Genomic DNA, 72,089 nt, shown 5'->3' with positions numbered 1-72,089 from the left:
CGTTTCATAAAGGAATGTAATTTACATAACAATCTAAAAGATTTTGCCTTTCATATCTTCTTCATCTCTAGGAATGTTCTTTAAATTTAGTCATCTATATCTATAGTATTAACAGACTCCATTAACTATAATATTTATTCTCTCTTTTTCATATAATTTGGTCCTCTATTCTTTACCGTGTATAGTTTGTCTACCGTATATAATATTAAAATTTGTAAATATATTGTATTTCCAAGCCAAAATATGTGTCGAGTCCTCAAAATCCCCAAATTCCTCTCTGCATCCTCTTCCTCGGCGATTCACTATATGCGACGTCACGGAGTTGCAGGTCTTCATCGACACTCATGTACTAGCTGGTAGCATCGAGTCCGACTGTGGAGGGGACGAGGCAGCAACGACCAAGTTTCTATGTGCAGCTACGGCGTTGGTGCTCGTCCCCGACACGCGCGCTCTTGCTCCTCGCCGTCTGCCGCGCTCTGTCCTCTCCGGCGAGCTACCGTGCCCGTGTAGTTACACTGGTAGCGACGGAACCTGGGCAGCCTCCCCGGGCAACCTCCGGGTGGTCGGACGTCGACAGCCTCCCCTGCGACAGGGAGGGAAAAGTCTTCGAGCGGACGCGCGAAGAAGCCGACACAACGCAGTGAACGCTCGTACAGCCTCTACAAATAGCAAACCAACTCCGCCCTCTACATTTTACAGGACCATTTACAGTCCATTGTTAGACAGATAAAGGAGCTCCTAACCTGTAAATATAGAGTATCAGACCTTATACTGGTCCTTGTTAGAGATAGTCTTATACAGATATCTTATTTATAAATAACTCATAAACTCAATGAAGATTTTCAAAACATATTTTAAGTGTAATTGGTCATGTGTAGGCAAAGTAAAAAAAACAAAAGGGATTTCAAAGTTCGGAGAAAAAAGAAAAAGGAAATCTCTTCCCCCTCCCCGGTCCGCGGCCGATTTCGGCCCATTCGGCCCAAACCCATTCCCCCTCGTCCTAGCTAACAAGCGGACCCTGCGTCCTGTTTTGCTGACATATGGAGCCTGGCTGTAAGTCTCTTCTCTCCCTTTCTCTAATCTTCTTCTCCCCTTTCCTTCCTCGCTCCGACGTCGCCGCCGTGCCTCGCTACCATGTGCGCGTGAACGATCGGTCGCGAGATCGCCTTCCCCGCTCGAGCGAAGCTCACATTCCTTTTCACCACGCTCACTTTCCTTCTTGCTCTCCTTCCTTCCGCGTGAGCGTCACCGCATCGCCAAGGCCAAGAAGATTCAATCGGATTAATCCTGGCCAATCCCCTCCCTTCCCTTCCCCTCTTCTGGTCTATAAGTACCACCCGAGCCCCGCCACTAATTCCCTGCCTCGGTGCCCACTCCCATGCTCTCATGTGCCTTGCCCACGTGTCGTTGTCGTCGCCATGCATGGTCGTGCTCCTCAAGAGCCTCCCCGTTCGCCCTGAGGTTGTTGACGTGATCCTCGAAGCTCGCCACCGCTTCCCCGACCTTCCCAAGCTCGCTCCGTTCGCCGTTCGACCTTGCCACGTCACCCTGACCTCGCCGGAGCTCTGTCGGCCACCATTCGTCGTCGCTAGTCATTCTCGACCCTTCTACCCTCTCGGTGAGGCCTCTAACGTGCACGCCTTTCTCTCAGCTTTACCTCGAGCCTTTCCCCAATCGCACGCCACCCGTCACCCCTCCTGGCTCTCAGAGTCGCACGCTCAAAGCTGAGCCGAGCCCCCCTGTTCGTCGGATCTCGACCGCACGGATAGTTTTGTTTTAAACAATGTTGGCTCGCCTGAATTAATCAGGGCCCTCGGATGTTGATCGGACAGTCACCGATAGTCGATACCCCTTCACCCGAGCCGCACAGTGGGTTTTTAAAGAGTCTCGACCTTTTTAGATAATCACGGATATGTCCTTCCATATAGTAAAATCCTTACATTTAAGTCTCTGGTCTTTATGGTTAAATCCCTAGGAGTCTATTTTTCCTTATTATTTGACCCTACCATAGTATTTTGGCCATAAAATGCATATTTCAAATCCAAATAAATTGATCCTTGTTTTGTTAATTTCCTAAATTTATGCTAACCATTTTAGGAAGATCTTTATAGCAGTTTTATAATCCCTAAAATTTAAGTGATTCTAGATTATTAGTAGGTTTCTCGGATAAAGTTTAAAAGGGAAAATACAACCTTTATTTTCAAAACTAAACATAGGGAGGAATAATAGGCTAGTTATCGTTCTCCCATGAGCTTAATTATACATGTGTCCTTTTGTTTAATAATTGGTGCATGAATGGTGTATGTTTTCTTTATTTGGCATCTGTGCTTTTAGAAGACGCTTATGTGATAGAGGATCAGGAATAGTTTAAAGAAGACCCTCAAGACTTTTGTGAAGAAGTCAAGTGGGCATTTTCCCCTGCATTTCTATTTGATCCCAAATCATCATGACAACTAAGTTTACGCTTTACGATGTGCATAATTTTGATGGGAATACCTACTTAGCAATTACTAGTCTTTATCAACACGTACCTTGATTAAACATGGGTTTTATGCTTTGCTCATTAGTTGTTAATGCTTTAACTCGGCTTAATGATGTCACTCCTTTTATGCTAGAGTTAATCCTTTATTTGCCCTTGTTTTTGGACGCCATCCCTTATTTACCCTTGACTAAACATGTTTTCCCTACATGTCCAGAGTTTCAAATCCTTTCCCTTTTGTACCCTTTTTCTGTTACTGTGGCTGCTTTTTACCATTTGGACATGCATGCCCTTAGCAGCATAACCCTTATTTGTCCCTGTGTACACTTTAAATATGAGTTTTTTTTTATTTTTTATGACCGAACATAACAATTTTATCAATATTTTTTTTGACAACATAATATTATGCAAACAAATTATTGGAGTATGGATCAAGCAAATTTGACATCTAGCAAGTTCAAATTTCGATTACATTCTATCCAGCAAGTAGTGTTGGAACAAAATAGAGCTTAGCACATTCCTTCCATGAAGCAGTTTTGGAGCAAAATAAAATTCAGTACACCCAACAAGACTTTTAATTCTGCCACATCCCTTCCGTTGACCAATTTTGGAGCAAAATAAAATGCAGACACTCAACACATATTGGACTCTTGACGCATCAAGCACCCTCTAACGTATTGGAGGCATCTACATTCGATTCAACAACTTGTAACTGATTAGATTCAGCAACATTTGATGTCCCACCCTCCAATTGATTTGAGACAGCAACACTTGATGTCTTCTTGTTTCTCCTCCTATGTGCAACACAGTAAAAGGTAGTTGAGAAAAAGTATAAGCACACCTCATCATTGCAAATTCATAAGCTTAACCGAAAGAAAAGAATGTTTTTATACCTCTTCTTCTTTGGTTCATCGTCTACATCAGGTTGGCCTCTTTTGCATGTTCTCCAACGATGACCTGTACCTTGGCATATAGAGCATTTTGATGGTGCCCTCTTTTTACCCCCCTCATGACTTCCTTTGTATCTTTGTATTTTTTGCCTCCCTGCAGTTCTCCTTAGGATGGGTGGGTGTAGCCTAAATCCAAGATTCACTTTGGGCCAATGAGCTTGGTCAGTAAGTGGTGGAATGACTCCAGCATAGGACAACTTGAACTTTTCAACAGTGTAGTATGGGTGTACAAAATCAGCAATTTTGTTGTTTGGAAGTGAAGTGATGAAAGCAATAGCATGAAAACAAGGCAATCCAGTTACTTGCCATCTTCTACATGTGCAAGTCCATGCAGCTAGATCAACTATATGTCTAAAATGTCCCGAAATATCCTTACCACTTACTTCAGCAATTGTGTTGCTACTAGACTCAACATCATAATGCAAATTCCTGCTTTTCTCATTGAGATGACTCATGATACTTGGAAGAATAATACCAGCCATTGAGTAGCCAACTCTTCTCCTTTTTCTAAATTTTATCATGAGCATCCTCCTTATCTTGTCAAGCAGATCAACAATCAACAAACACTTATATTTCTTAATCCAATTGTTGAAGCACTCAACTAGGTTGTTAGTAACGTAGTCAACTTTGGAACCTTCTCCAAACTTACTTCTACTCCACAACCTTTTGTGCCATACAGAAAAAAATTTCTTAATATCAGGTCTAGCTGCTTCCATTGGCGCCATGTGGGTCTCAAAGTCCTCTCGAGTCCATGAATAAGAGGCTGGCCATAAGTGGTCATCAAACACTTTACCCACAAATTTCTTTCTAAAATTGATCACCAAGTGTCTCATAAACTCTCTATGCTCAACTTGAGGAAAAATGTTACTTACTGCCTCACATATCCCTTTGCCGGCATCAGTGCATATGGCGAGATTGGGTGGAATTCTAATAGCCTCCTTTAGCCTCTCCATGAACCACTCCCACCCCTCGGTTGACTCTGATTCAATAACTCCATATACAACTGGAAACATCCAGTTTAAGCCATCAATAGCGCAAGCAGTAGCTAGCTGCCCTCGAAATTTTCCTGCAGTCATGCATGAAAGAAAAAATCAGTGCTATGATAGCATTGTATATGGAATGGGTGACAACCATTTAAGTGTACTTGTTAGTACAGTGCTATCGATACTCAAGAATGGGCGACAACCATTTAAAAATCCATCAACACAAGGCTTTAGAGCAACAAATATCCTCCTAAAGCATTGCTTGCCCTTCACCACTTCCCTGTCTATGGCAACGGTAGTCCAGTGCAATGCTCCTCCCAGCATGAACTCTCTTGTAAGGAATGTGAATATGGTACTTTTCATGCAGTCTCCTCTCTAATTCACTTGCTCCAATTGTAGCATCTTTCCTTAGCCAATCCATAACTCTTTCGCATATCCATGCCTTTGTAGCATTTTTTGCCTTCTCATTTCTTTGTGTGCTTGCACAATTATGCTTGACCATATGCTTTCGAACCTATAATAAAAAAGGAAATGACATGTCGATCCTATGCTTGCACATAAAATGGAATATAAAAATATGTAGTACCTGAAATGTAGTTTTGTCCATCATTGGTCTTGCATAAATATACCATCTGCATCCCTCTGCTGCACAATGAGCTCTAAACCTCCTCGGTTCACTCTTGTCAATGTTAAATTCAAATTCGTTTTTAATTGCATATTGACATATGGCTAGCCGAAATTCATGAATATTGGAGAATGTGGTGCCTACTTTCATAACAGGATTTTCATTATCATGTACAACAACAGGAATGATAACATTGTCATCTTCGGTACCTTCCCAATTAGCATCATCAATATCCTCCTCTCTATCGTCCTCATCATTGCCCACCACCACATTTGGTACTATAGCAACATCAATATGGGGTTCAATACTAGACTGGTTTGCAACACCCTTAGCAACATTAGCATCTGTAACGCCCCGAATTTTGCAGTTGAATTTTTTCTTTTCTTTACTCGCCAAAATTCGGGCGTTACCTTTTCTTTTTCTTTTTCCCTTCGCTAAACCTTGACCTCTTTCCAAAGTTCTAGCGGGAATCGGTTGGATTTCCCGTGTAAGAAAAACCCTAAATACTTTATGTTGTTTGATGCACCATGCCGAACCTTGCATTTCTTTTGATTGCTTTGAAAGTGCCAATGCGTTCATATAGAAAGATCGGATTTCGAAAATAAGAAGAAGATCTTTTATTTCTTTTTTCTCTCTCTTTCTCTCTCCTCTATCTCTCTCTCTCCCACGCCGTGGGCCGACCCCGGCTGGCCCAGCCGCCCCTGGCGCCCCCCTTTTGGGCCCAATTGGCCCATGCCGCCCCCCTCCCTTTATTTTTCCCAAAAACCCCCCCAATCCCTCTCCCTCTCTCTCATTTTCCCTCTCTCTCCCCTAGCGCCGCCCCTACCCGCCCCTGCCCTAAGCCGCCGCCGCCCCCTGCTCGGCCGCCGCCCCCTGCTCGGCCGCCGCCCCCTGCCGGCCGCCCCCCCCGCCGTCGGCCGCCCCTCGCCGGTGAGCCCCCCTCCTCCCTCTCTCCTCCCTCCCCCATCCCCCCTCCCCTTCCCCTCGCCGCTCGGCGCCATGGCCGCCGCCATGGCCGGCTCGTCCCGCCCCCCCCCCGGCCGCGCCCTGGCCTTGGCCGCGCCCTGGCCGCCCGGCCGCCCGCCTGGCTCGTCCCGCCCGCCCGGCCGCCCGCCTGGCCGCCCGCCTGGCCGCGCCCCCCCCCCCCCCCTGGCCGCTCGGCCGGCTCAGCCGCCCCGGCTCGGCCGCCCCTGCGCGCCCTGCCCCCGGCCGGTTCAACCGCCCCTAGGGCCGGTTCAACCGCCCCCCTGTTTTTTTTATTATTTTTTTTATTTTTTATTTATTTTATTTTATTTACTTTCTGTGATCATAGCTATTTTATTTTAGGTAGGCTAATCATTGTTAATGTTATCGAAATATGAAGTTTAATTTAAAATTCCGTTATGCTAATTGATTCATGTAGTTAATTGTTTATCTCGTGCGATGTTGATCAACTTAAAATGATTAGGTTTCCATTAGTGTATATGTAACAGAATTCTTTTGTTAAGAAACAATTGTAATTGATCGTTAGTGCATAAGATTTAACCCCCTGCGAGACCCTTTCCCGTTTCTTTCTAACCATGACAAATGCGATATCGAATGTCATACTTAATGCATATTCGCTTTATTTGTTTCCTTGTATGGTGTACTGTTCTTTTGTATTAAATATGTGGATGTATGTATGTTTGCAATCACATAGAGAACGATTCGGTCGAAGAGCCCGAGGAATTCGCAGGAGAAGCCCCTGAGCAGCAGTCGGTTGGTGGAGGCAAGTGTCCTTTGACCTATTTCTGTCCTATTCATTATTTAATTCACCTCCCGCATTACACCTTTATACCTAAGGATTGACTAGCTTTTGTTATCCATGTCCTTGTTTACCTATCTGGGTTGGATTATCACTACACGACGGTTCACTTTAGAAAGGTCAAACAGCGGTAAACATAAATTCTGTCCAGATTTGGACAGAATTCGACTACTTACTTCAAAAATCCATAACTGGAGTTTCCGAAATCCAAATCAGGTGATTCTAGACTTTTTAGAAAGCTAATAGAATTGTCTACAATTCATTTATAATCATCTCAAGGTGATTCAATGTGTATCGAAGTCAGTAAATACAAACAAACATTGCTGTCCAGATTTGGACAGATTCAGACTCTATAGTTCAAACAGCTGTAACTTGGTCTCTAGACCACCAAAAAAGGTGCTCCAAAATTTTTTGGAAAGCTTAAGCAAAGTACTACAATTCTCCTATAATTACTAAGAGCTGATTCTCAGTTTAACTTAGGCAAACAAGGCCATTTTCGAAATCTGTACAGAATCTGGACAGATTCTAAAATTGGACTTGGAAAAATCATAACTTCTAAACTACAAGACCTATGGTCATGAAATTTTAGCACAAGCACGATAAAGAAGTTATCTACAACTTTTATATATAACACTTTCACAGAAAACATGATTTACGTCACTAAACTACCTGCATACTAAAACTGAACACAGTCCAAACAGCAAAAATTCAATTTAGTTCCTATTTTGGTTAACCACAGCTTACCAACGCATCAATCAAAGCATTCCTTGCCTAAACAGAACCATCCTCTGTGTTTATAACATTCATTTAATTATACTTGACATATGTACTCTCTAAAGCACTCCTCATAAAATCTGCACCTAATACCTAAACTTCCCCTCAAACAACTCTTCTACTGTCCAATCATGACGTCAAAAAAATCATGGCACACAACCAAATTATTTCATCATACATCAAATACCATTACAGCAATAATTATATAACCAAATCATTCATTAACTAAGTAGTCGGAGAAACGACTTGGCTCACCACATCATGCTCGACTCGATTTCCGCAAGAACGAAGACGGCCACCAGTTCGAGCATATCATCGAACACCTAAGGAGCGTTGAACTTAACCTTCTTCACCACCTAATTCTCCAAGGATTTTACTCCATATCACACACATCAACACACATAAAACCTCACATCAGCAGGGTATTAACAAGAACTAGTAAAACAACAAAGGGATTTAGAGATCACCATGTGAGCAGCAGAGGTGGCCGGCCACCAGAAACCAGAGAGGGGCAGCGTCCATAGAAAAGGGAGGTTGGCGTGGGGAGGGGCTAGTGCTTGCCGCAGGAATGGAAAATGGCACAGGGGCAGGGCGAGCAGAAGAGCAGGGGGAGCTCGCCATTGAAACAACGGAAGGAGAGCAGAGGTTGCGTGGTTCGGCGAGGCCGCAGCCATGGAGAAAACTGGAGTAGGGAGGGAACGGCGTCCATGGGAGGAGTTGGGGTCGGCCATGGGAGATGGCTGAAAACGGCCATGGGAGGGAGCTGGGGACTGCCGGCGTCCAAGGTCAGGGGCGGAAGCCGAGGGAGTAGGGAGCGTTGGAGCGCAGCTAGGTCTGAGCATCGGCGAGGGAACGGCGGCCACGGAGGAAGAGAAAGGAAACACGCGAACAAAGGATAGGGAATTAGGCGGTGGCTGGATAAGAATAGAAGGAAAAGATAAGAAAAATAAGAACTTTTCTCTTTTTTTACAATAACCTATGGATAAATAACCTATGGATAAATACGGGTGCTCAAATTAATATTTAACAGATGCACAAATTGGTTGGGCCAAATTGAGATCGACGATAATATTTGAACGATGTTTAATTTGGTAGACATTCTTTTTTTTCTTTACTACAATTTAGCGATCAATATTTACTTGTTTTAATTAATTTTAGTCACTAACATTACGTTCAGGCTATAAGATTTAATAATGATCCTTGCTCTATAGCGACCCACCGCTAGTCCCCAACGACATCTATAGCGACCAATCATAAGTTGTTAAATTTCTAGACTTTTAGCGACCAACCGATCGTTGCTACAAAAGGATTTAGCGACTGACCGTCGATCCCTAACCTTTAGCAACCAACAGTTGGTACCTAATAAGGGTCGCTAAAGATCAACCGTCGTGTAGTGTATTACTGTTTAGCTTTATGCTATTGCTCAACTCTAATCAATGAACATGATGTGGTTATCTATGATACGCTGTTTTCCCTTCTCTTATTATGATGTTGTACTTGTGGTACTCAAGGGGGCTCGAGCGGTTTCTCGAGTGCCTCTCCGTAAGGACCTGTTCTATGGATGACCGCCCGGGAAAACAGTGCAACCATGAGGGTGGAATGGGGTGCCCTTAGCCGAATAATTAGAGGATCCGGGATGTAGTTCACTTAGCCGTCGTGCCGTCAATGGGGCTCGGTGTATGCGGCTCGCTCTGCCAAGTTTGGGTTCGCCCCTTGGGGAGGAGTGCGGTGCATTTAGGAAACCTAACGGGTGGCTACAGCCCCGGGGAATCTTTGTAAAGGCTACGTAGTGAAACCCTGCCTATTCACCTTGGTAGTGTTTAAGGGTTTGATCGGCCCAAGGCAAGAGGGAATCACGGCTTGTGGGTAAAGTGCACAACCTCTGCAGAGTGTTATGAAACTGATATATCAGCCGTGCTCACGGTTATGAGCGGCCAAGGGAGCTCCAGTGATTAGTGGTACTTGATCAGAGATACTTTGGTACAGGTGGCAATGAGATTGATGGTTTTGATTATGACTATGGTGCTGGTAAGTGGTATTCTTTCCGTTTGGAAAGGGTACATCGGGTTAATAACTTGGGTTAATGCTAAAACTTGGCTTTCTACTAGTAAGTAATAATCTGACCAACTAAAAGCAACTGCTTGACTTATCCCCACATAAAGCTAGTCCACTACAGCCAAACAGGATGCTTGCTGAGTATGTTGATGTGTACTCACCCTTGCTCTACACACCAAACCCCCCCCATCCCCAGGTTGTCAGCATTGCAACCACTGCTCAGGCGAAGATGAAGCTGTGGAAGGAGACTTCCAGGAGTTCCAAGATTACGACGAGTTCTAGGTGTGGGTTAGCGGCAACCCCCAGTCGGCTGCCTGTGAAGGCCGCGTTATCTACGTTTCTTTTCCGCACTTTGATTTATTGTAAGAACTATATGGACGTCTCAGACGTATGATGTAATCGACTATTTCCCTTATTAATACTATTTTGAGCACTGTGTGATGATGTCCATATTATGTAACTGCTGTGTACGTGAATAACTGATCCTGGCACGTACATGGTTCGCATTCGGTTTGCCTTCTAAAACCGGGTGTGACAGCATCCAAATAAATGGCGTCATCGTCCACACCAACATATTCAGGCTCATAATTTGGACCCAATAATTGAAGCTCATCTACATGTTCCTCAACATCATCTTCTTCAACAATTGGGGTAGGGGTGACATTACATTGCTCTTGGTTAGATGATGTTCCTTCAGCTAAGGAGGTACACAGAATGATAGCATTTTTGATTTCATCTGGATCATAGACAATTGCTTCCAATGTAAGCCTCCTTATATCCCAATATTGAGAAAATGCATTAATCAAACCATTATCAGAAGCAATCTCAACATACTTTTGACTATTTTTATCCATAAAAGATACATGCAACACTTGCTCCTTGCCATGCTTAATCTTTAACTTTAGGTCTGCCAAAAAATCCATCCAATTTGTAGTATCTTTATCCACCATGAACTTCAGATTTTCAGTTACATGGTACTCCTGATATGGCAATTCTACATATGCAGGAACCTTAACAATAACTCTACAGGCTGAATTTGGATCCATCCTACATGCAAAAAATGTGAACAATTTTAAAAGGACCCATATACATGACAATGAAATTTAGAAATTCGACAATATTCTTACCCGGCTGGAATCCACTTCATTGGTCGAGGAACATCATAGCGGAAACAACTTTCGGTGTTTGGTTTGGGGCCTCGATGTGGTGCTGCTAGAGTAGGCACGACGGGCGCGGGGCATGGAGGCGTCATCTGGCCTGGCGACGCTGGCCTAGACACATCTGCTACGGGGCATGGAGGTAGCGTCCGACTAGACACTGCTGGGCTGCACACGTTTGTCCTAGCCAGGTCGCGCGAGCCTAGAGATGGAGGAGGCTGAGACGCGAGAAAAGGTTCACCAGTGTCCGGCGATGGCGAGGGCTTGATGTGCGATGGGGAGGGCTTCAAGTCCCCCAGCCGCACGGAGCCCTCCATGGAAGCTGCAGTCTATCAAGGAAAACTTTCTGGCTTCTGGTCGAAGGAAACGAGACGTTTTGGCTTCTCATCGAAGGAAAAGAACGTCCAGTTCTCTCACTAGGAAGCAAAGGGCAATTTAGCCATTTTGAATTTTTTAACGGAGAGACTAACTTGACGGATGGAGTAAGCTGACGTGACAGACTTAATAGGGTATAAAAGGGATGAACATTGAGAATCTGAATATAAACGGGAACTAGACTTTACTAGGGGGAAATAAGGGATGGCGTCCAAAAACAGGGGCAAATAAAGGATTAACTCTTTATGCTATTAATGTTCCAAGGATTAAGCTTGTGTTATCATTGTGGTTAATTGGAAAAATAAACAAGTCCATGTGTGTTAAAATTGGAACATGGAGTGACCACCCAGGAAAACAGTGCAACCACGAGTAACATCATGGTTCTAGCTTTAGCAACTAACCTAATATGCTTAGTGCCTAGTAACATTCCCTGAAATATGGGTAAATGGGGGAGCGGTCGATGGTGGTAGCTCACGTTAACATGGGACGTAGGCTTAGCTAAGCTACCTCGCCTAGAGGACCTCCACGCCGAATTGGAATCCTTGCGGGTTACTCCGTACTAAGTATGTTTTGTGAAAGCCTCATAGTGGACCTCGGAAGTGAATACATGACACATGAACCTAAGCTGGAGGGGATACACGGTTTTTTAGTAAAGTTGTACCACCTCTGTAGAGTGTATAAACTGATATATCAGTCGTGCTAATGGTTAAAAGCAGCCTCGACCCTCACATGATAATCAAACTTAAAGATTGAGATTAAATCGTGATTCCTTTTGGATTTAAGTGGTTCACTTAAGTGTTTTGCTTAAGTGGTTTTGAGATGATGATTAATGATACTCATTAGTTGGGTTTTGGAAAATACTTACACTTAGTAAGTAGGTGTTGCTAATAAAAGTTTGACCAACTAAAATGCTAACTGTATAAACTCTCAACCTATCCTTGCTAAGCTTTGCATCTTTCCTCCTCTTGCTGAGTACCCACCATAAATATACTCACACTTGCTTAATTTTGATCAGGATGATTTAAAGAAGAAGGCTTTGACGAGGACGTCAATGATTCCTAGATCTAGCTATGCGTCGGTCATCTTCCTGTGGGAGATTATTTATGGGAATTGTTGTATTGTGATGGAATAATGTTAAGACAATTATGTCATTTGAGTCGTAATAAAGTATTGTACTCTTATTTATGATTCGAGCATTGTCTTATGATAGTTACACTTGTGACATCAACGTATTTGTGAAAAATGGATCCTGACACACTTATGTGATGCATTCGGTTTTGCCGCTAAAACGAGTTGTGGCACTAGTTCCTGCGGCAGCTCTGAGAGTTCCTAACAACTGTACAGAGGTATGGTCAGAGTTCATAAACTTTACATCCTTTCCCTCCATTCAAAGGGTACAACATGTCAGCAGGTTACCTTGTGTTCTCAGTTTTGTAACTGACAATGCTAAGGAAGAAGAAAGCGAATCAGAAACTAGAACTTCACTCATCTGGTGAAGAAAGTTCGAGGATCTGTAAATTGAATCCTGGTAACCTGAACACCAAAGAGAGTTCCAAGATCTGTTAGATAGACAATATAAATACCCGCGCTCACTGCTCAGTCAGTTAGGTATCTACAGAGACATACGATGTGATAAGAAACCAACTAGTTCATGCAATGGCCAGTGAGAAGTCCGGCAGTAGCACACCTAAGGGCTTGTTCGGTTAGCTCTCAATCCATGTGGATTGAGTGGGATTGGATGAGTTTGAATCCCAAACAAGTCAAACTTCTTAAGAATTTTTTCCAATCCCATCCAATCCATGTGTATTAGGAATAACCGAACAAGGCCTAAGTAGGCCATTAGTCTCATCTCACATTGGATGTTAATGGACAATGGTCTAACGGTGACAGATCCTTCCAACCCTGACACGTTCACTATCAAGGCATCCACCACCACCAGTACCATGTCCATATCTCTTCAGTAAACATAAATATTACTGAAAAAAGGGTTTGGCGAGGGGAGCATTTCTTGAGTAAGGGGTGTTTATTTTTTATGAATTAATTTTTAGTCCCTTTATTTTATTCTATTTTAATCTCTAAATTTTCAAACACAGAAACTAAAATAGAGATTTAGTTTTCATATTTTGTAATTTAAAAACTAAAATAAAATAAATTAGTCACTAGAAACCAAACACCCCTAACTAGATATGATAGCAACGGGACGGTTGTTTCCTTCACAAGACATGAGCGTAACTAATAACTTAATCAAACAACTCATAAAACTAGTTCGACCACGACGAGAGCAGAGGAAATCTACAGCAGAAAACAGAAGGTCGGTCGACGGGCGGGCGACAGGGTAACCTTCAAAACTTCATATCTAGTTTGATTCACCAGTCAACACCCCCTTACCACTTGTTGGTGCTCATCATGATGAACCTTCTGATCTGAAAGTTGGCCATATATACACTCTTTGCAATCACATCGAGGTTGTGGAAGACCTCTCGTTCCTCCGTGGGAGGGGATCCAGGGGGCCTCCTAATCGCAAGCAGCGCAGAGAGCTCGTTTGGAACTATGGCGCCCCAGACTCCGTGGGCGAAAAAAGAGAACGTGCAGAAGCTTTCAGAGGTAGAGAGACTGTGCGTCGTGACTGGGGCCACGATGATGATGATGGGGACTTTCAGCGTGACAGACGCAGCGGCAACCGTAGACATCGCAGCCTTTCCGGTTGGGCGCGTTCGTCACGATGCAGGGGAGGGATGGATGACTGCTATAGCTCCAACGACAAGCATAGGCATTCAACTCCTTTTCGTCGTCATGGTCTGGGGATGACACCGTCATCTCGCTGGGTGCCCAAGGCGAAGGCCAAAACTGTTTCATTTGCAGACCCCATTGTTTCTGCTGTTTGGCCGCAGGTGGACAGCCTGGGGCTATCTGATGGTGTTGGAAGCAAGTCAGGTTCTATTGGCGTTGTCAACCAGGAAACCTCGCACGACCCTGCTGCCTCCAAGTGCAAGGTAACCAATTCTGTTGATCTCACTAATGTTTTCGCCACAATTCTCAACAGTTTAGACAGTGTGCTGGCGTGTTCCCCTAGCGTGAACCTAAACACTTCTATTCCGGCCAAGGCCCTAGCTGTCCAACCGATTGAGTTTTTAGGCTCTCAACTTGGGAATGATAATCAAGCTATAGATCACAACAAGCCTGCTGCTGATCGGGTCGGCCTAATGGGTGCCTCAATTATCCATGACCTGCCCGACCCAGTTTTCAGCCAGTCGATAGTGATAATCAACCAGATTTTCAACCAGATTTCCAACCAGTTGATAGTGATAATCATGAAACCTTAAGAGCTTCTCCTGCTCTGAGGACAGAGAACAGCTCGGCCGACAATACTCAATTGCTCGACTTCATCGCGGCAATAACAAATCCACCAGAGCCACCACTGATTCCATCCCCGCCGAAAAGTAGCACGACCACATCATCACATCCATTAAAATTTCAGAACCAACCCACCACTAGAAGATCAAGTGTTAGGCTAGCTGCGAAGAAATGCATTAAGACTGGGAGTAACCGGGATGCAATATCCAAAGCCCAGGAAATCATTCTCGCCAAACTTAACAATTATGCAGTAAAAATCAGATTCTGTAGTAAAAAATCATACTGCTCTAGTTCTTCAGGCTTTACTAACTTTGATGATTCATTTGAGCAGATCGCAAGTCTATTCACAAGGCCTCTCTCCAAGAAGCAAATGGAGGCAATCATGGAGCTGATAAATCAAGACAATGTGAAGGCAGTGAAGACTAAAAAGAAGGGTTGTAAGGTGGTGCCGGCCATCAAAGCCGTGAAGGCAAAGGGGATCTGAGCTGCTCTGACTGGGCCTGCTGGTGGTTCTTTTGGTGATCAATGTTTTCTTAGATGGTTAGGCGCTATCAGCGCGGTTCCGAGCCCACTCTTCCCTTTGTTCTCTGTTTAATCTCTGCTGGTTTTAGTGCGTCTGGGCAGTGCTATAGGGTCCCTGGCATGCCTTTGTATCTCTGTGCTCTCCGTTTGTCGTTTGGGTCTAGGCATTGTATTAGTTTGGCGAATCCTTGTTTGAAAGTATTATTTCCTGTTAGTTCGCTGCAGCAGGGTTCATGGCTGAGATTTGATTGGTGGCTTCGTACTGTCTCAGCTAGAGTGGTTTTTATTACATTATGAATCCGAAATGCACTATCTTCTCCTGGAATGTACGGGGGTTGAACGATCACGCTAAGAGAGAAAGCGTAAGGCATACAATTCTGTCCACTGGTGCATCAATTGTTTGCCTTCAAGAGACAAAGATCTCGAGCTGGTCAAATATATTATTAAAGGAAACTGTAGGTGCCAAGCTTGCAAATCAAACTTTTCACTTACCTTCTCAGGGCGCCTCGGGCGGAATCCTAATCGCTGCTGATTCGGATAATTTTGACTTGGTTCTCTTACCATGTTCATCAGCCTATTCTCTGTCAGTCAGGATCAATTCTAGATTGGTGGATGAGGTTTGGGATCTCACGGGTGTCTACGGCCCCCAACCGGACAATGAAAAAACGATATTCCTCTCTGAGCTCCGTAACATCCAAACCATGGTGAGACCAGAATGGGTGTTATTAGGTGACTTCAACATGATCAGGAGAGCAAGGGAAAAAATCAAAGGGTCAATCAACAGAAGGGTGATGAGGCAGTTCAATAACACAATTGATGAACTGCATATCTTAGAGCTAGATCTCACCGATAGAGCATTCACCTGGTCAAATGAGCAAGTTGACCCTACCATGACTAGGATTGACAGATTCTTCGCGACAACAGAGTGGCATGACCTGTACCCCTCGGCTGACCTGCACTCCATGTGCACCATGACGTCGGACCACTGCCCGCTATTAATGCAAGGCCACTCTTCGGTTACCTTCTACCGGGGGTTCAGATTCGAATCTTTCTGGCCACAGATTGAGGGGGTTCAACGAGGTAGTCCATCAAGCATGGAATTCTATAGTAAACACTGACGATGCCATCCTTCGACTTCACGTAAAGATGACTCGCTCGGCCAAGGCTCTTTTGGCCTGGAGACGCAATACAGTTGGCAACTTCAAAGTGCAGATGGCTATCATTCAGATCATCCTCACTGTTCTGGAGAAAGCACAAGAGATTAGACAACTCTCCTTCGAAGAATTGGAATTCAGAAGGACTCTTAAAATCAAGATTCTGGATATTGCCTCCGCTCAGAGGTCACGTGCAAGACAACCTTCCAGACTTACTTGGATGCGGTTGGGCGATGCTAACACTAAGTTCTTTCACTTAGCGGCCAATAACATAAGACGGAAAAATTTAATCAGATCGCTAATTCGAGATGGCACACTGTTGATGAGTCACGAAGACAAAATGAACGAGGTACATCATCACTTCGGCCAGATACTAGGCACGACAGGAAGGAGGAGCAGTGCTGTTTGTTGGGACCATCCGGGGTATGCTCCTTTTGAGTTATCTGAGCTAGACAACTTGATTGATGACAGTGAAATCAAGGAAGTGGTGATGGGGCTTCAATCTGAAAAGGCCCCCGAGCCGGATGGGTTCATTGGGTTGTTCTACAAATGCTGCTTCGAGTTGATCAAAAACGACCTTTCCATGGCAATAAATGATTTTTTCCAACATAGATCCAAAAGCCTGCATCTGGTCAATGAAGCAAACATCATCCTCATACCAAAGGGGGAAAATGCTGACAGAATTGATAGGTTTAGGCCGATCAGCCTGATCAATAGCTTCATGAAAATTATAACAAAAATCATGGCAAATAGGCTTGCTCCAAGAATGAACAAAATTATCTCCAACGCTCAGAACGCCTTCATCCAGAACCGGTCAATCCATGACAACTTTCTATATGTGCAAAGGGTGATCATGAATCTGCATAAAAAAGGTAATCCAACTCTATTTGTCAAGCTCGACATCTCTAAAGCTTTCGACACCCTAAATTGGGCATATCTCCTGGATGTGTTAAAGGCCTGCGGGTTCTCCCAGAAATGGCGCAATTGGGTAGCTGAAATCCTGGGATCATCCTCCTCAAGAATAATTATAAATGGGAAACGTTCATATGCAATCAAACACAGGCGTGGGGTGCGACAAGGGGACCCTCTATCTCCCTTCTTTTTCATTTTAGTGATGGACCCGCTGCATCGGATGATTGAGAAGGCCGCTGAAGATGGACTGCTTGGACAGGTGCTGCCTAGAGGGGCTAAGCTTCGGTGCTCTCTCTACGCGGATGATGCGGGTGTGTTTGTTAGAGCTGACAAATCAGACTTGGAGGTGCTGAAAGGGATTCTCAACGCGTTCGAGGGGTGTTCAGGCCTAAAGATCAACTATGACAAAACAGAAATTTTCCCAATTCGATATCCAGCATCATTATGGCCAACGCTAATGGATGTGTTTCCTGGAAAATACACTAGCCTACCCAGGAAGTACCTTGGGTTACCCCTTCATTACAGGAACGTAAAAAGGATTGATCTCCAACCACTAATTGAAAAAATTAATAACAGGTTGGCTGGTTGGAAAGACAAACTGTTGTCCAAGGCTGGTAGGGAAACTCTAGTAAAATCGGTGCTATCCGCACAGCCAATCTACCACCTAACGATTTTCCACCTCAAAAATGGCTGCTGCAAACAATTGACAAAATGAGAAGAAACTTCCTGTGGAAAGGGAGCAATCCAGAGGCTTGCACCGGGGGTCACTGCCTTATCAACTGGCCCACAACTTGCCTCCCAAAGAGCAAGGGGGGTCTTGGAATTCTGGATCTTGATCGTTTTGCGAGGGGGTTAAGACTAAGATGGCTATGGCTGCGATGGAAGAGCAAAGACAGAGCGTGGACTGCCATGAAGGTTCCTTGTGACAAAACTGATGAAGATCTCTTTAATGCTTCCACATCTGTGACGGTTGGCAATGGAAATCTAGCTGGATCCGAGGTCAAGCCCCTAAGAACATTACACCATCACTATTCAAGAAGACAAAGAGGAAGAACATCACGGTTGACAAAGTGCTCACTAACAACAATTGGATACGATTATGCTCCCCATACACGGGTGAGGATGAGCTTAGAGAGTTCGTCTCTCTATGGCAGGCCATAGGTAACATGCAGGAGCTTAATGGTTTGGAGGACACCATTACTTGGAGATGGTCAGCAGATGGGCAGTACAGTGCAAGCAGTGCATACAAAATCCAATTCTCATCCAATTACAGTAAAATGAATCTCTGTCCGATTTGGAAGGCTAAGGTGGAACCGAAGTGCCGCTTTTTTGCTTGGACATTACTACATAAGAGAATCCTAACGGCCGATAACCTTCATAAAAGGGGTTGGCCTTGCAACCCAATATGTTGTCTCTGCAACTCGGCCCCAGAACGAAGACAAAATGAACGAGGTACATCATCACTTCGGCCAGATACTAGGCACGACAGGAAGGAGGAGCAGTGCTGTTTGTTGGGACCATCCGGGGTATGCTCCTTTTGAGTTATCTGAGCTAGACAACTTGATTGATGACAGTGAAATCAAGGAAGTGGTGATGGGGCTTCAATCTGAAAAGGCCCCCGAGCCGGATGGGTTCATTGGGTTGTTCTACAAATGCTGCTTCGAGTTGATCAAAAACGACCTTTCCATGGCAATAAATGATTTTTTCCAACATAGATCCAAAAGCCTGCATCTGGTCAATGAAGCAAACATCATCCTCATACCAAAGGGGGAAAATGCTGACAGAATTGATAGGTTTAGGCCGATCAGCCTGATCAATAGCTTCATGAAAATTATAACAAAAATCATGGCAAATAGGCTTGCTCCAAGAATGAACAAAATTATCTCCAACGCTCAGAACGCCTTCATCCAGAACCGGTCAATCCATGACAACTTTCTATATGTGCAAAGGGTGATCATGAATCTGCATAAAAAAGGTAATCCAACTCTATTTGTCAAGCTCGACATCTCTAAAGCTTTCGACACCCTAAATTGGGCATATCTCCTGGATGTGTTAAAGGCCTGCGGGTTCTCCCAGAAATGGCGCAATTGGGTAGCTGAAATCCTGGGATCATCCTCCTCAAGAATAATTATAAATGGGAAACGTTCATATGCAATCAAACACAGGCGTGGGGTGCGACAAGGGGACCCTCTATCTCCCTTCTTTTTCATTTTAGCGATGGACCCGCTGCATCGGATGATTGAGAAGGCCGCTGAAGATGGACTGCTTGGACAGGTGCTGCCTAGAGGGGCTAAGCTTTGGTGCTCTCTCTACGCGGATGATGCGGGTGTGTTTGTTAGAGCTGACAAATCAGACTTGGAGGTGCTGAAAGGGATTCTCAACGCGTTCGAGGGGTGTTCAGGCCTAAAGATCAACTATGACAAAACAGAAATTTTCCCAATTCGATATCCAGCATCATTATGGCCAACGCTAATGGATGTGTTTCCTGGAAAATACACTAGCCTACCCAGGAAGTACCTTGGGTTACCCCTTCATTACAGGAACGTAAAAAGGATTGATCTCCAACCACTAATTGAAAAAATTAATAACAGGTTGGCTGGTTGGAAAGACAAACTGTTGTCCAAGGCTGGTAGGGAAACTCTAGTAAAATCGGTGCTATCCGCACAGCCAATCTACCACCTAACGATTTTCCACCTCAAAAATGGCTGCTGCAAACAATTGACAAAATGAGAAGAAACTTCCTGTGGAAAGGGAGCAATCCAGAGGCTTGCACCGGGGGTCACTGCCTTATCAACTGGCCCACAACTTGCCTCCCAAAGAGCAAGGGGGGTCTTGGAATTCTGGATCTTGATCGTTTTGCGAGGGGGTTAAGACTAAGATGGCTATGGCTGCGATGGAAGAGCAAAGACAGAGCGTGGACTGCCATGAAGGTTCCTTGTGACAAAACTGATGAAGATCTCTTTAATGCTTCCACATCTGTGACGGTTGGCAATGGAAATCTAGCTGGATCCGAGGTCAAGCCCCTAAGAACATTACACCATCACTATTCAAGAAGACAAAGAGGAAGAACATCACGGTTGACAAAGTGCTCACTAACAACAATTGGATACGATTATGCTCCCCATACACGGGTGAGGATGAGCTTAGAGAGTTCGTCTCTCTATGGCAGGCCATAGGTAACATGCAGGAGCTTAATGGTTTGGAGGACACCATTACTTGGAGATGGTCAGCAGATGGGCAGTACAGTGCAAGCAGTGCATACAAAATCCAATTCTCATCCAATTACAGTAAAATGAATCTCTGTCCGATTTGGAAGGCTAAGGTGGAACCGAAGTGCCGCTTTTTTGCTTGGACACTACTACATAAGAGAATCCTAACGGCCGATAACCTTCATAAAAGGGGTTGGCCTTGCAACCCAATATGTTGTCTCTGCAACTCGGCCCCAGAAACAATTCTCCACTTATGCAAGGATTGCCCCTTTAGTAGAGAGGTGTGGAACAAAGTGTTGTCTTGGGCCAACCTTCCTTTCCTGATTGGGATTCCCAGTTCCACATCTCTGTATGATTGGTGGACGGGTCTGCGTAGCCTTTGCAACAGACAGTCAAGAAGATGCTTCGACGACCTGCTAATTTATTTTTGGTGGAATTCATGGCTGGAAAGAAATAACAGAATTTTTCAAAGTCAGCATAGAAGCGTAGAACAAGTGGCTCTTGCAGTCAAGGATATTGCTAGTAGCTGAGGTCTTGTTGGTCTGGACTAGTGGTTTTTTGTTTTCTTTTTAAATTCCTTTTGACTCTTTTTATTTTATTTTTTTTTTTGCTTTGTTTCTTCCCTCCAGTTGCTTGGGTTTTGTATTCTCCCTTTCTTTCTTCTCTAATCTAATATATATCGGAGCGGCAAGTCTTTTACCCCTTCCTTTCAAAAAAAAATTGGAGTAGCAAATGAGATACTCTAAAAAATTATACTATACCACTTAAAAATCTATGAAGTTTGAAACCCTGAAGTTAAATTGTTTAGCTGCCGTCTGTCGACTCTTTAAATTTTGCTTTGGAGCCCTATCAAACAGCCTCCAATTCCCAATCTGTTTAAAGACACAAGAAACGACAGAACACCACGACAGAACACCTGCTAAAATTCCTCTAAATTACTCCTTCCTCAAAGAAATTTAATTTTTTACAACCTCCTAAACGAAAGTTTCATCAATTATATATGAGGGAGAAAAAAACGATAAATGTGAACATCACTGTCCATTCCAGGTACAGGTTCTTATTGCGACGTGTCAACTGCGAGCTGGACTAAGGCTGGTGCCAATGGGGGCTAGAAGGGAGGCGAGAAGGGCCCTCTACCGCCCCGCGCGAGGCGATAGGCAGGCGAGAGGGAGAGAGAGGGCGACGGCACTCACGCCCGGCGAGAGCGGGCGATATCGCCCCGCTCTCGCCCGCGTTGGCGCGCGCGTCTGGGCGAGAGGGAGGCGAGAGGGAGGCGAGAGGGGGGCGACGCACTGACGGGGCGAGAGTGAGGCGGGCGAGAGTGCGGTGGCGCGACGTGATTGGTCCACGTGTGCCACGTGGACTAGCCGTTTTTTACCGTTTGGAGTCCAAAAAATTCAAAAAAAAAATTGCAAAAAATCACAAATTTCATTTCCAATCCATCTATAAATATCCCTACCTGTTGGAGGTCATAATTAGATTTATGTAATTTTCTATTAATTGTTATGTAATTTTTTAATTGTCATGTACTTTTCTTTTAATTATTATACACTTTGTAATTTTAAATTCAATAAAAAATATTATGTTGTGTGATTTGTAAGCGTTGAAATAAATCTGTGTGAATTATTTAATCCTGAAATAGAAAAGCTGATGTGGTTATGGGCTGAGGCTATAGCCTGCTACAGCCTGTGCACTGGAGCAGCAGAAGTGAGAGTGGAGGCGAGAGCTGACGTGGCAGGGGCGAGAGAGAGGCTGTGCACTGGACTCAGCCTAAGGCAATAGCGACAAATTCACCTCAGCCGAGAGCAGCGCCCTGGTTCACGAAGCGCTTCAAGATTCGCATCAGCTCATCCCTCGCCTCGCTCCACGGTCCGACAGAGAAGCCATGCCCTTCTCCCGCGAACTCGGCGAGCTCCACGGGCTTCCCCATCTCCCTGAGCCTGGCGGCGTAGCGCCACACGTGGCCGTGCAGCACGTCGCGCTCGGGCGCCACGACGAGCGCCGGCGGCAGCGGCAGCGGTTCCAGGCTCGGGCTGCCCGGGCCGAACGGGTTCGCCAGCGGGTGGTCCCGGATGGCCCCCACCGGCAGCGCCATGCGCCAGAGCTGGTCAATCGTTTCCACCGTCAGGTACACGCCGGCCGGGGGATCGGACTCCGTCGCCACGCGCTCGACGCTGCCAAAGAATGCGGAGAAGAGGACGGCACGAGCCGAGCCGAGCTCGGCTCGCTGCGGCTCGCTCGTGTAACGAGCCGAGCTCGGCTCGGCTCGCCCATCTCACGAGCTCGAAAAAGCGGCTCGGCTCGGCTCGCTCCTGGCTCGCGAGCCGGCTCGCCGAGCCAACGAGCCTAGGCATAAAATTAAATCTACTCTCTAAATTATAATATAAAATCTTAAAAATATTTTAAATAACATATTTTAAATTAGTAAAATAGATATATCACTAATATAATATATAAAATAGATTATTTTTGTATAGTAATTTCAAATAACATAAATTAATTGTCTACTCGATATTAATATTATATGCTAATTAAGATTATATGTAACAAATTGTTGTTGGGTCGAGCCACGAGCCAGCTCGCGAGCTGCACCGAGCCGAGCCGAGCTGGCTCGCTCTTTTCACGAGCCAGAAAAACAGGCTCGGCTCGGGCTCGTTCGGAGCGTCGAGCCGGTCCGAGCCGAGCCGAGCTGCCGCGAGCCCGAGCCAGCTCGTCGAGCTCGAGCTTTTTTTCCAGCCCTATACCCGGCGACGCGCACCGCGGCGCCGAGCGCGATCTGCCCAGAGGCGATCCGGACCACGATGTGGTGGGCCAGGTTGGCGCCGGCCGACCCGCCGGACACGAACGTCCGGGAGAAGTCGGCCGATTCGGCGAGCCACGGGTCGGCGGCGCCCGGTGCAGCAGGCTGCGCCTGCGCCTGCGCGCGCAGCCAGGAGAAGAACGCCGCGCCGTCCTCTACCGCCGCGGGGAGGCGGTGCTCCGGGGCGAGGCGGTACTGGACTGAGAGCACGACGGCGGGGAGCTCGGCGGCGAAGCGCTGGCAGCAGGAGTGGAACAAGGGGTGGTCGTAGGCGCCGCCGCAGTAGCCCCCTCCGTAGAAGTACACCAGCACCGGGAGCTTGCCCTGGTTGCCGCCGCCGGGGGTCGGCGGCGGCTTGTACACGCGGACCTTGAGGCCGCGAGTCGCCTCGTACACGGCGTCCTTCCACTGGACGCCGGGGACGTCCGGGCACGGCCCTGCCGGCATGATGGTCGACTCGTCGCCGCGGACGATGGAACCATCGCTGAAGATCTGGATGACGCCTAAGAAGTCCTCCACGACGTGCGGCGGCGCCGTGCTGCCGGACATGTTGGCGGTGGATTGAGAATCGCCTATCGAGGATGCCACAGACTGACAGCTTGGGCTTGAGTTCGCGATTTGCAGAGCTGAGGCTCTATACCATATTTTCCCCCATATGCTATGGCCACCACACCGTGTATATATAATAATAATATATAGTGTGTAAAATATTAGTTTTAATTAAAGTTTAAAATAGAAGATAGAAGATAACCGTGCAAAATATTAATTTTAAGTGGAATTTGAAATAGGGGATACAATGGGAAAGGCTGTTGGCAGAGAACTAAAATAAGGCACGCGAACCATTTTCCATGGAGATTCTTGATGCGTAGCCGTGACTTGTCATCAGTTTTCACATGTGCTTTTGACTTCTGAGGTCAGGTTCAAAGTCAGAGCAGCCAAGATTGGCTTGTGTTCCTTGGACTACTCAACGAGCTAATAAGCTACGCGGCGGCAGGAGAGTGGCTTCGAGCTAGAGCAAGACGGCGTAAGGTCATTCCCGGCGGGAGTTTTATCATAGTTTCATTCTCATTAAATATAGTTTCATTCTCATTAAATATAGTTTCATTCTCATTAAATGAGATAACACATTACCATATTTAATGATATGATACGATATTTATGATAAGAAAGATGGAGTTTTATGGGAGAAGTGAGAGTTTCATCCAGATGAAACTCAGGATACACGGTTTCATAGACAAAAATTGATGTTACTTTTGAAAATCGTAATCGTGCAATGAAACTTTCACTAGGAATAGCCTAAAAGTGTCTGCTTTTCCAAATTACTACTATACAAAGCGGGACGCAAACGCTCTCGTCCGTGCGTCCACGTGGGCTGGAAAAAAAACGTGCACACGATGTTTGATGAACGGACGCGATTTCTTCTCTGTCTGTTTGCGTTTGGAACCTTCCAGTAAAACAAATGTATGAATAGCTCGCCTCCGTTGTCTCCCAGAAGGGCCTCTCAAACGGCCTGGCGTCCCCAGCGAGGGTGAGGGCGACGTCGGGGACCAACAGCCGTGTGTCCTCTCTCCTCGTGTGCTCCGTCTGTCTCCACAGTTGGTACAGGTTCGTCCAACACGTCATCAATGTCTCCCTCGCCCTCGCTCTTCTCCCTAACCACGACGAGAGAAGGTCCACCTGATTTGGATCTACAGCGGGGCGGGTGCCGGAGAGCTCCTATGGCTGTATTGATCTGGGAGGACGAGGATATAGAGGAGATAGGTTTTCCCCTTAAATCATTTTGGAGCTCGGACCTGCTGCACTTGCGCCAATGTTCATGAGTAAGTAAAAAAACAGCCCGTTGACCTGGCCGCCTCCCTCGCATAAGCCCAAGCCGCCTCCGTCGACCGTGGTTCCCGGCGGTTTCTTCTTCCGACGATATCAGCGACACTCCTGGTCCCGATCGTCTCCCTCGCTGCATAGTAAGCGCGTGTCCGTCAACATCCTCCCATGCTTCCTCTTCTCCGTTATTTCTGTTCGCTAGGGTTTTGTGGTGATTTCGAATAGACGTTGTACCTTTGTGGGTTGGAGTGGGGAACGGACATTGTCGCCCCCGTTCTTCTGCCACCATTTGCAGAGCCGATACGCAAAGTCCCCTCTCCCGGTCCTGCAAAATAGTATGCTTATTACTGGCTGGTTTCTTTGTTGTGCAAGTCAAAATGGTTCTTTAATTACTCAAAATTGCAACACTAATTATTCTGGCCAAATCCTAGCACCGGCATTGCACAAGTCAATTTCAAAAGGTTTCTTCAATTACTCAAAAAATGCAGTGTTAATTATTCTGGTCAGATCCTAGCATCGGCATGGCAACAGCTCTTCACCTTCCGGTTCGATTCGGTCCCAGCTGCTGGCCTATTGTCGCTGCTCGCTCGAGGGGAAAAAGAACATGTAGGTGAAAAATGAGAGATCGAAAAGGAGCCTAGTCGTCTGACATGAAAAGCAGAAGTAGCCACTCTCACCGTTCTCCTTACGTTAATCTGTATAGGATAAGCAAATGCTAGAATCTTATGTTCACCAGAGAAGATTTGATTTCACTTTGGCGACTCCCTCTTAGTTCTTAGCTAAACTTGATTTGTTTAGTAAGCACCATCATAGTCCTATTTTTCATTGCCATTAATGTACACAACAAGATTTGATCTGTTAATTCCACATGTTGCAGGCCCTCTCGCCAGGTCGTTTCGTTGCTTTGAACCATCGAGGATATATTTTTACATCCTGCTTTTTCTATCAAGATCAGGTTCGTACACCCAGCAAATCATAAACAAAATACTTTTGCCTAATATGTTTACGTACTACATATACCAACATATAAATTGGTTATCCTTTCTTCTAAAAATTATTTAACGTACATATAACAATTTATAATTTGATTTGGCCCAAATGAAACAGGTCGCTGAAGCACTTGGAACAATCGTAGCTTGCTTTTGAAACGTTACATCCCCTAAAGGACCAGGTATTACTACTCGGATAGTGAATATATACAAAGCTTCAGGCTTCCTAAATATGCTATTCATTGAAAAATATATGCAATCCGCCGCTTATATTTTATTACACAACAATTATGCATCTACGTATCCTGCTGTGTACATGTCTCTGTATACACAAATCCTCACACAGACACATAAATTTAGGTACACATATACACACAAATACGAGAAAGGTATCGGCAATGCATTCAAACTGAAAAAATAAAAATACTTTGTGATGAAACTGCTGTTTTATGTGGAGATGCCTTTATTTTTCCTGTTTTCCTCTATAATACTCTGAACATCGACACAACAAATTTTAACAAGTTTATTCCTAGCTATTACATGGTGCTCACACTCTTCCATCTACTACAAAACTCATTTTAAAAGGACTTCATCTACTACCATAAGACAATGCACTCATCTATATGCTTCTTGAATATAGAAATTAAATATGAAAACCAGTTATACTAAACATTTCGATTACTTCCTTTTCTGCTTGCTTGATTTTTTATTATCTTTTAAAAACCGCCTGTCATTATTTCCAACTACAGGTTCAAACAGGGACAGCAACGCATCAAAGAAAAAAAACAGACACCAAATCTTTCAAGAACTGAAGATTTTAATTTCTCAGATCGTCGACAACCTTTTAAGTTGTGAAATGCCCTCTGTATAATTATATATGTCTGCTCAACTCCTTTAAAGACATTTCGTGTAAATATAGCAATCTAGGTTTAAATATTGTAACAAACATATTAGCTCCTGGCACATCTAACTTAACTCTATTTTATATATAAGCCTGTTATGCTCTATATTGTCTTTCATGCTCTATATTATCTAAAAAACACAACTAACATGAACCATCTTCAATACTAAAGTTACAAATTATTTCCCACGCGTGCAAGGCGCGCGAACGTTACTAGTGATACATAATCAAAGATCAGATTGCAACAACTGACCTCACTCTTTGTCTCTATCATGCTCTAACTGGCAGCACAAAAATTTGCTACATCTAATTGGATAAAGTGGCTTGGCCAATTCGGTGAGCCACGACTCGGCGGCGGCGACGACGCTTGGGGCGGCCTCCTCGATGGTGGGGGAGGCGGTGCTCGGGCGCGAGGTGGTACTGGACGGAGAGCTGTGAGCGTGGCTGCAACGAAGAAGGACAAGCAGTGTAGAAGGAGGAGTCTGCATGCGCCAGCTATGAGATGAAGCGAGAAAGGAAACCAAATACAAAATACATTGGGCCAACATGGGTCGTGTAATAGTGGATTGTAGTTCCACAAATCACAGGGGTGCGTTTGGATGCGTGTATCAAGCCAGCCAGACTCTCGTAACGCAGCCAAGCCCTATGTGGCCAGACTCTATGCATGCAACTGGTTACTGTTTGGATGTCTGTATGCGTAGCATCCGGTCCAGCTGAGACTTTGTTTGGTTTGCTGGTTGCACCAAGCCCCGTTAGTCCCTGTACGTTCACTTTGGCTAGTCAACACACACCCACAAGCACGCGGCGAGCCTGGCTCCTGAGGAACGACCGATTCTAGCGTATGTGATGAGCCTGGCTCCCAGAAGAATCTTGCATCGTTGTGGCCTGACCCAACTCCCCAACCAGCCCACCAAACATGACCAAGCTGCATCCATGGAGACAGGCCCAGGTAAATACAGGCATCCAAACATGACCAGGGTGGAGGCCTGTAACACCCAAATTCTGAATTTGGAATTGGTAGAAGAAATCTAAACAAAGTATCATTGGGAAATAAGAAAAATGAGGAGAAAAAGAAATTTTCTTTTAAAGGAAACCATTTATACATCTCATGAAATAAATAAACAAGGAGAATAAAACTTAAACTAGTAATAATAAAATAGTATGGTTTATATTCACCCTTGGATTTCAATTGATACATTTGAAAAATCTGAAAACTAAAATAGAAGTATAAATTTGAATTTGGAATAGAAAATAGAAAAAATAAAAGAGAAGGGAAGAACTAAGAAAAATATTACATAAAATAAAATAAATATCCTTCACACTTATATTAATAAATTATACCTTTCAAACTGAGGACAAGTTATTCACAAAGTTTGAACTCAAACTTGAATTCAAATTGGATTTGAAATTGAAGAAAAGAAATAGAAAATAAAATGGAAAAAGAGAAAAAAAACCTTACCTGGGCCGCAACCTGGAATTCGGCCCACTTGGCCTTTCTCCCCCGCGCGGCCCATTTAACCCACGCGCGCGCCCAAACGGGCACTGACAGGTCGGGCCCGCGCGTCATACGTCGCTCCCCCGCGCCCGCGTATTCCTTCTCTCGCTGACATCATGGGGCCCCCTGCCCAGTCTCTTACCCGCGCTCGCTCCTCCCTCCCTCTCTCTGGTCCGCGGGGTCCGCATGTCGGGCTCGTCTTCAACAGCTTGCCGATCGCGCCGCGCGGACTCCGCCAAACTCGCCGTGGATTCTCGGCCTCCGTGCAACGGCCGCGGGTCGCTCCTTGGGTATAAAGCTGAAGCTCCGCGACCCCTCCTCCTCGTCCCATCCGAAACGGAAGCCCCATTGCCGGCGCGTGATTGAAGAACCGAGAAAGAGAGAAGAAGAAGTCCGCCGTGCGAGGATTTTCGTCCAACCGGCGATTTAGTCCTTCGATCGGGACCGGGTTGGCTCGGCGACGTTGCGGGGCAGCCATACGAAGTTTCGGTCGACGTTGGGGGCCTTCTCGGGGGCGGGAATTGCTCGTCGTCGTGCAAGCTCCGCCGTGAATCCGCTCTCCTCCGTGGGCGGGACTGCAGCCCCCTTCAATCGCCGGTGAGACCCCTCTCTGTAGATTCACTATCTTCCCCTCTTGGTTTTGCACCGATTAATTTCTAGTTCGGGGTGGTTTGGCACCGGATTGCGCGTTCGCCGGCGAAGCTCCGCCGTGGGTGCGCCACCGCCGCCGCTCGGGATGCTGGGAATTGGGGGAAGGGCTCCTGACCGTTGGATCTCGTTGTGCGGCTGAGATTAGGAGTAGGATACCCCCTTCGCCCCATTAAATACCAGCCGTTGATCTCTAATCGTGCGACTCACGGCGCGTACCGGTTCGGTCGGGGGGAAGATCTAATCTGGTCCCTTGATTCAAGATCGGACGGCCCTGGATTCTTGATACCCCTTCGGCCGGGATCTTTTGCTAAAGAGCCCTTCGGCTTTCACGGAATAAACCCGCCGTCCCTCGGGCACTGTTCCCCGTGTCTCGGGTTTCTTGCGCTGAACCCCCTGCGGTTTTCTGTTATTGAGGCCCAGTCCAGAACTCGTTTAAATTGAATAAATAAAATAGAAAATGGATTTTTAATATGAAAATAATTGCTAGAACTTAGATAATTCATAGAAAATTCATTTTAGCTCCAAATTGAACCATTCCAGTTTCTAAAATTTTGTAATAATATTCTTCATCATTTTGTGCCTCTGTTTTGGCATGAAAGGCTCATTTAAATTTATCTAATACTTAATCTTGTATTAAACACATAAAACATTAGAAAATCCATAACTTAAAATCTATAACTCCAAAATTAATGATTCCAGTTCCTATGATCTCATTTTAGTGTCTAGTTTATTACTGTGTATTTTATTTACATGTTTGGTGTAATGTTAATTCTTGCTATACAATGTTTGTTTGAATTGCTACGACTAGCAGTGAGGATACGTATCACCTGAGGATCATCCTGGTACCTGGATTCTCAAGGCCCAGGCAAGTTGTGCCCTTGATCACTTCTTTTTACCTACTCATGTTCTAATTAATCATAATGATCTGCATAGGTTAATTTTGATGGGACCCAATAGGTTACCCTAGTTTGTCTATCTTTATACCTTGTTTACCACTGAACTTTCTGGGTAGTACTTGCTAGTGCTATATGTGGTTTTGGGTATGGAGATACACTATCCATGGTTACATTTTTGTTATCAGTTGTTATTTATTGTTCATGTTGAGATCATTATGTTAATTGGAACATGGAGAACCACCCGGGAAAACAGTGCTACCACAAGGGTTTAATGGGACGCCCTTGGCTGATTAATTAGGAAAGCTAGTGGAAGACTACCTTACCCGAAAGGGGCAAGGGCAGTAGGGGAGAGGTCAGTGCGGGAAGTGCCCTCGGGAGGATTTTGCTGCGATGGCGGTCCTGCAAGGGATTCCTGTACTGGATCTTCCTATAAACTGTAGCGGGTTTTCGGAAGCTAGTGGAACTTTGTAAAGGCCTCGTAGTGGATCCCTAGCCATTCACCTCGGAAGTGTCTAAGGGCCTTGCAAACCCTGGCGACATGGGATACACGACTTGTGGGTAAAGATGCGCAACCTCTGCAGAGTGTAAAACTGGTATACTAGCCGTGCTCACGGTCAAGAGCGGCTCGGACCCTCACATGATTAATTTATGGAACTAAATTCAATTTGTCATATGCATTGCATTGCAGGTGATGTGGTTACTTTTGTTCTACTATTTAATTGGGTTGGTATTTACTTATACTTAGTAACTGCTAATAAAATTTTGACCAACTTTAAAAGCAATGCTCAGCTCTAACCATCTTCTTTGGTAAGCCTTACACTTCACGTGAGCTCCCACCTTTGGCGAGTTCATGCACATTATTCCCCACAACTTGTTGAGCGATGAACGTATGTGAGCTCACTCTTGCTGTCTCACATACACCACAGGTCAAGACCAGGTACTGCAGGATGATGCTCATGGAGGATGCTGTGATGAGTTCGTGAGAGGTCTAGGTCGTCGTCTCCCAGTCAACTTTGGGTTGTTGGACCGTTGTCTCCTTATAATGTAATTATTTATTTTGTAAAGAACTCCTGTTATATATAAAGTTGTGACATTCGATCCTGTGCCACTATACATCATATGTTTGAGACTTGGTCCCAGCATACCTGGTGTTTATGTTAACCCCGGGTTTTGGACCCCTAAAATCCGGGTGTTACAGAAGTGGTATCAGAGGAATGTTGACTGTAGGACGAAACCTAGATAGAACTGGACAACCATTATTTACTTACCTTTGCTGCTCTGATTCTTTTCTAAACTTTTCTTAATCTTTTCTCATCTATTTCCGCTTACTCTGATTATTCTTATCTTTTCTTTCTAAGGACAAATGTGGATTTCACACTTTGAAATCCAGTGCCTAAAGTGACCTTTAGGAATAGGAGACCTAATCTTAGGAATAAAAACAAAACTATTTTTATAGATATCTATGAAGTTGAATGTTTGTTCTTATGATACTTGTCTGATTTGGATCTTTGTTTGAATGTGATGAGTTGTGGAGTAATGTCCACAATTGCATTTGCATATACACATAGGTATAAAAAAAATATAATATAATTATAAAATAACTAGACAACCTAGATTGTCCCCATTGGAACATATCTAGCTTAAGAGATTTATCTTATCCTAAAAAGATCTCATTCTAATTCACCTTATCTTAAAAGATTCTCCCTTATCTTAATAGATCCATCTTATCTTAAAAGATACTCACCCTATCTTGAAAAGATTGTATTTCATCCTAATAGGTCTAACTGGTCTCAAAAGATTCTATCTTAACTTTATGGATATATCTTATCCTAATAAGCGTACTTATCCACCCTAATCTAACAACCATGATCTAATGCAAATTAATTAGATCATATCTAGTCAAACTAGTCATACCAATCTAATCTAGATCCCATCTAACCTAACATGATCTAATCTAGTGTGTGTTACTTAATGCTGGTAGAAAGGATAAGGCCATACTCCTAAATCACTTAAGCCTAATTTGGAGACTTATATCAACCTGGCCATACACAACAACTCGACCTATATAACAAGTTACATAACTTACCCAATCAATAGAGTCTTAATGGATTGCATAATCTATCAACCACCACCTGACATCAAACCAGATTTTGACCTACATCATGTAGTCTATATCAACCATACCTATCTTAACCATATTCTCTAGCCCAATAATATACACTAACCTCGAATCAATGAGACAAGACCGGAGAAGATGATCAACTTCATCAAGAAAGGATGAGCATCAACTCAAGTCTTCAAGGATCAAGTGAGATCACCAAGATGAATCAAGATCCACAAAATCTTGGGGGAAGTCTTTCCTTACCCTACACTTTCTTACCCAAACCTATCTATACTTTAAAGACATCTTCTATCCTACATAATAAAGTGGACATACATATATACACCCATGCTTTCCTAACCACCAGTTCCACCAAGCTACATAAACATATATATAGATTACGACTATTTCTAAGCTCTAAGCGTTACTTTAGTTAGTAGTTGATAAGATACTATTTTAGTGGGAATAATAAGGTCTATTTGACCCCATGTGTTACTAATAAGATATGCATCATGCCGAGATTTTGTTTATGCATATGTGTTGAAACCATATGAACATACATCCTTTTCTTACAAATCTCGAGGACGAGATTATTTTTAAGGGGGGTAGGATTTGTAACACCCAAATTCTGAATTTGGAATTGGTAGAAGAAATCTAAACAAAGTATCATTGGGAAATAAGAAAAATGAGGAGAAAAAGAATTTTTCTTTTAAAGGAAACCATTTATACATCTCATGAAATAAATAAACAAGGAGAATAAAACTTAAACTAGTAATAATAAAATAGTATGGTTTATATTCACCCTTGGATTTCAATTGATACATTTGAAAAATCTGAAAACTAAAATAGAAGTATAAATTTGAATTTGGAATAGAAAATAGAAAAAATAAAAGAGAAGGGAAGAACTAAGAAAAATATTACATAAAATAAAATAAATATCCTTCACACTTATATTAATAAATTATACCTTTCAAACTGAGGACAAGTTATTCACAAAGTTTGAACTCAAACTTGAATTCAAATTGGATTTGAAATTGAAGAAAAGAAATAGAAAATAAAATGGAAAAAGAGAAAAAAAACCTTACCTGGGCCGCAACCTGGAATTCGGCCCACTTGGCCTTTCTCCCCCGCGCGGCCCATTTAACCCACGCGCGCGCCCAAACGGGCACTGACAGGTCGGGCCCGCGCGTCATACGTCGCTCCCCCGCGCCCGCGTATTCCTTCTCTCGCTGACATCATGGGGCCCCCTGCCCAGTCTCTTACCCGCGCTCGCTCCTCCCTCCCTCTCTCTGGTCCGCGGGGTCCGCATGTCGGGCTCGTCTTCAACAGCTTGCCGATCGCGCCGCGCGGACTCCGCCAAACTCGCCGTGGATTCTCGGCCTCCGTGCAACGGCCGCGGGTCGCTCCTTGGGTATAAAGCCGAAGCTCCGCGACCCCTCCTCCTCGTCCCATCCGAAACGGAAGCCCCATTGCCGGCGCGTGATTGAAGAACCGAGAAAGAGAGAAGAAGAAGTCCGCCGTGCGAGGATTTTCGTCCAACCGGCGATTTAGTCCTTCGATCGGGACCGGGTTGGCTCGGCGACGTTGCGGGGCAGCCATACGAAGTTTCGGTCGACGTTGGGGGCCTTCTCGGGGGCGGGAATTGCTCGTCGTCGTGCAAGCTCCGCCGTGAATCCGCTCTCCTCCGTGGGCGGGACTGCAGCCCCCTTCAATCGCCGGTGAGACCCCTCTCTGTAGATTCACTATCTTCCCCTCTTGGTTTTGCACCGATTAATTTCTAGTTCGGGGTGGTTTGGCACCGGATTGCGCGTTCGCCGGCGAAGCTCCGCCGTGGGTGCGCCACCGCCGCCGCTCGGGATGCTGGGAATTGGGGGAAGGGCTCCTGACCGTTGGATCTCGTTGTGCGGCTGAGATTAGGAGTAGGATACCCCCTTCGCCCCATTAAATACCAGCCGTTGATCTCTAATCGTGCGACTCACGGCGCGTACCGGTTCGGTCGGGGGGAAGATCTAATCTGGTCCCTTGATTCAAGATCGGACGGCCCTGGATTCTTGATACCCCTTCGGCCGGGATCTTTTGCTAAAGAGCCCTTCGGCTTTCACGGAATAAACCCGCCGTCCCTCGGGCACTGTTCCCCGTGTCTCGGGTTTCTTGCGCTGAACCCCCTGCGGTTTTCTGTTATTGAGGCCCAGTCCAGAACTCGTTTAAATTGAATAAATAAAATAGAAAATGGATTTTTAATATGAAAATAATTGCTAGAACTTAGATAATTCATAGAAAATTCATTTTAGCTCCAAATTGAACCATTCCAGTTTCTAAAATTTTGTAATAATATTCTTCATCATTTTGTGCCTCTGTTTTGGCATGAAAGGCTCATTTAAATTTATCTAATACTTAATCTTGTATTAAACACATAAAACATTAGAAAATCCATAACTTAAAATCTATAACTCCAAAATTAATGATTCCAGTTCCTATGATCTCATTTTAGTGTCTAGTTTATTACTGTGTATTTTATTTACATGTTTGGTGTAATGTTAATTCTTGCTATACAATGTTTGTTTGAATTGCTACGACTAGCAGTGAGGATACGTATCACCTGAGGATCATCCTGGTACCTGGATTCTCAAGGCCCAGGCAAGTTGTGCCCTTGATCACTTCTTTTTACCTACTCATGTTCTAATTAATCATAATGATCTGCATAGGTTAATTTTGATGGGACCCAATAGGTTACCCTAGTTTGTCTATCTTTATACCTTGTTTACCACTGAACTTTCTGGGTAGTACTTGCTAGTGCTATATGTGGTTTTGGGTATGGAGATACACTATCCATGGTTACATTTTTGTTATCAGTTGTTATTTATTGTTCATGTTGAGATCATTATGTTAATTGGAACATGGAGAACCACCCGGGAAAACAGTGCTACCACAAGGGTTTAATGGGACGCCCTTGGCTGATTAATTAGGAAAGCTAGTGGAAGACTACCTTACCCGAAAGGGGCAAGGGCAGTAGGGGAGAGGTCAGTGCGGGAAGTGCCCTCGGGAGGATTTTGCTGCGATGGCGGTCCTGCAAGGGATTCCTGTACTGGATCTTCCTATAAACTGTAGCGGGTTTTCGGAAGCTAGTGGAACTTTGTAAAGGCCTCGTAGTGGATCCCTAGCCATTCACCTCGGAAGTGTCTAAGGGCCTTGCAAACCCTGGCGACATGGGATACACGACTTGTGGGTAAAGATGCGCAACCTCTGCAGAGTGTAAAACTGGTATACTAGCCGTGCTCACGGTCAAGAGCGGCTCGGACCCTCACATGATTAATTTATGGAACTAAATTCAATTTGTCATATGCATTGCATTGCAGGTGATGTGGTTACTTTTGTTCTACTATTTAATTGGGTTGGTATTTACTTATACTTAGTAACTGCTAATAAAATTTTGACCAACTTTAAAAGCAATGCTCAGCTCTAACCATCTTCTTTGGTAAGCCTTACACTTCACGTGAGCTCCCACCTTTGGCGAGTTCATGCACATTATTCCCCACAACTTGTTGAGCGATGAACGTATGTGAGCTCACTCTTGCTGTCTCACATACACCACAGGTCAAGACCAGGTACTGCAGGATGATGCTCATGGAGGATGCTGTGATGAGTTCGTGAGAGGTCTAGGTCGTCGTCTCCCAGTCAACTTTGGGTTGTTGGACCGTTGTCTCCTTATAATGTAATTATTTATTTTGTAAAGAACTCCTGTTATATATAAAGTTGTGACATTCGATCCTGTGCCACTATACATCATATGTTTGAGACTTGGTCCCAGCATACCTGGTGTTTATGTTAACCCCGGGTTTTGGACCCCTAAAATCCGGGTGTTACAAGGCCGCAGTTAGCTGTTGTCGCAAGCATGGAAGCGGCAATGCAGAAAGTCCTCGACGGGATGGCATAAATGGAGTCACGCTAGACCGAAGCCATGAGCGGTCGCTGTGAAGACTTGGAGCGACGGATTTCAGAGATGGACCTGAGGACCGAGGCGCGTTTGATCTCGTTGGAGATGGATGCCGACCAGATGGAGGGATGGAAACCGGTGGTGGAAAGGCGGCTCGACAATCTGAATCTCGAGATGCAGTGCACCAACAGATTCATGGAGAGGGAGACGCTGGAACACGAAGCTATGCAACCGAGTCTGCTTCACCGCCACCACGACGTGGTGCGACTGAGAGTTTTACATCAGTATGGGTTGACGTCCAGGCACATTCCTACCAGGATTCAGTTCATCAATGGGCCAAACGGCCACCGCCTCGACCAACATTACTAGGAGCGCGAGTTTGGCCAAAATCTTGGCCATACTCATGACCCGGTCAAGGGTAGTAACAAAGAATCCATGCCTTACCACCAATTTCTCGAATCCAGTATGTTTGACCGTGATCGATATTGGATGGGGGGGTTTTGAGGGTTCGAAATCGGGTTGGGCAGTATAGATGTCCATCCGGACCGCCCAGCACGGACCCGGTCCGAGCCCGGTTAGGCACGGCACGAACAGGGTCGTGCCTGGCTCGGCACGCTGTTGACTCGGGCCGTGCTGGTTCGGGTCACATGCCAGGACATGTGTCCAAGCACGGCCCAGAGAGGCACAAAACGTGTCGGACTGGCCCGAAAGCCTCTGGGCCATTCCAGGTCGTGCCCTCCACTGGCCCAAAAAATCACAGAATTACAAAAAATCTAAAATGCTAAAATTCTAAAATCAGGCATCAGGCAAACAACTAATATAAAAACACAAGCACACATAATATGAAAACAGATAATTATGGAGCTGTGTACAATGGCTGACTCATTAAAAACCTTCTTAGGCAAAAACTCACACCTCGTGAGAAAAAGCCTAAGAAGGAAAAAAGAGTACAGCCACAGCTCCTAAGCCCTAAGGCATAAGTTCATACAGTACAGTCCATGAGTTCATATAGTCCATGAGTTCATTACAAGAATAAGCCATCAGGCATCAGGCAAACAACTAAGCTAGCCAACCACCACTCCACCAGTCCACCACCAACTACTGTTTGTGTTCTTCTGGATCATCAAGGTACAAGTTCTCATGTTCAGCTTCAAGTTCTCGTGTCTCTTCCTCCACAGTATGCTGCAGGTGAGCATCAGCAAGCTCCCAGTCTTTTATGCAAGACAAAACCTCGACCATATCTGGAGCCAGGCGACGTCGACGCTCTTCAATCACCCTGCCAGCAAGACTAAAGGTAGACTCTGAAGATATAGTAGAAGCTAGGACTGTCAATACATCTTTAGCAAGTAGAGCAAGAACATGATAAGTGAGCTTATGCTGATGCCACCAAGATAGGACATTGAAGTCCTCATCAAACTCAGTTATAGTATCACTATCTAAGTAAGATGCCAGCTCAGAAGTGGATGCAGCAGTAGAGATAGAACTAGAACCTGGTCTCCTTCCCACAGAAAACTCACCATCATAGTCATCATCACCATAGATGTCATCCCATGCCATTTTTTTTCTTACCAGAACCAAGAGATGTTGGGTGTTGATTAGCACGCAGGCGTGTGTCACCAAATTTAGCTTCATACAACTGAAATATCTTGGATAGTTTAGATCTAACTTTAATTGGAACATTAGAATAATTTGTACCAGTTAAGCTAGCTAACCTGACAAGGAGTTTGTTAAAACCCCTCATCTTAGCCCTTGGGTCTAAAATAAATGCAACAACATATAGTAGGAATATCCCTCCAATATTTCAAAAATTTATCTTTCATAGGAACAACAGCAGCCCTAAGAAGTCTATCATTTTCAAATGAATTTAGATGTCTGGCTATCCTCATAATATGGTGTAGCATCAAAGTAGCAGTAGGGTAGTACACACTAGACAATGCAACAGTGGATTCATAAAATAATTCTAGGAAAGAAATAACTTTTTCAGCAATTGTCCAATGATCATCAGTGAGTAAAGGAGTACCATCATAATGCAAAGGATACTGAGTTTTGATAAAAACAGAAAAGCTGGACTTGTATGGTACTAGGTGTTTAAGCATTAAGTATGTAGAATTCCATCTAACATCCATGTCAACACCAAACTTACGAGGACGAATAGCCATACTCATACAATAGCTTTTATATGCAGCTATTCGTTGATTTGAAGCATTTAAAAAGGTTATAGCAGTTCTAAAGTCATCAATATAAGCTTTCAAATGTTGAAGACCAGCTTTAACAATTAAATTAATAACATGACAGGAACATCTTTGATGCAAGAACATAGTGCACAAGTCATCATCAGTAGGTGTAAAAGAATCATCATCATCATCAGTCACAACAGGAGCAGGCGCACCAAGGTAACCAGACAAGAAAGGTCTCAGATATTTCATGGCAGTATTGTTTGATGAAGCATTATCTAAGGTGATTGCAAATACTTTATCAGTTAAAGCATAATCATCTATCACAGTAGCAACCAGATTAGCAATACTAACACCACTATGTTTACCATCAATTAACCTTAGACCAAGCAACCTTTTTTCTATTTCCCAGTGAGAATTCACAAAATGAGCAACTACACTTAAATAGTCTTCCTTAGCCTTGCCAACCCAAATATCAGAGGTTAGACAAACTGTAACACCCGGGTTTAAAGGACAAAGTCGAGTGCATCTCATACATGCGCCAAAGAAGACAACATATATAATAACAGAGTGTATAGAGATAAATGTCACAATAATCAGAGTACTTATTACATAGCGGAAGTCTTACAAAATAAAAGATAAATATAGCAGGATCTAAAAACTATCATTGGCGCCAGAAAGTGAACTGGGAGACACCACCTAGATCGAATCGAACTCCTCGATATGCAGCTCCACTTGAACCACCTGTTCTTCTCCTGTGGGGGGGTGTGAGACAGCAAGGGTGAGCTCACACATGTTCATCGCTCAACAAGTTGTAGGGAATAATGTGCATGAACTCACAAAAGGTGGGAGTTCATGTGAAGTGTAAGGCTGATCAACAAATAAAGTTTGAAGCTGAGCATTGCTTTTATAAGTTGGTCAAAATTTTATTAGCAGTTACTAAGTGTAAGTAAATACCAAACCATAATAAATAATAGAACAAAATTAATAAATAATCCCATGCAGATGCAAATGAAAAATTGAGTTTAGGTTCCATAATTTAATCATGTGAGGGTCCGAGCCGCTCATGACCGTGAGCACGGCTAGTATACCAGTTTTACACTCTGCAGAGGTTGCGCATCTTTACCCACAAGCCGTGTTACCCATCTGCCAAGGGGTCATGAATCCCATACACCTCTACCAAGGAAGTGAGGCAGGGTAACACTACGAGGCCTTTACAAAGTTCCACTAGCTTCAGAAAACCCGCTACAGTTTATAGGAAGCTCCAGTGCAGGAATCCCTCGCCTGACCACCATCGCAGCAAATCAACCCAAGGACCTCCCTACACTGACCACTCCCCTACTGCCCTTGCCCCTTTCGGGTAAGGTAGTCATCCACTAGCTTTCCTAGTTAATCGGCCAAGGGCGTCCCATTAAACCCTTGTGGTAGCACTGTTTTCCCGGGTGGTCGCTCCATGTTCCAATTAACATAATGATCTTATCATGAATATAAATAACATAACAGAATAATTGGAACATTGATATAATGAAATATTAATCTGAAACCACATAATGCAATAGCATAACTACCCAAGTGAATTAGGGGTAAACAAGATAAACATGATAAACAGACTAGGGTGACCTATTGGGTCCCATCAAAATTAAACCTATGCATTGAATAGTGATAATAAAGAATATTATTGGGTAACAAAAGTGGATCAAGGGCACAACTTGTCTGGCACTTGAGATTCCAGTTACCAGGGTGATTCTTCAGATCCTCATGACCTCACGCTAGACGTAGCAATACAAACAAACATGATATGTACAAAATTACCATCACACCACAGATAAGAATAAAACATATAACAATGATCTACGCGCTGCTACGAGATCGCGGGACCGAGAACTACTAAGATCGGAGTTATGATTTTATAGAGGACGTGATTAAAATGTTAAACTATATTATAAATTGGTTAATATAAATCATATAAAAGGTTATTCTATAAATAATAATCTCAACTTAAATATAAGTTATAAATTGACCACAGATTATATTCTAGTAGATTATAATGATAAGTAGTTTAACGAGACTAACCAATATAAGTTAAATAAAGATCTAATTATAAAAGAATGGGATATGGTATAATAAATGCGGTTATTGCATAGTAAATATTTATACGAGACTAACGCAACTTGAACGGATCAAATCGGAGTAAAAACGGAGGAGTTATGAATTCCCTAAGGTTTTATGTATTCAATACAAGATTAACCAAGAGATTAATTTTTAATACAATTTTCATGTCAAAACAGTGGAACTATATGATAAACAACAATATTATAAAATTATAGGGACTGGAATGGGTAAATTTGGACTTAGTATGAATTTTATAGGATTTAAACAAGTTCTAGGAATTATTTTTATATTAAAAAAATCATTTCTGTAATTAATTATCAATCCCTCGGATCACTGGACCGCGCACACTATTACAGAAAAGCCCAGGGGCTTCTATGTAAAACGCCCGAGACACAGGATACAGGCTCTGGATCGCGTGTTTATTTGTTATAACACCGAGGGGTCTTTTGCAACTTGCCTCGGCGAAGGGGTACGAACGTGACTCAGCCAACGGATCCGCGATGCACGGCGAGGATTAAAAGCAAACCGGTATGCAATCGTACGCATCGGATCCTAGATCGACGCCGTGGATTTAAAGTAACGAAAACCAACCCAGTGCGTAGGATCAACATCGCCCGGTTCACACAGGCCTCACCCGAACCGGTACGACCGATTTAATCGCAGCCGCACACGTTGAGATCAATGGCACACACATCATCCTACCATGGTCTAATCCTAAACGTCCATCGCGAGATCAACGACCCTGGGATCGTCATCTACCCTTCCTCCGGTGTCCGAACGGCGGTGCACTGCCTGGCGCGGTGGCGCCATTGCAGAGCCGCCCAATTCTACGATCCCAAGCCCAAACCCGAAAAGTGCTATGCGTCGATGGATCAAAAGGAAACAGCAGGGGGAAGCTCATACCGAGTTTAGCACGGTGAGGAACGCTGGCCACGAGCAATGGCAGATGGCGGCAATCCACAGATTCTGGCGAGCAATTCGCCGAACGACGATGGCTCACGAGCTCAATTTCCCACCCGCGTGCAATCCACACAGATCCCACTGTCACTGGTTGACCGTAGATGCGCATGCGCAGTGGCTACGGCGGCGCGGAGCGACTTCCTCGGCCCTCTTTCTCTGGTTCCAGCGTCTCGGCACGGTGCAAGGTGCGGCTAACGGGCTTGCGGTGTCAGAGGAATGGGCAAGGAATGGTCTTATACCCAGATGCGCGAGGGGGAAAAAGAAGTCCACGTGCCGGATCCCGGCGAGATCCACGCGCGCGACAATGGCGGGGCGGTTCGTCCGAGCACGAAGCGGAGCTAGTCCCGGGTCAGCAGCGAGAAAATCGGGGAGAGGGTTCGCAGCAACTGAGGCCTCTCCAAGCGGTTACCTAGGTCGCGCACTGTTTGTGCGGTGGAGATGCTGACCGGTGGTAGAGTCCTAGCGGCTCCCTGTTTGTGCGGTAAATCTCGAACTGAAGGTAGAAGATATCACTGACCGGATGGGGCCGCACGTCATCGGCTTGAAGCGAAAAACAAACGAACAGTTCGGCTGGAAGATGCACTGACGTCATCGCTGACCTTATAGTGACGCATACTCCGGCAAGGGGAATAAAGAAACATTAAAAATTGGCAAATGGCATGGGCTACGTGAAGGGTGTAGGGGCCGGCTCCCGGCTGCAACCTGTTGTACGAGGCTCACATAAAAAAAACCCGGAGTGTGGCTTGTGCGCGAGGTAGTCGGCGGAGAGTGAAATTCAGCCAGGCTACCATGCTTCTTTCTTTTTTTATTCTATTTTTTTCTATTTGAATTTCAAATCAACACAAGTTTGAATTTCAAACCTTTAATTTAGATACACATATAGAACTTCAGCATGATGTGCACTAATTTATTTATTTAGTTATCTTCTTTATTATTGTTATTTTATTTAAGTAATGGAATACACACAACACATTTATTTCCATGGAATGTTATTTTGGGTGCGTAGTCAATTCAAAGGCATAACCCAAGGTTCATATTCCTTCGTTTTGATAGAAACCATTTTTAAGGTCTAATCTTTATTAGTATATGATTTGGCTACTTGGTTAATTTAATACCATTAACTGATTACGGAAAGGAAGGGTCCTAATAGATTTCCAAAGATTTCAAAAATTTCCAAATCGCAATTATATATATATATATATATTCTACCAATTTTTGGCTTTACACAAACAGATGTAACATCAGTTTTCAAAGTACCAATTAAGTTTACCTTACGCTCATTATATAACTTAATCATGTCCCTAGCAGTGGTTTGCCTAGAAACATACACAAATCTAGGGTTATGTGCACGAGTGATGTATTCTTGAAATGCATCAGTGGACCCATGCCATAGAGGTAGATCATCTCTAGCTATCAAACGACAAAGTTCATTCCTTGCAACAGAAGGACAGTACTCCCAACGCTGCAAAGAACCATCGGGGTTGTACTTAAGCACAGTTTGGGTTTGGCCAGAGCGATTATGTGCCTTCTTAGCACTACAATTGTGTCTAAGCAAGTGACCAGTACCAGAAGAGGATTTAGCACTTAATGTCTCATGACAGAACTTGCATCGAGCAGCATACCTTACACACTTACCATTTACCAGATTGGTTAACTCGTCGAAATTGTTCCAAACTTTGGATCTCTTCCTTGAGCCGCCACCAGCAGAGGCAGTGGTAGATGCTGGTGGGCTCGTGGAGTCCGTAGCAGTGCCTGTTCTAGAGGCGACGAAATCCTCGAGGTCGACCGGATCTAAATGAGTGACACCAACACCCAATAAGGCTTGTCTAGCATCCATCGCCTCATTGTGGTCCTCAAGTTGTCGCTCCTCATCCTCTGCAGCCGGGTCAAGGTCCATAGTATTGAGACCTTGACCTCGACAACGAGGATGAGGAACACACTGGTCTCCGACTCTCGGCTCTCGGCTCTCGGCACCCGTCTCCGACTCCTCAACGACTGCACGGCACCCGATTTAACCGATACCTACGTTGAGGAACACACCAGAAGAATTAGGGTTAGGAGAAGGGCCCGAAGAACACACCGATAGAATCATAGAATAGGGAAAGGAGTAGGGCCCGAGGGACTCACCTTGTGCAGTCGGAGCACCGGAGACGACAGACGATGGCCGAGATCCGTGGAGCGAGGAACACCGGAGGGGATTAGGGTTAGGGAGAGGACCGGGACGTCGGGAGAGGAAGGTAAGGACATAGAGGAAGTATAGATGTCCAAGCACGGCGCGGGCGACCGACGTGCAACTGATTCCAAGCACAGGGGACACCGGCGAACGGCGGCGAACCGCAGATCCGAGAGGGGAGAGGAGATTAGGGTTCGGGCGGAGCCGCGGAGTCGTAGAGAGCAAGCGAGCGAGGCGAGGGCGAGAGCGTAAATGCGACTGGCGAGGCGAGGGCGAGAGCTACCTGTGTCCGTAAATGAGGCGAGGGCGAGAGCTGGGCCGCTGGGGCGCGTCGCGCGCGGCCGGTTAACCTAACCGGGCCGCCGCGTGCCTCCCCCTCAGACGGGCCGGGTCGGACTATACCCGACGGGCCGAATTCTGTGGCCCAGCCCGACACGGCGAACGGGCCAGGCTAGCCCAGGCACGATTGAAGCCGGGCCGTGCCGGTGCTGGGCCGGGCCATTTTCGTGCCGTGTCGCGGGCCACCCGGTGGGCCTGGCCTAGATGGACATCTATATTGGGCAGTTTACTCCGCGTTAATTTTCCTCAATTTGACGGGATGAATCCCCACTTATGGAAGACTCTTTGTGAGAACTACTTCGACATGTATGAAGTAGACACTGTGATGTGGATTCGGGTTGCGACGATGCACTTCGAAGGTCGTGCGGCTAGTTGGCTTCAGTCGCTGAGGCGGCGCGTGAGAGGTTTTTCTTGGTCTGAATTTTGCGCCCTAATGCATGAGAGATTCGAGCGTGAACAACACAAATAGCTGATTTGTCAACTATTCCATATTCGGCAACAGGGGTCCGTAGCGGAGTATGTGGAGCAATTTTCAGTATTGGTAGTTCACCTGTCGACGTATGAAGCCAATGCAGATCCATTGTATTACACACCTGTCGACGTATGAATTTTGCTCACTCCAAATGGTCCAGCAAGTTGGATCTAAAAGAAGGTTATCATCAGATTCTTTTGAAAGAGGGTGAAGAATATAAAACTGCATTCCAAACTCATATAGGTCATTATGAGTTTAGGGCCATGGCTTTTGGACTAACTGGTGCTCCCAACACTTTTCTAAAAGCTATGAATGAAACCTTAAAACGAGTTCTTAGAAAATGTGAATTGGTGTTCTTTGATGACATCTTGATTTACAGTAAATCTTTTGAAGATCACATGATTCATTTGGATAGAATGCTGCAACTCTTGCTGGCTGACAAATGGAAGGTGAAACTGTCAAAATGTGAGTTTGCTCAGCAGCAAATTGCCTATTTAGACCATGTTATCAGTGAAAAAGGGGTGGCTACATACCCTGTAAGATCTAGGATATTAAGAACTGGAAGGTGCCATCTACAGCTAAAGAATTGCGCAGTTTTCTAGGACTGGCAGGTTTTTACAGAAACTTTGTTAAAAACTTTGGAGTCATCAACAGGCCATTATTTGATCTTTTAAAGAAACATGTATTATTTGTGTGGACAATGGAGCATCAGAAGGCCTTCTAATTACTCAAACAGGCATTGATTACTGCTCCGGTTTTGGCACTGCCTGATCTCACACAACCCTTTTCTATTTACATTGATGCATGTCAGTATGATATGGGAGCTGTTTTGATGCAGCAAGGGCATCCTCTAGCATTCTTGGGTCGTGCTTTGGGTCCCAGAAATCAAGGCTTGTCAACATATGAAAAGGAGCACATGGCAATCATCTTAGCTATTGCCAGTGGAGATCATATCTGCAATTAGCTGACTTTGTTATATACACTGATCACCATAGTTTGACCCAGTTAAACGAACAAAGGTTGCATACTATTTGGAAGCAGAACATTTACACCAAATTAGCTGGCATGCAATACAAAATTGTTAATAAAAAGGGAGTTGACAATGGGGCTGCAGATGCTCTATCGAGACATCATGGCAATCCCAAATGTTTAGCTATATCTCAATGCACACCTGACTGGTTGGAAGAGGTAGTCAAGGGCTATGAAAATAGTTCTGCTAATCAAGAATTATTAGCCAAACTGAGTCTGCAATCAAGAAGTATGGCTCCTTTCTTCTTACACCAAGGTGTAATTCGGCACAAGGGTCGGATATGGTTAATAGACAACTTCTAGTTACAGCATAAGGTCATACAAGCATTACATGATGCTGCTGTAGGAGGGCATTCAGGGGCACTTGTGACTTACAGTAAGATCAGGCAATTGTTTTACTGGTCTGGCATGAAAAAAGCAGTTTATGACTACTCCCTCTGGTTTCCTATTAGTTGTCGTTTTGGATAAGGTTCGAGTCAAACTTATAAAATTTTGACTACAAATAACTATTTTGTTATTTAGTTTTGGAACCTAATATTTATATGCACCAATTTGTCATAAAAAGTACTTTTATAAAAGTATAAATGTATTAAGAGTTCATTTGTATTTTAACAAAAAACATTGGTCAAAGTTATATTTTGGAGACCGTGTCGTTGTCCTAAACGACAACTAATAGGAAACCGGAGGGAGTATGTGCAAGCTTGTGTTACTTGTCAACAAGCTAAGCCAGACAGGGCTAAATATCCAGGGTTACTACAACCACTTCCAATTCCTCCACAAGCCTGACATACCATATCACTGGACTTTACCAAAGGGTTGCCTAGATCAGTTCAGTCCAACTGCACATTGGTTGTCATAGATAAATTTTCAAACTATGGTAATTTGATACCATTACTGCATCCATTCACTGCTATCAAGGTTGCTAAGTTGTTTCTTGATCACATCTACAAGCTCTTTAGCAACATTTGTTTCAGCTAATTGATACTCATTTGTGCATGTCCTCGGCATATCACCCTCAGTCGGGTGGTCAAACGGAGAGATTGAACCAATGTTTGGAAACTTTCTTGCGGTGTTTTTGAAAGGGAAATGTGCCCTTGGGCCATCTCTAAGTATTTTGGTGATTAAGTGCCCAACACAAATAGTTTAATTATTAAAATGTGCCAAATGGTGGATGAAGTGCAAATCAACTCAAAGGTATGATTCTAGACTTAGTACATTGTTTTTTGTGTACTAACATAATTGTCTAAGTGCTAGAATCAGAGAAAATACAAAAGGAAAAAGACTTGGCTGGAGCAGCCAAGACTCAGCGCAGTCTGGGTGCACCGGACTGTCCGGTGGTGCACCGGACAGTGTCCGATGCGCCAGGCTGGCGTTTGGTCAACTGGTCGCTCTCGGGAATTCGTCGGCGGCGTACGGCTAAAATTCACCGGACTGTCCGGTGGCGCACCGGACTGTCCGGTGAGCCAACGGTCGGCCGCGCCAACGGTCGGCCGCGCAATCCGCGCGTGACGCGTGGCCGAGCCAACGGTCTGATGGGTGCACCGGACCGTCCGGTGTGCACCGGACAGTGTCTGATGCGCCAACGGCTCCAAATCTTTAACGGTCGGCTGCGCCAATTTAGGAAGGTGATCTGCACCGGACAGTGAACAGGGGATGTCCGGTGGTGCACCGGACTGTCCGGTGCGCCACCCGACAGAAGGCAAGAATTGCCTTCCAAGAATGCCTCCAACGGCTCCTAGCTGCCTTAGGGATATAAAATGGACCCCTAGGCGTATGGAGGATATAACCAAGCATTCTTTGATCATCTCTAAGCACCAAGACTTCATTCTAGCGCATTTGATTCGTTGTGATAGCAATTTGAGCTCCTCTTGAGTTGAGAACTCTGTGCGTGAACTTAGAGCTCAAGTTGTGACTAGTGTGCGTGTGTTTGTCTCTTGCTTTGAGTCTTGTGTGTGTTGCTTTTCCCTCCCTTACATCCGTGCTTCTTTGTGATCATCATTTGTAAGGGCGAGAGGCTCCAAGTTGTGGAGATTCCTCGCGAACGGGATATAGTGACAGAAAGGAAAACACCGTGGTATTCAAGTGGATCCTTGGATCACTTGAAATGGGTTGAGTGCAACCCTCGTCCATTGGGACACCACAACGTGGAGTAGGCAAGTGTTGTACTTGGCCGAACCACGGGATAACTCACGTGTCTTTTGTGATTGCTTTTCTGTGATACTTGTGTTCACAAGAGCTCGCTATTTAGCCTACTAACACTTAACCAAGTTTTGTGGCTATAAGTTTCAAGTTTTTACAGGATCACCTATTCACCCCCCTCTAGGTGCTCTCAATTGGTATCAGAGCCATTCTCTTCACGAAAGGGACTAATCGTCTGAAGGGATGGATCCTAAGGGAAAGGGGATGGTGATCAACGACAAGGAGAAGGAGTCCTTCATCAATGAGCCAAAAGACGACAAGCCCACTGACTCGGGCTCAAGTCATAAGAAGAAGGATGGGAAGAAGAAGAGGCGCATCAAGAAGATAGTCTACTACGACAGCGACGAGTCCTCTTCTTCCCAAAGAGACGACGACGACGAGAAAAAGAAAACGGTCAACTCAAACTTTTCTTTTGATTATTCTCGTATTCCGCAAAAATTCAATGCTCAGTTGCTTTCCATTCCTCTTGGTAAACCTCCACACTTTGATGGAGAGGACTACGTATTTTGGAGTCACAAAATGCGTAGCCACTTGTTCTCTCTTCATCCAAGTATATGGGAGATAGTAGAAAATGGAATGCAATTTGATAGTACGGATAATCCCATGTTTATCAATGAACAAATTCACAAAAATGCACAAGCTACCACTGTTCTTTTAGCATCCTTGTGCAGGGAAGAGTATCATAAGGTGGGCAGCTTAGATAATGCCAAGCAAATTTGGGACACCCTCAAGATCTCACATGAGGGGAACGATGCCACCATGATCACCAAGATGGAGTTGGTGGAAGGCGAACTAGGAAGGTTCGCAATGATCAGGGGGGAGGAGCCAACTCAAACGTACAACAGGCTCAAGACCCTGGTCAACAAAATCAGGAGCTATGGAAGCACGAGATGGACGGACCACGACGTCGTCCGGCTTATGCTAAGGTCCTTCACTGTCCTTGATCCTCATCTTGTAAACTCTATTCGTGAAAATCCTAGGTACACCAAGATGACGCCCGAGGAAATATTCGGAAAGTTTGTAAGCGGGCGAATGATGATCAAGGAGGCAAGATATGTTGATGAGGCGTTGAATGGCCCAATGCCGATCCACGAGCCTCAAACCGTTGCTCTCAAAGCAACAAGCAGCGGGGAGGGGCTACTTAGCAAGGTGGCGCAAGTTGAGGCGGCCGGGCTAAATGAGGATGAAATGGCCCTCATCATCAAGCGCTTCAAGACAACACTCAAAGGTCGCAAGGAGCATCCCAACAAGAGCAAGACAAAGGGAAAGCGCTCCTGCTTCAAGTGTGGTAAGATTGGTCACTTTATTGCTAACTGTCCCGATAATGATAGTGACCAGGAACAAGGAAAGAATGGGAAGAGAGAGAACACGAAGGTTTACAAGAAGGCTAAGGGCGAAGCACACCTTGGAAAAGAATGGGACTCAGATTGTTCTTCGTCCGACTCTGACGATGAAGGACTCGCCGCCACGGCCTTCAACAAATCGTCTCTCTTCCCCAACGAGCATCACACCTGCCTCATGGCAAAGGAGAAGAAGGTAAGCACTCGAAATACTATTGCATATGCTTCTTCAAGTGATGATGAAGTAGACTACGCAAGTTTATTCAAAGGCTTAGATAGAACTAAAATTGATAAGATCAATGAATTAATTGATGCGTTGAATGATAAGAATAGATTGCTAGAAAAGCAAGAGGATCTTTTATATGAAGAGCATGATAAATTTGTAAGTGTGCAAAAGTCTCTTGCTTTAGAAGTTAAAAGAAATGAAATGCTTTCATGTGAATTATCTACTTATCATGAGTCTATTTCTAGTCTAAAGAGTGTCAATGATGACTTAAATGCTAAGTTAGAAGTAGCAAATAAATCTACCTCATGTATTGAACATGTAGTAATTTGTAATAGGCGTAAAGATTTTAATGTTGATGCATGTGTTGAGCACCTTACTTCTATTGCAAAATTAAAGGGTGAAGTGGCTAGTCTTAATGCCCAACTTAAGACTAGCAAGAATGACTTTGATAAACTAAAATTTGCAAGGGATGCCTACACTATTGGTAGACACCCCTCAATTAAGGATGGGCTTGGCTTTAAAAGGGAAGCCAAGAACTTAACAAGCCAAAGAGCTCCCATTTTCAACAAGGAAAAGGGAAAGGCTCCTATGGCTAATAGTAGTCAAAAGAATCATGCATTTATTTATGATAGAAAATTTTCTAGAAATGCTTATCATAATAGGAGTTGTAATGCTTATGATTCACATGCCATGATTGCTTCAAGTTCTTCCTTTGTGCATGGTAGAGATGTGCCTAGGAAAATGCATAATGAAAATGCTACTGTTATTCATGCCTGCAACACTGATTTTGTACTCACATGCAAAGATAAGAAAGTGGTTGCTAGGAAATTAGGGGCAAAATGCAAGGGAGACAAAACTTGCATTTGGGTCCCTAAGGCTATTGTTACTAACCTTGTAGGACTTGTTGGGACCATGCTTCGTCGCCGAAGGTCCTGCAGAAAGAAACAGCCTTGGCTGAAGCTGCTCGTACGTGATGCCGAAGGTGCCATTTCGTGAAGCTTCGGAATTACAAACCGACTTAAAGATAGAATGACCTTTTAGTCCATGAGAGTCCGAGTCATTGTTGTAAACTTTTATGAAGGGTATGATTGTAATTCCTCACGGGCTGTGTCCTGTGCCTATAAATAGTGAACAATATTCCTTTACTGTTCACGCATTCCTGCAATTGCAATTGCATCACTCGGAAATTATCCTTTGTCAAGACAGAGGTATAAATGTATCTAAATATTACATTTGAACATCTTAAATTTATATATAGGAAATAAATGATGTTATTTATTTCCAATTCACTTGTTTTTAATGCTTGATGTCTTACGTCATTTCACATTATCTTTGTGAATTCGACTACGAAGGTATAACCTTCGTAGTTCTGCCTTTATAACCTTCGTCCGAAGCATATTCTTGAGGAAACGATGCTTCAAAGGACGAAGGGCATTGATATTTAACATTTTATGTTGCCTTGTTCTTAATTCATAGCATTTGAGAACAAGTCCCCAACATTGGCGCCCACCTCCGGTGAACTCACTTCCACTTTTTTGAGCTGATGGCTTCGTTCAACGATCAAGTCGGAGCTGTTTCGGCTCCGAAGCTGGTACTCCCGATAACAGGCGATTCATGCTCAGAGCCAGCCAACAAGAAGCAGAAGAAAGAAGCACAGAGAAGGGTACAGCACGTTGGGGTGCAAGGACCCTTCATCAAGTCAAGATGGTCTCACATTCCAATTACCTTCTCTCAAGAGGATCTCCAACTCAAGGACTACCCACACAATGATGCTATGGTTATCTCTTGCGTGATCAAAGGATTCCTGGTCCATAATGTTTTGGTTGATACAGGCAGCGCAGTTGATATCATATTTGCTAAGGCCTTCAGACAGATGCAAGAGCCTGAGGATAAAATTCATGATGCCACACATCCCCTTTGTGGCTTCGGAGGAAGGCAGATCGTAGCACCTGGAAAAATCACAATGCCAATAACCTTCGGATTCATTAACAATACAAGGACTGAACAAGTTGTATTTGATATTGTTGATATGGAACACCCTTACAATGCAATCATTGGTCGTGGTACTCTCAATGCCTTCGAAGCAATCCTTCATCCAGCTTATCTTTGCATGAAGATACCTTCGGACCAAGGGCCCATTGCTATTCATGGAAGTTAGGAAGCTGCCAGAAGGGCCGAAGGAAATTGGACAGACTCGAAAGAAATCCATAACATAGATGGAGCTGAAGCTTGTGAGCAATACAAGTTCAGAAGGGAAAAAGCTGCTTCGGCTGATCAGCCGAAGCCCATGCTCTTATGTGAGGACATAGCAGAGCAGAATGTGCTATTGGGATCTCAACTGTCCGAAGAGCAGGAGAAAACCTTGATAAGGTTTTTGTTCAACAACAAAGATGTTTTTGCTTGGTCAGCTAATGACCTTTGCGGGGTAAACAGGGATGTTATTGAGCACTCGCTCAATGTTGATCCATCCTTCAGACCAAGAAAGCAAAGGCTTCGGAAGATGTCTGATGACAAAGCCGAAGGTGCTCGCAACGAAGTGAAAATACTCCTCAGTGCTGGAGTTATCAGAGAGGTAAAATATCCAGAATGGTTGGCTAACACTGTTATGGTAAAGAAGGCCAATGGTAAATGGAGAATGTGCATCGATTTTACTGATCTCAATAAGGCCTGTCCGAAGGACGAATTTCCATTGCCAAGGATAGATTCCTTAGTCGATGCAACAGCTTCATCAGAGCTTATGAGTCTGCTGGATTGTTATTCAGGCTATCACCAAATCTGGATGAAGAAGGAGGATGAACCGAAAACCAGCTTCATAACCCCCAGTGGAACATATTGTTACCTTCGGATGCCTGAGGGGCTCAAGAATGCCGGAGGAAGTTTCAGCAGAATGACAGCGAAGGTCCTCCATTCTCAGATAGGCAGGAATGTGCTAACTTATGTTGATGATATCATTGTAAAAAGCACGAAGCAAGATAACCACATTGCTGATCTGCAGGAGACCTTCGCTAATTTTAGACAGGCTGGCTTAAAGCTGAATCCAGAAAATGTGTCTTCAGAGTAAAGAAGGGGAATTTTCTTGGTTGCTTAGTTTCAACAAAGGGAATTGAGGCTAATCCAAGCAAAATCGAAGCTATACTTCGAATGGAACCACCAAGTACAAAGAAGGGGGCTCAAAGATTGACAGGAAGGCTGGCATCTCTCAACAGATTCATATCTAGATCAGCAGAGAGAAATTTACCATTTTTCGAAGTGCTGAAGTCAGCCGAAGTTTTTCAATGGGGACCAGTCCAGCAGAGAGCCTTCGAAGAACTGAAGCAATATTTGATAGATCTAACAACATTAACTCCACCAACGCCAGGGGCTCCTTTGTTATTATATGTGGCAGCTTCGCACTCAGCGGTAAGTGCAGCACTTGTCCAGGAGAAGCTTGAAGGCCAAGTTAAGAGGCAGGCTCCAATATATTTCGTATCCGAAGTTCTTAGTTTATCAAAGAAAAATTATACAGAATTGGAGAAGGTACTATATGCTGTTTTGATGGCCTCCAGGAAGCTTCGGCATTATTTTCAAGCTTACAACATAATTGTTCCTTCTTCACAACCTCTGAAGGATATTATGAGAAACCGAGAAGCTACTGGAAGGATTGGAAAATGGGCTGCAGAGCTCAATGAATTTTGTATTGATTATGTCCATAGATCTTCGATTCAGTCCCAAGCGTTGGCAGACTTCATTGCTGACTGGACGCCAGGGGCTCAGGAGGAAGAAACGAATAAAGATACCGAAGCATGGACATTATTTTGTGATGGGTCTTGGGGAACCTTCGGAGCAGGAGCGGCTGCTGTGTTGATTTCACCTTCCAAAGTTAAAACTTGTTATGCGGCAAGACTCGATTTTAGTTGCACGAATAATATCGCTGAGTACGAAGCTCTGCTCTTGGGTTTTTGGAAGTTAAAGGCAATGGGAATCAGAAGGGCCATTCTTAAAACTGACTCCCAAGTTATTTCTGGTCATATTGACAAGAGCTATAAAGCAAGAGACCCGAAGCTTGAAAAATATTTAGATACAGTCCAAAGGATTGAGGCTTCCTTCGAGGGATTCTCTGTCAAAAATATTCCTCGTGGAGAAAATGAATACGCTGATCTATTGGCCAAGTCAGCAGCACAAGGACTGCCTTTACCTTCGGAAGTATTTTTCGAAACAATAAAAGCACCTTCGGTCGAGCTTCTTGAAAGAGCGGTTCTTAACATATCCCCTGTCTATAGTGAGGATTGGAGAACTGAAATCATCTCTTTTCTTCAGGGTAATTTTCTTTCAAATGACGAAGCTTATAACAGGAGGATAGAAGCAAGAGCTCGGCCATATGTCATAATAGAAGGGGAGCTATACAAGCGAGGGGTCTGTTCCCCGTTGCTCAAGTGTTTATCCAGATCCGAAGGCATAGAATTGATGAAGGAAATACACGCAGGCCTGTGTGGATCTCACATTGGATCTAGGCCTTTGCTTGGGAAAGTTTTTCGTCAAGGATTTTATTGGCCAAAGGCAGCTTCGGATGCAGCGGATTTAGTCCAAAAGTGCGAAGGTTGTCAGAAATGTGCAAGAGATCAAAAACAACTTTCGTCTTTAACTCAATTAATACAACCCACTTGGCCGTTGCAAAGGTGGGGCCTTGACTTGCTAGGCCCGTTACCACCAGCACAGGGGAACTTAAGATATGTGGTAGTGGCAGTGGAATATTTTTCCAAGTGGATTGAGGCAAAGCCCTTAGCCACAATAACTTCATTTACTGTTCAAAAGTTTTTCTGGCAGAACATTGTTTGTTGCTTCGGAGTACCGAAGGCCATTACTGTGGACAATGGGACACAGTTTGATTCTGAAGCCTTCAGAGAATTTTGTGATCAAATTGGCACGAAAATCCATTTTGCATCAGTCCGACATCCAGAGTCAAATGGACTTGTCGAAAGAGCTAATGGGGTCATAATGACAGGAATAATGAAGTCAATCTTCAATCAGCCCAGGGGAAAGTGGCCAGACGAGTTAATCAAAGTGGTGTGGAGCCATAACACAACCATGTCAAGATCAACAGTTTTTACGCCCTTCAAATTATTGTTTGGTGACGAAGCAATAACCCCGGAGGAAGCCAAAGCAGGATCAATAAGAACAGTAGCTTCGGCAGAAGGCGAAGACGAAGTTGATTGCTCTGTAGAAAAAGATGCTATAGAAGGGTTCAGACTTCAGGCTGTGGAAAACATCAATAAATATCAAGCTGAAACAATAAAATGGCGTGACAGAAAGGTCAAGCTGAAGAAAATTGAACCAGGACACTTCGTACTTCGAAGAGTAGCCAACCCTGAAACAGTAGGCAAATTACAGCTGAAATGGGAAGGACCCTTTTTGGTAGTATCTTCGTCAAGACCCGGTTCCTACAGATTGAAGGATATGGACGACAACGACATTCCTAGATCATGGAATGCAGATGAGCTTCGGCGATATTATGTTTAGCTTGATGTAATTTTTTCTATTCTTTTTTGTGGCATCCTTTTCCTTTCCAAAGGGGGAGAAAGGTTTTTAATGGGGCCACAACATGTAATTTTCCTTATTTCAATTCTATAAGAGTGATGTCCCCCAAAAATGTAAATGTAAATGTAAATGCAAAGAAAAAAAAAGAAAAAGGAAACAGGGAGAAGCTCAAAAGTCGTTCCTAAGGGAATGCAGAGCTTACAGCGAAAAATAAACGCTGATTCCGCCGAAAGTAAAAGGCGAAGAAGCTCCTAAGGGAGGCTTACAGCGAAAAATAAACGCTGATTCCGCCGAAAGTAAAAGGCGAAGAAGCTCCTAAGGGAGGCTTACAGCGAAAAATAAACGCTGATTCCGCTGAAAGTAAAAGGCGAAGAAGCTCCCAAGGGAGGCTTACAGCGAAAAGTCAACGCTGATACACCGAAAAATAAACGGTGAGGCCGAAAAGTAAACGGCAAAAAGATTTGAATCATTCCTAAGGGGATGAAGGGCTGTGATTATGGTTTTTGAACATGTGTCCCAATATTCATTTGCACAATACATTTCATCATGTCATTTGCATTCATAAACATTCATTTAGACATATATAGAATCATCATCATACCACAAAAAAGACAGGTGCTTCAGCAATAAGGAAAAACTTCGAAGGAAAATTTTTTTATGCTTCGTTGTGTACGAAAAGAAGGGAAGGTGTTTTTCGCCTTCGGCTCAAAAGAGAAGTTTCGTCCACAGCAAAGCAGATTGTACACAGATAGCAGAAACAAAATATATTACAAGGTATGTACAAATTTACATGAGTTGTTCCATAACTATATTACAAAAGTTTCTCTAGAATCTTTGCAGGAAAATATATTGTAAGCAACTATCAAGCTTCAGGCTAGGCTTCGTCAAAATTCAGCTTCGTCAATCTTCAGCGTCGTCATTCTTCAGCTTCGTCATCCTGCGAATACCAAATAGCAGAATAAGGTACAAATTTCAAGGAGAAGGTAAAAGTAACAAATATCAGTTTCTTACCGGCTTAAGATGACTACGAGCTTCGTCACCCGCCATTTTTCGCCTGCCGCTTACCCAGATCTGGGTCATGAATCTATTTCCAATACTTCGGGCCAGGCTTGGGATATCTATCAGATCTGATGCTGATAAGCTGAAGTTTGGTCTATTCACAATATTTCCATGTGTACAGCCAGCCTTCAGAAAAGCAGTAGCTGTACCCTGAGAAGCTACTAGGGCGCAGAAGTCGGCATGCCCACCAATAACTTCGTCAAGGGCATCAACCTCGCCTTCAATATATTCTAATGTGCTGGGCAGATTTTCAGCTGAAGGTGTAAATTTTGCAGAGCTGGCTCCGACAGAATGAAACACATCCTTCAGCCGCTGCACGCATCGGCTGCTGAAGCTTAGGCATTTCCCTTGAAGTTCCTCTAAGGATTTTTGCAAATTTGAATTTTTATGCATCTTAGTTTTAAGGCTTGCTTCAAGGTGTTTCTTTTCTTGCTCAAATTTTTCTGATTGTTTCAGCAATTCATTCTTTAAGTTGTCGTTCTCTGCTTGGACTTTAGTCAAGGAGCCTTCTATAGACTGGATAACAAAGTCTTTCTTTTCTAATGCACCTTCGTGCTCTTTAACCATGATTTCAAGGTCTTGGATGGTGAAGTCCTTCTTTTTCAGATAAGCTTCGTAATTTTTGACTTTTTCAGCCAAATCTTGGATGGTGGCTTTGTTTTTCTCGTCTTCGAGATCTTGTTGCATTTTTAGAACCTTACTTAGCAATATGCTCTGTCAAAACAGTCTTCGTTAAAAAACGACCTAAATAATAATAATAATAAAATAGCATTAATATTTGTTACCTTAAAATTAGCATAAAGTAAGCTTCCGGCGATATGGTGTCGTTGGTAGCGGCAGAGGTCCGCTTCCAGCTTCGGCAGGCCAATGTTTTTGGAGAGGGTTCTAACAATTTTAGCTTCGCTGCGGTTTCGAAGGCATCTCAGCTTTCCTTCGTTAACCCCACCAAACAGTGTAGCCCCTGGCTTATATCCGCAGGATATGGCATATTTTTTAAGCTCTTCTTTTTCAGCATCTGCCAATTCTTGCCCAAGTAAATCTTGAAAGTTAAAATCTTTTTCTTCCAAAGTCTCTTCAACTTGTTTTTTCCCTTTTCAGTAGCTGTGCTCGCTGTAACCACAGCAGCTTCTTCCTCAGCCATTTTCAGGAGTATATTATCAATAACTTCAAGTGTGTCTTCCAGGTCCAGATCTTTTGTGGCCCCGGTTTCGGCCCCGGTAGCTTCGGCTGCGCCGGTTTTAGCTTCGGGGGTTTCCACTCTGGTGGCTTCGGCTGTGGCGCCTTTTGCTTCGGTGGTCTCGACAAAAGCAACTTTTGACACTGTCGCCGGTGGCGGCGTCTGATGAATCACATCTGCTATCTGAATAATTCTTTGTTTTTTCCGCTGTGCAGGACCTTCTTCTACCGAAGCTGCTTTGTCCTTCTGAAAAAACTTCGTCAGTTCCGGCGCCAGCGGACTTAGCTTGACATGCAAGGGTTCAGTCATTACCTTCATAATCTCTTCTACATCGGCATCAGAAGGCGTTGTAGGAGCATCTTCTTCCCGAACCAACGTTTTTGGTTCTGGAGATGCAATTTTCCTCTTTCTTGTAGCAGCCACCTTCGGCTCAGGACTCAGCTTTTCAGAAATCTCCTTTTTCTTTTTGGCCACTTTGGTGCTCTCTTTGTCAACAGCTCTGGCAATTCTTTTTCTCTTCGGGCCGCCAGCATCTCCGCCCAATCGCCCATAGTCAGGATATTCGAAGCCTATAGCATCAAGTACTCTGTTTAGCCTTCGTTTTGGCCGGGTGCCGAAGGCTGCTGTCATCAATTGGTCCTCCTTTTTAGAGTAATTTCCAAGAATTTCAGTACTCATTATTTCGATTGTATCGAGCCATTCTTGGCAAGGAGCCTTAAAGTATTTCTTGAACTTATAATGGTAGGGTAGCCGGACAAGCTCCCCTTCTTTCTTCTCCCCTGTAGGCTTCGGCATAGTCCACTCCTTCATAGTTGGAAATACTCTGAAGGCAAGATATTCCTGCACTAAATCCCTAGTGCCAATGTGCTCTGCAATAATTCTGAATTCAGCCAACGCTTTTTGGGTTGGACCTTCTGGTGTCATATTGCACTGAGGTCGGGTTTCTCCGAAGATTAGTTCAAGTGGACTCTGCACAAGCTTCTCCTTGTCGTCATCAACCTTGACGTAGAACCATTCCGATTTCCAGCCTGCCGGCCACTTGCTTCGATAGCTGATGACATGGAATTTTGTGGTTTTTCGATATGCAAAGTTGTAACAACCAAAATTTTCATGTAGCCCATCCTTTCTGGCCTTTGTTTGGTAGTGTAGCTCGTGTACTCGGCAGAAACCTTCGGCAAATGGCTCCACTGCTTGGCTTCGGAGAGCCCAAATATAAACACTAAGCCTAACAATGGCGTTAGGAGTCAGTTGGTGAAAATAAATTCCAAACTTTTGAAGCACATCAGCAATCATCTTATTCAAAGGAAATCTCAAGCCAGCTTTAAGAAAACTCTTGAAAATCACTATCTCATCCTTCTCTGGCTTCGGGGTAGTTTCTTCTCCACCAAAGCGAATCAGCTTTTTCTCATCTTCGCTGAAGTAGCCCGATTTCACCATCTTGGGAAGATCAGCCTTGGAGATAGTCGACTTTCCAAAGTCTAGATGGCTAGGCTTGCTCGGTACTGAGATATTGTAATCATCGTCAGAGTCAGCCTCCTCAATATCTCCTTGTTCTGCTTCGGCAGCGACTTGTTCTGTTTCGGCAGCGACTTGTTCTGCTTCGGCAGCGGGAACTTCTTCCAATGTCACCAATCCAGATCGTTGCATTGCTTCCGAGATAGGAACAGTCTCCACACCTTCGGCTTCATCTCCCTCACGCTCAACTCTAGCGGTAGAGCGCACTCTGGCCATTTAATTTTGAATTTCTTGAAAAATTTCTTGGAAAATAATAGTCTTCTCTTCCGAAGCTATTCTTCTGACGAAGCAAATTCTAAATTGGAGCTTCGTTTGAAATGCGAAAGTTAAGCTTCGGCTATGGTCGAAAATTTTGGCAGCAAAACAGTACAAATAGCAATGAATGCCGTGGTAACTTCACACCTACCCGTCTGTTTATATAGTGTTACAGGTAAGAAGGTGAATCGTCAGGATTTTTACACCAGGCAAATAGTTGCTCGCACCCGCTGAACGGTGGGCCGCAAGAACCAGAACAGTGAATCTGCATGGTGGGACCGCTGCACGCTTGAAAGCTGTATCGTTTCTCGACAACGAGCTCAGGGAAGGTGTTTTTTGGACCTTCGACTTCCTGAAGCCTAAGAGACTTTTTTCACGGATCAAGCTCGTTATGAAAAACGATCTAGCACCGCGAAGGGGCTACTGTTGGGACCATGCTTCGTCGTCGAAGGTCCTGCAGAAAGAAACAGCCTTGGCTGAAGCTGCTCGTACGTGATGCCGAAGGTGCCATTTCGTGAAGCTTCGGAATTACAAACCGACTTAAAGATAGAATGACCTTTTAGTCCATGAGAGTCCGAGTCATTGTTGTAAACTTTTATGAAGGGTATGATTGTAATTCCTCATGGGCTATGTCCTGTGCCTATAAATAGTGAACAGTATTCCTTTACTGTTCATGCATTCCTGCAATTGCAATTGCATCACTCGGAAATTATCCTTTGTCAAGATAGAGGTATAAATGTATCTAAATATTACATTTGAACATCTTAAATTTATATATAGGAAATAAATGATGTTATTTATTTCCAATTCACTTGTTTTTTATGCTTGATGTCTTACGTCATTTCACATTATCTTTGTGAATTCGACTACGAAGGTATAACCTTCGTAGTTCTGCCTTTATAACCTTCGTCTGAAGCATATTCTTGAGGAAACGATGCTTCAAAGGACGAAGGGCATTGATATTTAACATTTTATGTTGCCTTGTTCTTAATTCATAGCATTTGAGAAGAAGTCCCCAACAGGACCCAACAAGAGTTGGGTACCTAAAACCCAAGCCTAATTTGCCTTGCAGGTTTATGCATCCGGGGGCTCAAGCTGGATCATCGACAGCGGATGCACAAACCACATGACGGGGGAGAAGAAGATGTTCACCTCCTACGTCAAGAACAAAGATTCCCAAGATTCAATCATATTCGGTGACGAGAATCAAGGCAAGGTTAAAGGACTAGGAAAGATAGCTATTTCATCCGAGCATTCCATATCTAATGTGTTTTTGGTTGAATCGCTCGGGTATAACTTGTTGTCCGTTAGTCAATTATGTAATATGGGTTACAATTGCTTATTTACAAATGTAGATGTGTCTGTCTTTAGAAGGAGTGATGGTTCATTAGCATTTAAGGGTGTACTAGACGACAAACTCTATTTAGTTGATTTTGCAAAGGATGAGGCCGGGCTAGATGCATGTTTAATTGCTAAGACTAGCATGGGCTGGCTGTGGCATCGCCTTCTAGCACATGTGGGGATGAAGAACCTTCACAAACTTCTAAAGGGAGAACATGTGTTAGGTCTAACAAATGTAACCTTCAAAAAAGATAGACCTTGTGCAGCTTGTCAAGCAGGTAAACAAGTGGGAAGTGCTCATCACAGCAAGAATGTGATGACCACATCAAGACCCCTGGAGCTGCTGCATGTGGACCTCTTCGGACCCGTCGCCTACCTCAGCATCGGGGGAAGTAAGTATGGTCTTGTTATAGTTGATGATTTTTCCCGCTTCACTTGGGTATTCTTTTTGCAGGATAAATCAGAAACCCAAGGGACCCTTAAGCGCTTCCTAAGAAGAGCTCAAAACGAATTTGAGCTCAAGGTGAAAAAGATAAGAAGCGACAACGGGTCCGAGTTCAAGAACCTTGAAGTGGAGGAGTACCTTGAGGAGGAAGGAGTCAAGCATGAGTTCTCCACTCCCTACACACCACAACAAAACGGTGTGGTAGAGAGGAAGAACAAGACGCTTTTAGACATGGCAAGGACGATGCTTGGTGAATTCAAGATGCCCGAACGATTTTGGACAGAAGCTGTGAACACAGCTTGCCACGCCATAAACCGGGTCTATCTTCATCGCCTCTTCAAGAAGACGTCGTACGAACTTCTAACCGGTAACAAACCCAACGTTTCGTATTTTCGTGTATTTGGGAGTAAATGTTACATTCTAGTGAAGAAAGGTAGGAATTCTAAATATGCTCCCAAAGCTGTAGAAGGGTTTTTGTTAGGTTATGACTCAAATACAAATGCGTATAGAGTCTTCAACAAATCATCGGGTTTGGTTGAAGTCTCTAGCAACGTTGTATTTGATGAGACTAATGGCTCTCCAAGAGAGCAAGTTGATCTTGATGATGTAGATGAAGAAAACGTTCCAACGGACGCAATACACACCATGGCGACTGGAGATGTGCGACCACAGGAATACAAAGAGCAAGATCTACCTTCTTCCTCAACAGTGGTGCACCCTCCCACTCAAGATGATGAACAGGTTCATCAAGAAGAGGCGTGTGATCAAGGGGAGCACAAGATGATCATGTTATGGAGGAAGAAGCACCACAGGCCCCTCCAACTCAAGTCCGAGCAACGATTCAAAGGAATCATCCTGTCGACCAGATATTGGGTGATATAAGCAAGGGAGTAACTACTCGCTCTAGATTAGCTAATTTTTGTGAGCATTACTCTTTTGTCTCTTCTATTGAGCCTTTCAGGGTAGAGGAGGCCTTGCTAGATTCGGACTGGGTGTTGGCCATGCAGGAAGAGCTTAATAACTTCAAGCAAAATGAAGTTTGGACACTGGTGCCACGTCCCAAGCAAAACGTTGTGGGAACCAAGTGGTTGTTCCGCAACAAACAGGACGAGCACGGGGTGGTGACAAGGAACAAGGCTAGACTTGTGGCAAAAGGTTATGCCCAAGTCGCTGGTTTGGACTTTGAGGAGACTTTTGCTCCTATGGCTAGGCTAGAGTCTATTCGTATTTTGTTAGCCTATGCCGCTCACCATTCTTTCAGGTTGTTCCAAATGGATGTGAAGAGCGCTTTCCTCAATGGGCCAATCAAGGAGGAGGTGTACATAGAGCAACCCCCTGGCTTTGAGGATGAACGATACCCTAACCACGTGTGTAAGCTCTCTAAGGTGCTCTATGGACTTAAGCAAGCCCCAAGAGCATGGTATGAATGCCTTAGAGACTTTCTAATTGCTAATGCTTTCAAGGTTGGGAAAGCCGATCCAACTTTATTCACTAAGACTTGTGATGGTGACTTGTTTGTATGCCAAATTTATGTCGATGACATAATATTTGGTTCTACTAACCAAAAGTCTTGTGAAGAGTTTAGCAGGGTGATGACTCAAACATTTGAGATGTCGATGATGGGCGAGTTGAACTACTTCCTTGGGTTCCAAGTGAAACAACTCAAGGACGGCACCTTCATCTCCCAAACGAAGTACACGCAAGACTTGATCAAGCGGTTTGGGATGAAGGACGCCAAGCCCGCAAAGACTCCAATGGGAACCGACGGACATGTCGACCTCAACAAAGGAGGTAAGTCCGTTGATCAAAAGGCATACCGGTCTATGATAGGTTCTTTGCTTTATTTATGTGCGAGTAGACCGGATATTATGCTAAGCGTATGCATGTGTGCTAGATTTCAATCCGATCCAAGGGAATGCCACCTTGTGGCCGTTAAGCGAATACTTAGATATTTAGTCGCTACGCCTTGCTTCGGGATCTGGTATCCAAAGGGGTCAACCTTTGACTTGATTGGATACTCAGACTCCGATTATGCTGGATGCAAGGTTGATAGGAAGAGTACATCAGGGACGTGCCAATTCTTAGGAAGGTCCCTGGTGTCTTGGAGTTCTAAGAAACAAACTTTCGTTGCCCTATCCACCGCTGAGGCCGAGTATGTTGCCGCAGGACAGTGTTGCGTGCAACTACTTTGGATGAGGCAAACCCTCCGGGACTTTGGCTACAATCTGAGCAAAGTCCCACTCCTATGTGATAATGAGAGTGCAATCCGCATGGCGGATAATCCTGTTGAACACAGCCGCACAAAGCACATAGACATCCGGCATCACTTTTTGAGAGACCACCAGCAAAAGGGAGATATTGAAGTGTTTTATGTTAGCACCGAGAACCAGCTAGCTGATATCTTTACCAAGCCTCTAGATGAGTCAACCTTTTGCAGGCTGCGTAGTGAGCTAAATGTCTTAGATTCGCGTAACTTGGATTGATCTATAGCATACATGTGTTTTATGCCTTTGATCATGTTCTTTTATGCATATTGTTGCTTGTTTATGGTGCTCAAGTTGTAGACATGATCCCCGGACCTCACAAGTCCATTTGCAAGTGATGCACTTATTTAGGGGGAGGCATGTTACAACTTGACACTTTGAGACTAACCTTGTGCTTGAGTTTACTTGTTTTAGTCTCAAAAGTGGATTGAAAGGGAAAGGTGGACTTGGACCATGAAAGACTTCCACTGCACTCCGATAAGAGGGTAACTTACTCCAAGTTCATCTCCGTGCTCTTGTTGTTTTTTGCTCTTAATTGAAGAATTTTGGTGAGGCAATGGGGTTCAAGGGCCAAAAATGATCCCGTTTTGGTGCTTGATGCCAAAGGGGGAGAAATTAAGGCTAAAGCAAATGGATCAGCTACCACTTGAGAATTTTGAAAATAGTAGAGTTAGAGCTTTTGTTTTGTCAAAATACTCTTATTGTCTCTTATTGTCAAAAATTGGTCTCTTGTGGGGAGAATGGTTGTTTATGGGAAAAAGTGGGAGTTTTTGAATCTTTGATCAATTTCTCTTGGAATACCTCTTTTTATGTCTCAACAAGTGTGTTTGACTTAGAGATAGGAAATTGAGTGTGATTTGCAAAAACAAACCAAGTGGTGGCAAAGAATGATACAAATATGCCAAATTTAAATCAAAAACAATTCTTGTTCTTATTTGAATTGATGTTGCACTTCTATGTGTTGCTTTGTGTTGTGTTGGCATAAATCACCAAAAAGGAGGAGATTGAAAGGGAAATGTGCCCTTGGGCCATCTCTAAGTATTTTGGTGATTAAGTGCCCAACACAAATGGTTTAAGTATTAAATTGTGCCAAATGGTGGATGAAGTGCAAATCAACTCAAAGGTATGATTCTAGACTTAGTACATTGGTTTTTGTGTACTAACATAATTGTCTAAGTGCTAGAATCAGAGAAAATACAAAAGGAAAAAGACTTGGCTGGAGCAGCCAAGACTCAGCGCAGTCTGGGTGCACCGGACAGTGTCCGGTGCGCCAGGCTGGCGTCTGGTCAACTGGCCGCTCTCGGGAATTCGTCGGCGGCGTACGGCTAAAATTCACGGGACTGTCCGGTGGTGCACCGGACTGTCCGGTGAGCCAACGGTTGGCCGCGCCAACGGTTGGCCACGCAATCCGCGCGTGACGCGTGGCCGAGCCAACGGTCTGATGGGGGCACCGGACCGTCCGGTGTGCACCGGACAGTGTCCGGTGCGCCAACGGATCCAAATCTTCAACGGTCGCCTGTGCCAATTTAGGAAGGCGGTCTACACCGGACAGTGAACAGGGGATGTCCGGTGGTGCACCGGACTGTCCGGTGTGCCACCAGACAGAAGGCAAGAATTGCCTTCCAAGAATGCCTCCAACGGCTCCTAGCTGCCTTGGGGATATAAAAGGGACCCCTAGGCGCATGGAAGATATAACCAAGCATTCTTTGATCATCTCTAAGCACCAAGACTTCATTCTAGCGCATTTGATTCGTTGTGATAGCAATTTGAGCTCCTCTTGAGTTGAGAACTCTGTGCATGAACTTAGAGCTCAAGTTGTGACTAGTGTGCGTGTGTTTGTCTCTTGCTTTGAGTATTGTGTGTGTTGCTTTTCCCTCCCTTACATCCGTGCTTCTTTGTGATCATCATTTGTAAGGGCGAGAGGCTCCAAGTTGTGGAGATTCCTTGCGAACGGGATATAGTGACAGAAATAAAAACACCATGGTATTCAAGTGGATCCTTGGATCACTTGAAAGGGGTTGAGTGCAACCCTCGTCCATTGGGACGCCACAACGTGGAGTAGGCAAGTGTTGTACTTGGCCGAACCACGCGATAACTCGCGTGTCTTTTGTGATTGCTTTTCTGTGATACTTGTGTTCACAAGAGCTCGCTATTTAGCCTACTAACACTTAACCAAGTTTTGTGGCTATAAGTTTCAAGTTTTTACAGGATCACCTATTCACCCCCTGTGGGGGACAGATATCCCCCGGATCCACTAGAAGGATAAAAGACCTCACGAAAGGCCCAAGGGCTCCATAATTCGTAAGGTCATCCCCTCGTGGGCCTGGGAGGAATGATCAGTGGGACGGATTAGCACAAGGCCGGGTCGGCGCAAGCCCAGACGGCCCAACAAATTCGAGTAGCGATCGCAACTGTGACCCGACCTTCCCGCGCAGGGGCCTCGTACATCGGAACTGAGCGAGGATGAGTCGACTGAACTATAGGAAGATAGACTCAGTTAGTTCGCTATTACATTGGCACACGTTGTTATCATATCCACATGTAATGCCCCACGGTCGAGTATATATGGCCCAGGGGCACCCCTTCAAGACGATCGACATCATTCATCACTTAGCCATCCACCCCGCTCTCTATGTTTTCCAACACTAAGAGAACTCCCTTGTAACCCATCGCATAAAGCATTCCAGCCAGGACGTAGGGTGTTACGCATCTCAAAGCGGCCCGAACCTGTACATCATTGTCTACTATTTCTCGTGCGCCCAACACGAACCATCGAGCTACAATCGGTAACACCGTCCTACTTCTAAAAGCACCTTGGGGGGTAACCCTGGGTGCGCGGTCGGACCCGAAACACCGATAGCTGGCGCGCCAGGTAGGGGGTGTGTCATCGATCCAAGCTAGCTCAATGGCCATCACCTTCCAGCATAAGATCATCCTCCACCCCGAATCCATATTCTGCTTTGGTTCTATCTCATCTGTAGCGGATGAGGAGGGAACTCTGCATCGCCTCGCGGATCCGCGAGAGAGAAAGCCTTCCTCAAAAAACTCTAAGAAAATCGGGGCGAGGCAGGAAAAAGCGCAACCTTGAGCGCTCCTGAAAAAGATTACCTCCAGCAAGATAGGAGCTGAGGGTCCTTCACCCGGAGAACTCTGCTGTCCACCTCTCCAACGAGAGAATGGCCACGAATCACAAGGAAAAAGGAAGCAAAGGATTATCAAGCTGATCTTTCTGTGCCTCTGCCCTCAAAGGAGAACAGAAAGAAGATCGTCGTGACAGCTACTCCATTCTACCCTGACGTCCTCTTCATCGGGAGAGTGGAGTCGCCCCCCATCTCCGACGACGAGCCGACTGCACCCGGAGAGGAACCTCCTCAGTGGGAATCCCGCCGATGAAGGAACCAACGACAAAATATCCGGCGACATCACGAGGCCGGAGAGCGAGATCCGGCACAACCTGTATCACGAGACGAGGTCTCAGAGATAGGAGAAACTCCGGAGGAACGTGTCTTCAGGGAACGAAGGAATTCCCGACGACGCGATCGTCGACGGGCTCAAGAACAGACCGAGCAGGAGATAAGGCAACGCTGGGAAAATCCACTCTTCGGGCGCAACCTGAACCCCGACTTCGCCTGAGCCATGAACACGCCGAGTGAAGTCAGAGGGGTGTTGGCTCGAAGAGCTGATGGCCTCCCTCGGACTCCCGACGCTGAGGGCTATCGGCGGCTGTTCACTCAAGCAGCCAATCACCTTCTACCCCTCCCTCACCCGCCGAACGATCTACGACATGCCATCAACAGTCGTCGGGACGCGCGGAGCTCCATCAATGCTTCGCGTGAACGACGACACGAGAACGAGATCCGTCGCCAGAAAGAGTACGACCGAGACCATGGCGTCCCAGCACGGAGTCAGGCTACCAGGACCGAGTCGGCCACGGCTTCAACTGGTGGCACCACCCGGGGATGGTCGAGGCACCACAACGACCACTCCCCTCCCCGGGACAGACAACATCATCGACGACAGGAGGACACATGTGGAGTATCGGCGCTTACTCCGCGCCTCAGGGCCATTCAATGGCCCCCTAACTTCAAGGTATCCAACGTCGACAAATATGAACCTAAGCAGGATCCGGGAGGCTGGCTGGCCGTCTACACCACCGCTGCCCGAGCTGCCGGGGGCGACTGAGGACGTAATGACCGCGTACTTACCTATTGTCCTCGGGCAAGACGCGCTGCAATGGCTGCGACACCTACCCCGACACTGCATCGACGACTGGAGCGACTTCAGTCGGCGCTTCACCGCCAACTTTCAGTCTCTCTCCGATAAACCGGCGCAACCATGGGACCTCAAATACATCAAGCGTCGGGGGGACAAAACTCTCCGGTCATACCTCAAATGGTTCCAGACCATGAGAAATCGTATCCCCGAGGTCGCGGAGGCGGCAGTGATCGAGGACTTCTACATGGGATCCAATGACTCGATCTTCGTCCGAACCATATTACAGAAGGCGCCGACCACCTCTGAGCAACTGTTTCGGGAAGTCGACCTCTACATCACCGCCGACGAGCGAGCTCAGGACCTCATCGGAGGAGCGAAGCCAGCACCAGTGGCACCGCGACGCGACACGAACCAACAGCCCGACAAGCGTTGGGAGAAGAGGCCTCGTGAAGAAGTTCACGCCGCTGGACCACCTGCCTCTCGCGCCCGAGGAGGACCTCGTGGAGGCGTACGCACGCTGGACGACATCTTCGACGCCCAGTGCCCGTACCACAAGGACATGTGCCACACCCTTCGGAACTGCAGAGACTTCAAGCACTCCATTGGGCACGGCCGACCCTTCCAACCTCTACCTCCTCCCCCGCCGCAAGGAAGACCAGGAGAACCGCGACAACCCCAGCAGGAGGAGGAGGAAGGAGGTGGAGCCTTCCCGCGTGTCGACAGAGAGGTCAATGTCATCTTCGGCGGACACGGATCGCAGGAGAACAAGAGACAACAAAAGCTCAATGATCGCCACATACTGGTGGCAGCCACCGGTCCTCCCGCCCCATACCGATGGTCGGAGCACCTGATCACCTTCACCATGGCGGATCAGTGGCTCAACTTCGACCACCCAGGCAAATACCCGCTCCTCGTCGATCCGATGATCCGGGAGAGCAGGGTGAAGAAGGTATTAGTGGACGGGGGGAGCAGCATCAACGTCACCTTCCCCCGGACACTCCAAGGCTTGGGAGTTCACCTCAAAGAGCTCCATGAGTCAGACACTCCTTTCTTCGGCATCGTGCCGACTGAAGGAGAATACCCACTGGGCCACATCTACATGTCGGTCACCTTCAGAACTCCGGAGAACTACAGAACCGAGTTCCTAAGGTTCGAAGTGGCGAACTTCGACTGCGGGTACAACGCCATCATCGGGAGGCCTGGATTGGCAAAGTTCATGGCCATTCCGCATTATACCTACATGATATTGAAGATGCCAGGACCGCAAGGGATCATAACTGTGAGCGCTGACTTCCAAGGCGCCGCAGAGTGTTTCCGAGTGGCCATTCAGGCGGCCCTCACCACCAAACCATCGACGACTTCTTCTATGCAGGCAAACTCAAAGCCTGAGGAAGACCTCACGGTACCCGCGAACGAGGCTCAAGCCGCGACCTCTATGCGGCCGACTGAAGAAACCAAAAGAATCAACCTTGGGTTCACTGATGAACGCAAAACTGCCATCATCAGCTCTAGCTTGGATGACAAATAGGAAGGCGCGCTCGTCCAGTTCCTGCAAGATAACCGAGACGTATTCGCATGGCAACCTGTCGATATGCCGGGAGTCCCAAGAGAACTGGCCGAGCACAAACTGAAGGTCTACCCCCAGGCGAGGCCGATTCGGCAAAAATTGCGTCGTTTCACGCCCGACAAGAGAGAGGCCATCCGCGCTGAGCTGGCTCGCTTGGTCGCGGCTGGATTTATTAGAGAGGTGTTACATCCCAAGTGGTTAGCCAACCCTGTTCTTGTACTCAAAAAGAATAAAGTGGATTGGCGCATGTGCGTCGACTATACGGATCTCAACAAACACTGTCCAAAGGATCCCTTCGGGCTTCCTAGGATAGATCAGGTGGTAGATTCCACCGCTGGATGTTCTGTGTTGTCTTTCTTTGATTGCTCCTATGGGTATCATCAGATCAGTCTGGCAAAAGAAGACGAGGAAAAAACAGCATTCATCACTCCTTTCGGAGCTTTCTGTTATACCTCCATGCCGTTCGGCCTCAAAAACGCTGGAGCGACTTATCAGAGAGCTATTCAAACATGCTTAGCCGATCACTGGAGCAAGCGTGTGGAAGCTTATGTGGACGACGTGGTAATCAAAACAGAAAATTTAGAAAATTTCATTGAAGACTTACAGCTGGTTTTCAACAGTCTACGACGATATCGATGGAAGCTTAATCCCGAAAAATGTGTTTTCGGAGTACCAGCAGGAAAGTTACTCGGATTTATTGTCAGCCACCGGGGAATTGAAGCTAATCCAGAAAAGATCGAGGCTATCATGAGGATGGAAGCACCACGATCACAGAAGAAAGTTCAAAGACTTACCGGATGTATGGCAGCTCTGAGCAGATTTATATCCAGGCTGGGAGAAAAAGGCTTACCATTTTATAAGTTACTCAAGAAGGTGGACAAATTTCAGTGGACTTCAGAAGCACAAGAAGCCCTAGATGCATTGAAAAAATTCTTGACGACACCACCAATGCTGAAACCACCGCGTCGAGCCACGCCGACTCAACCAGCTGAAGATCTGCTGCTATATATCTCTTGCACGACTCACGTGGTGAGCACCGCGTTGGTAGTCGAGCGAGCAGAAGAAGGACATGCATACCCAGTACAACATCCTGTTTATTTCATCAGTGAAGTTCTGGGTCCCTCGAAGAAGAAATACCCTCAAGTTCAGAAGCTATTATATGCACCACTTCTAACTGCACGCAAGCTCCGTCACTACTTCGACGACCACAAAGTCATAGTAGTCACTGGATTTCCGATAGGAGATATTCTTCACAACAAAGAAGCCATCGGGATAATAGCCAAGTGGGCCTGCGAGCTGGGATCTCATGACATTGAATTTCGACCTCGCACTGCCATTAAAACTCAAGCACTGGTTGACTTCATATCTGAGTGGATCGAACAACAAGTACCGGATAACCCGAAAACCGCAGAAGTATGGCAAATGTATTTCAATGGCTCGTTAAAGCTGCAGGGAGCAGGCGCAGGGATCCTCTTTACTGCACCTGGAGGCAAACACCTCAGATATGCTCTTCAGTTGTTATTTCCAGCCTCTAACAATGCAGCAGAATATGAAGCTCTGATTCATGGACTGAACATTGCTATATCACTGGGCATCAAGAGACTGATGGTATATGAAGATTCTCTGGTGGTCATAAGTCAGATAAACAAAGAATGGGATTGTTCGAGCGACTCCATGGGAAAATACTGCACTGCCATCCGGAAACTAGAAGACAAATTTGAAGGTCTGAAATTTCACCATGTAGAGAGAGATCGAAACACGGCAGCCGATGTATTGTCCAAGCTAGGATCCAGTTGAACTCAGGTCCCGCCTGGAGTTTTTGTTCAAGAAATATCACACCCAAGCATCTCACTGGATCGGGCAGAAGAATGTAATACTCTGAGCCAACCAGAGTCAGACTCTGATGACTGGAGGGGGCCAATCATCAAATATATAAAGAATAAGGAGGAGCCAGATGACAAGAATGCAGCCGAGCGCATCGCAAGACAATCAGCTCACTATACACTCATTGGGGAAACACTATACAGAAGGGGCGCATCAGGAGTCCTCATGAAATGCATTCTCTCAGCTACTGGAAAGCAACTTCTAGATGAGGTCCATGTTGGGCAATGTGGAGTACACGCAGCATCCAGGACCCTAGTTGGGAAGGTCTTCAGGTCAGGTTTTTACTGGCCAACAGCAAAGAGTGATGCAGCCGAGTTAGTCCAGAGGTGCGAAGCCTGCCAGTACTTGTCAAAATAGCAGTGTCTACCAGCACAGCAGCTGCAGACTATACCCATAACCTGGCCATTCGCATGCTGGGGATTGGATATGATTGGACCTTTCAAGAAAGCTCAAGGAGGATACACTCATGTACTGGTGGCTATCGACAAATTCACTAAATGGATAGAGTTCAAACCAATTGCTTCTCTCACTTCAGCTAAGGCAGTAGAATTCATACAAGATATAATATTCAGGTTCAGGATACCGAATAGCATCATAACTGACCTAGGATCCAACTTCACCAGTTCAGAATTCTTTGATTTCTGCGAGCAAAAGAGCATTCAGATCAAATATGCCTCGGTGGCGCACCCAAGAGCCAACGGGCAAGTAGAAAGAGCCAACGGGATGATATTAGAAGCACTCAGAAAGAAAGTCTTCGACAAGAATGAGAAGTTCGCAGGAAAGTGGATCAGAGAGCTGCCGTATGTGGTTTGGAGCCTGAGAACTCAACCTAGCCGAGCTCTGCATGGAAACACCCCCTTCTTTATGGTTTATGGTTCGGAGGCAGTGCTACCTGCTGATCTCAAGTTCGGGGCACCGAGGTTAATCTTTGAAAACATAGCGGAAGCTGAAGCTACTAGGCTGGAAGACATTGATGTACTCGAAGAAGAGCGACTGAATACGGTGATTCAATCGGCACGATATCAGCAAACTCTGAGGCGCTATCATGATAAGGCCATACGGCATCGATCCTTCGCAGTGGGAGATCTCGTCCTCCGCCGAATTCTAACGGGGGAGGGGCAGCATAAATTATCACCTCTATGGGAAGGACCATTCATAGTAGCAGAAGTCACTCGGCCGGGATCATATCGCCTCACTCAGATGGACGACACGGAAATTGGGAACTCATGGAATATAGAACACCTCAGGAAGTTTTACCCTTAGCTACATCCCAGAAGCTCTCGGAACGACGATATATTCTGTAAATCGAGAAAAATATCATCAATAAAAAGGTTTCAAAGGCACTCAGATTGTTCACTGTCAATTGGCACGCTTACTTAACCCGGGGTGACCACTATGCCCTACTAACGGAGCAATCGGCTTAAGTCGGTAATGACTTAAGGCGGTGCGACATGCTCACGCTCACTAAACTCGGGGTGACCACTATGCCCTACTAACGGAGCAATCGGCTTAAGTCGGCAATGACTTAAGGTGGTGCGACATGCTCACGCTTACCTAACTCAGGGTGACCACTATGCCCTACTAACGGAGCAATCGGCTTAAGTCGACAATGACTTAAGGCGGTGCGACATGCTCACGCTTACCTAACTCAGGGTGACCACTATGCCCTACTAACGGAGCAATCGGCTTAAGTCGGCAATGACTTAAGTCAGTGCGACAGGCTCACGCTTACCTAACTCAGGGTGACCACTATGCCCTACTAACGGAGCAATCGGCTTAAGTCGGCAATGACTTAATGCGGTGCGACATGCTCACGCTTACCTAACTCAGGGTGACCACTATGCCCAACTAACAGAGCAATCGACTTAAGTAGGCAATGACTTAAGGCGGTGCGACATGCTCACGCTTA

The 72,089-nt window shown here is 45.1% G+C and overlaps 3 protein-coding genes and 2 long non-coding RNA genes across 7 annotated transcripts; 1 reads left to right on the top strand and 4 right to left on the bottom strand.

Annotated features, from left to right (window-relative positions):
- Positions 1–1,626: 1,626 nt before the first annotated feature.
- On the bottom strand, positions 1,627–4,515 carry LOC103649746 (uncharacterized). Its single transcript, XM_008675472.2, has 2 exons — positions 3,373–4,515; positions 1,627–3,273 (listed from the first exon to the last, which is right to left on the bottom strand). The coding sequence occupies exons 1-2, from the start codon at positions 4,503–4,505 to the stop codon at positions 3,138–3,140; spliced, it is 1,269 nt and encodes a 422-aa protein (XP_008673694.2). The 5' UTR covers positions 4,506–4,515; the 3' UTR covers positions 1,627–3,137.
- A 15,386-nt stretch (positions 4,516–19,901) lies between these two features.
- On the bottom strand, positions 19,902–22,592 carry LOC118476634 (probable carboxylesterase 15; the record flags this gene model as incomplete). Its single annotated transcript, XM_035966153.1, has 2 exons — positions 19,902–20,775; positions 22,127–22,592. A coding segment is annotated over one exon (465 nt), but the record flags the coding sequence as incomplete, so codon positions are not given.
- LOC103649745 (probable carboxylesterase 15) lies at positions 21,936–23,787 on the bottom strand. The gene has a single exon (XM_035966152.1). The coding sequence runs from the start codon at positions 23,679–23,681 to the stop codon at positions 22,953–22,955; it is 729 nt and encodes a 242-aa protein (XP_035822045.1). The 5' UTR covers positions 23,682–23,787; the 3' UTR covers positions 21,936–22,952.
- An 825-nt stretch (positions 23,788–24,612) lies between these two features.
- Positions 24,613–27,598, top strand: LOC103649744 (uncharacterized). 3 transcript variants are annotated; one of them, XR_563681.3, is made up of 5 exons: positions 24,613–24,737; positions 25,831–25,908; positions 26,061–26,124; positions 26,692–26,790; positions 27,132–27,598. It is a non-coding gene; the product is annotated as an uncharacterized lncRNA (long non-coding RNA). The 3 variants fall into 3 exon arrangements; XR_563680.4 differs by having other exon boundaries at positions 26,692–27,598; XR_002267946.2 differs by having other exon boundaries at positions 24,616–25,093; positions 26,692–27,598.
- An 11,071-nt stretch (positions 27,599–38,669) lies between these two features.
- Positions 38,670–41,663, bottom strand: LOC109944926 (uncharacterized). Its single transcript, XR_002268312.3, has 2 exons — positions 41,110–41,663; positions 38,670–38,849 (listed from the first exon to the last, which is right to left on the bottom strand). It is a non-coding gene; the product is annotated as an uncharacterized lncRNA (long non-coding RNA).
- Between the last annotated feature and the right edge of the window lie 30,426 nt (positions 41,664–72,089).

The sequence above is a fragment of the Zea mays genome, chromosome 3 (assembly GCF_902167145.1).
Source record: "Zea mays cultivar B73 chromosome 3, Zm-B73-REFERENCE-NAM-5.0, whole genome shotgun sequence".
Classification (NCBI taxonomy): Eukaryota; Viridiplantae; Streptophyta; class Magnoliopsida; order Poales; family Poaceae; genus Zea; species Zea mays.
This window is presented reverse-complemented; position numbering and strand designations above follow the sequence as displayed.

Bases quoted from the DNA above. Each gene is read 5' to 3' on its own strand.
- LOC103649746 (XM_008675472.2), bottom strand. From the start codon at position 4,505: ATGACTGCAGGAAAATTTCGAGGGCAGCTAGCTACTGCTTGCGCTATT. The intron at 3,274-3,372 runs GTATAAAAACAT...TGTTGCACATAG, and splicing joins GATGAACCAAAGAAGAAGAG to GAGGAGAAACAAGAAGACAT.
- LOC103649745 (XM_035966152.1), bottom strand. From the start codon at position 23,681: ATGTCCGGCAGCACGGCGCCGCCGCACGTCGTGGAGGACTTCTTAGGC.